The sequence below is a fragment of the Homarus americanus genome, unplaced genomic scaffold (genome assembly GCF_018991925.1).
Source record: "Homarus americanus isolate GMGI-L3 unplaced genomic scaffold, GMGI_Hamer_2.0 scaffold32871, whole genome shotgun sequence".
NCBI lineage: Eukaryota > Metazoa > Arthropoda > Malacostraca > Decapoda > Nephropidae > Homarus > Homarus americanus.
This window is the reverse complement of record NW_024748870.1, coordinates 4,171,634-4,236,811: the sequence shown is the minus strand read 5'-3', so window position 1 is coordinate 4,236,811 and position 65,178 is coordinate 4,171,634. Positions and strand designations below refer to the sequence as shown.

Sequence of the window (65,178 nt, the reverse complement as noted above, 5' to 3'; positions counted from 1 at the left end):
AACCTTCCAGGCATAAGAATCGAAATAGGAAAGATATCCCGAGCATAGCTCTGGCCAGCATGCGACACCACACTGGTCTCAGAGAAACTGCAGAGATAGCAACAGCTGCCTGGATTGACGGTGGTTTGATAACACCTGATGATGTTCACCAGGTGATAGATCATAACAAAGTAAGGAGAGCTCAGGAGAAACTTGTCAGTAACCTAGAAGAGGGGTTTGATAAAGGGATAAGAGAAAATGGAATCAATTGTTTGTTCTTTGATGGGAGAAGGGATGACACTAAAGTGTTCATGAAAGTTGGAGATTCTGACAAGTTGTTCCCTGCCATGGTGAAGGAGGAACACTACTCCTGCTGCAGTGAACCAGGAGGGAAGTATTTGTGGCATTTCACTCCAGAGAAAGATGACATCGGGAAACCAGCTGAGATAGTGGCAGATAACATTGTGAACTGGCTCAGAGAGAGGAACGTAGACCAGACCCTGCAGGCCATTGGAGAGGACAGCACCAACACGAACACAGGGTGGCAAGGGGGGGTCATACAGTGGATAGAGCGGAAGATTGGGAGGAAGCTGGTCTGGATTGTTTGTGACCTCCACACCAACGAGTTGCCACTCAGACATCTGATCCAGGCATTGGATGGCAAGACTTTTCAAACAACAGATGGTCTGGTCCTCTGGCAAGATGCTGACTCTGCCACTGAGTTAGAAAATAAATCCGAGCTTTAAAAAATCACAGTTGGTCTCTCCACTCGTTGAGCTTGCACATACCGTCATTGACGACCTGAGCACTGACCAGTACTATGGTTACATGATTTGCAGTGCCATCAAAACTGGGGTCATGCCTGATAGACTTGCTTACCTGCAGATAGGTCCAGTCTCACATTCTAGGTGGCTCACAACGGCTCTCAGGTTCTGCAGAATTTGGGTCGCTCATCATAAACTGAAAGGAACCAGCTTCACAACCTGAGACTTATTGTCCAATTCATCGTGAGTGTCTACTTGCCAAATTGGTTCAACACCAAGGTCAAGTCATCGTTCTCCGAAGGTCCGAGGCATGTTCTCTTCCAGCTTGAGCTCCTGAGGAGTCAGCCAAGGAAGGTTGTTCAGATTGCGGAGCAGACTGTGAGGAGATCTTCCTGGTATGCTCATCCCGAGACAGTTCTGCAGACAATGCTCTGCAGTAAGGATGAGGAGGAGAGAAGAGTGGCAGTCAAAAAGATCTTGGATATGAAACTTATGAGAGGATCTGGGCATGACGAATCAGCTGGTGACGATTCCTTCAGGGTCAGGAAGACTCCTGAAGTCAATCTAGGTGCCAAGACCCTCACTGATCTCATAGATTTGGATAACATCCAGGCTGGCAGTGAGCCCCCTCTTACCTGCAGCCTCACCAATGTTCAAGTCAGAGCTTTCATGGACAACCCCATGCATGTCCCTGCCTGGCCCTCGCACACCAGAGCAGAGTATAGAGCGTTGTGTACAGCAAGTGAGCGAGGCCAGCAGTCACGTGTACAGCCAGGAGAGGAGGGAAGGCTACATCCGAGCTCAGGTGGTCAGCAGGGAGGTGATGAGTAGAAACAGAAGCAAGAAAGACATGTTCTCTATGGTGTGCAGCAACACCGGGTCGTAGTCGTAAAACCGGTTTTTGTATTTGATGATTTTGTTTTCTAAAGGAATATTAAATTTAATAAATATGTCAAGATCATTCGTTTCACTATTCTGGATCATTTCCATCCTAATAAATTAACCTGATACATTTACTTTACTTTAAATAAGCTATTTAGTGGTGTTGGTAAAAGGGTGGGAATACTGAATTTTCATAAGATTTCAAGTTAAAATTTACCTAGCAAAAAATAAAAACTTTTCAAATCTGAAGATATCACATGATTCTGCACATAGAACTACATCATTAATACCATGGGCCGATTTTTCAAACTAAAAAAAAAATTCGCCTCCGTATGACACACCCTAGTATAGTAATGTATTGAGATGGACAGTGTGTGTGTGTGTGTATGGAGAAAATTAGATCACAACTTTTGCTAAATGAGTACAGTAATGTGAAAGTACTGTACTGTACAGGTGTACCTGAATATTTGAAGTGTGTATGTGTAAGAAATGATATTGTTCAAAACATTTGATGTTCGTGTGTAAAAAATGCCCTTACCTCCCTGTGTAATGAAATAAACATCAGCTTTCATTACCAGTCTGGTGACATTTAAATGAAACATTACAGTTTTATGATCCAAATCTGTTTTTCACATGAAGGACATGTGTGTAGACTGAGATTTGAAGCTTTAATCAAAAGAAAGGTTCATCCAACACTTTACCAAGCAGTACATGCCATACATTTGAAATTAATAATACTAAAAGAGGTTCCATGTTAATATTTTCAGGTGTCAGCCAATGTAACACTTTCCTTGAAGCACACAAGGGTCCCGGAGTGCAGCACATTGCGCTACACTCTCAAACTATGACAGCCACTGTCAAATATATGAATGATAATGGAGTATTGTTTAGGAAACCTCCAGCAGTTTATTATCAAGAGGTGAGTTTTGCATTCGCTATACACTGCTGTTTAAAAATGATGATGTATCTGTATACTGTAGCAATATGATTATTTAAAAGTCTGCAGGCCTAGAAACTAAACAAATTGGGCTTTGAAATTTAGACATGGGAATCATCTTTACTCAACAGGGTATCAAACTGGAAGAAATTGAAGATACAGGCCATGGGGAGGAAATTGAGCTATTCCGAGAACTGGGAATATTATTGGATTTAGAAAAAGATGTCTTTGCAGAGAGTGATATGCCTGGTCAAAAGAGGTAAGCAGTACAGTACTAAATGAAGTGTCACAAAGGTAGATGAGGTGTGTTTCGAATGAAGTCATCAACATACTCTGAGACACAGCATCGAACTATGATTAGTTTAATACAGTAACTATACTAAAGATTGATTTCTTGAACTTTAAATATTTGAGTGCAGGGGTTGAAGTCAGTATACACCGAGCATATTGAAAAATAGGCCATTGTTCATATTTGGTTTAGACAGGTGATCGGTGAAAATGTATTGTAGTCAAATTAAACTACATATTGTAATTACAATTAAATATTTAAGTTTACTTTTTATTTTTAATAACTATTACAACTTTTTTGCAGATACCTCATGCAAGTGTTCACCAAGCCAATCTTTGAAGAAGACACATTTTTCTTGGAAATCATCCAACGTTGTGGTGCAACTGGCTTCGGTGCTGGAAATATTACAGCTCTTGCAAAATCCATTGTACTCTCTCAGCAACAAGTTGACAGCAGTAACCTTTAGACTTTTAATATTGAAGTATACACAATTGTTTTTTTCCAGTATTTATCAATAGACTGAGATCCATTTGCCACTGAGATATGTACTATAATTACAGTATTAACATATCTTACCAGATTTTTCAAACAAAATTCAGGACAGAAGTCCATTTTTAAATGCTGTCTTGTTCACATATACTGTTCTTGGTGATTGAAACTTGCCCATTGATTTCGGGTAACAGTATTTGAAAGCCTTGAAGACTATTTTCATTAAATTAAGGCAGATAGATTTCATGACCCTGGATAATGGATAAATTGGGCTTTGATAGGAACTGATGAAGATGCCAAAGTGGGAGTCAGCTAGTATTACAGACTTTCATATACCTGTACTTAATACAGTAGTTATAGTGCTATGTAGTAGCACACTGTCGTTATCAGTCTTAACACTTTAATTTATTGATTTTTGTGATCTATTCTGCCAAGAATTACAGAAAAGTTTAAACTCTTCTTAATAAAAGAAGAAATGTTGCAATCATTTGTCATTTTCTTAAAATCAATTTAGATATCCTGTACACAATATATTAAATAATTCACAACTGTAAAAAAATATATAAAAAAATAAAAATAAACTGATCCACTTTTTCATAAAGTACATACCATTATTTTATATGAAAATTGAAATGGGTTCAAGAGGTCTAACAATATGATAGGGACAGTGCAGATACAGCATACTAAATATGGGTACTTATATACTGCTGGTTCAACTAGAGGTGCAGGGCAGCACAAACCAGCAATCTGTAGAACAGGAGGTGAATGTTGTATACTACTGGATATAGTATCTATGGTTATAGGGGCGGAAAAGATCTTCCTGCTCGTTACCGCTGCTTACTCCCTCGTTTGCTGGTGCAGACGACACTTGGGGCGGTTGGACAGAGGTGAGAACGGCAGTGTCTATCTGGGTCACCGGCAGATTCAACCCAGCCGCCATACAGTCACTATCTAGCTACCCGGCTGTCCGTCAAATACTGGCTGTGATCTCATCATAGGTCCTGGACTCATGGGCTGTGTTCCCAGACCTTCACCTATCGACTGTCAATTCTCTGGTCATCTACCACTACCGCATACCACGACTGCCAGCTCATCTCATTCCGTCTGTGTCCCTGTGTTCTCCTGCCATTTCAAGACGTCGCTCGAGTGTGGAGTTGAACGGACGCTTCCCTACCCTGAGTGTGCATCACCGTGTTCCAGAACCTTCCCCCAGGGCCACTGCCGTAGGAAATATTTGTTCATTGTTTGATTCTATCAGTTGTTGACTCCCATTAATTGTTTGATTCTATTAATTGCTGACTCCCATTAATTGTTTGCTCCCTTTAATTGTTTGCTTCCATTAATTGTTTGACTCCATGAACTGTTGACTGCCTTAATTTTTATTTAATGTTTTTTGAGTGGTGTCGGAGTTTTGTTATATTATTGTAGTAAAGAGATGTCAATCTCAAACGGTTGTTTGTTATTCCTCGGAAAACTATGGTCCTTGACTTTCCTTTATTAAGATCCTGATTAGCCTGGTAAGGGATTTCTATCCCTAAGTCCCAGGTCCTTTACAATGGTATTTGGCTGCAGCACCTCTAATTACCATATCCTTAAAGACAAAAACAACCCAAGTGCTACATCAGAGGCTGCATGTTACATAGAATGCAATATGTACATAATTTTGATAGTCTTGCATGACAAGTTCCTATGGTCTGTTCATTTTGGATACAGTATATAAAATAATAGCTGTCCACGTCGTTTCATGTGGGTTTGTGATTGGCTACCATGATAATGACCACAGCATAGTTGGAGAACAATTAATTTACAGCAGCTTGCTATTATCATGTAGTCTTTTCCTTGTTTGACAGTATTGAAATGACACAAATACCGTACTCTTCACTTAACACAATATACATGCATCCCTAAACTTTAAACGTAAATGTAAAGTGAATAAAATTTCCCTTCTAAGAAATAAAAGAAATTGTGGAATGCATGTGTAAAGAAGAGTGGGAGAATACTGTACCAATTTAAAAGTTTACCATTTAATTGTTCGCAGAATACATCTACGCCATGTTAAAAAATTAAACATTGATCCTCTCCATACAAATGGGTTAGGTTCCTGAGAAAACCCCTTCGTTGATTGATTTTTCATATCGCGAATAAAAGAACATATGGGAAAAATAGGGGTCCGTGTCTCAATGGCAAGAAAACACCAAGATCATACACCAAAAACATGAAATCAGTTCACAAACAACAAAAAACCTACCTAACTAATGATAAATAGTACACAACAGTACTGTAATTTACTACCTAAAACATTAACAAAATACTGTATAACTTTTATACATTACCTTATGGGAGGGAAGTCAGGGCGACAAAAGAAGCTGCCAAACCAAGATATTTCCCGATCATTGTAGGACCATCACCATGTTCATGACGTTTTATAACTTCCAGCTTGGTCTCAAAAGTTTCGTATTTTCTTTGGTGTAGTACAAAGGTTCAGCAGAACGCTTGGATGTCATTACGAACGTAATAATGAAAGGTTGGCACAAATACACACAGGCAAAGAGAGATCACGTCACACACAATGAATGATGGAAGGAAAGATGCGGGCTTGTGAGGGCTGCTAATTAATTGCATTATGACGAAAACGTACTGTAGTGTGAAGTGTTTCCTAAATAGTTAATTGTTTTATGAGAAATTTGTGTTACCGGTAGTTACTGTACACTATCTACAGTATCATGCCAAATCATGTACTGTACTGTACCTGTTTAGGAAAAAAAAAGGTGCCTTTATCCTCTGTGATTAAATAAGATGAACAAAAGAATTGCTTTAAATTGCCAATTAGTAGTGCCTGATTTGGGAAAATTATGACACTAAACTCTTGAGGCCATGCTTAAGTTTCATACTTTTTCCTAAGCATTGAAATGCATTTCAAAATGTTTCATACATTTTATGCACACTGTACAGTGCACAGTTTACTGTATACACAGTATATGAAAAAAATGTTTTATTAGATTAATTTGTTTGGCACTGTATTAAGTACACTGTATTGACAGTGTCACATTTTTTTTAATACAGTAAAACCTCGATAAATCGAACCTCGATAAATCGGACCTCAATATATCGGAATTCGCTTTTTTCAGACCGAGATGCTCTGGTCACCAGAAAAAAAAATGAAGATTTAAAAAAAAAATTCATATGAAATGAACAGCACTTACTGAATACTGTACAGTGGTTTAATCAGATTTGCTATAGGCCTACTGAGAACTAAGACACTTGAGTATGAAAGCAAGCTGGGGCTGATCAGGTGTTGCTACATTTGTCAGGTTTATTTATTTATTGATTCAGTATTTTATTCCCCTATGATTGGTCTTATGGTTTATGGTTCATCAAGATTAATATAACATCTTCACTAAAAGAGACAAAATAAAATACTGTATGTAATTTGTAATATGACTTGGAAAATAAAACAATAAGCTGTATCAGAAGGTTATTTACTCAAGATGCATTTGTGAGAACTTTCAGTAGACCAGCTTACACCAGGGGTCACTATAACACACTGTGTATTTGATATGAAGATACCTTCTTAAAAATTTTATTCACTACCTTTGAGTGTTATATGCAGACTCAGTTTGGCTACTTGTAAATATACACAAATGATTAATGAATAAACCAGGGTATATGCAGGTACATAATATTTTACACTACAATATTACTTAAGTGGTGATAAATACACTGCAATATTATTTATTAAGTGATGATAATACACATCTGTACTGTACTAATTTACTAAGTGTTGAAGACAGACATTGTTGTAAGCCAATCAACTGTTTACTCTTTGTAAACAAATGAGTATGAAATGCTTCATGTTCAGTGTGGAATTCATTTTTCAGGAAAGCCGATTCTCTTCGGATAATATTTAATCGACCTGGCACCAAATGATCCTAAATTTTATGAGAATTGTGGCGGAATTGCATAAAGTGTTAAAGGAATCTTGTGGGAGAGAGGGGAGGGAGGCGCCCCTCTCCCAGCTGCTCCCAGATAAACATTCGTCTTCCACACACAATATACTCCTACACTTACTTGTTCTTATTTTTATCTTTATTGTACAGTATACAGTTTTCTTTTTATTCATAAGTCAAATTCTGTGGTTACTTACATATAATACTTTACAGTAAATGTCAATCATCTCGGTGACAACCAGACTTACGTCTGATTTTCAACAGAGAGAGTTCGGTTTCATTTCTTTTTAGTGTTGATGTAATATTCTTTTAATAACCTTGTTATACACTTAAAGACCTTAGTTGTTGAAATGCAGTACAGTACTGTAATAACATAACTGTGGATATGTGGATGCCCATCCCACTAGACGCCACAGCCTTAAGTTAAATAAGGTATCAGCGTGTCCCAATAGTGAAGGGTATATATATATATGAAGAAAATCGAGGTCCATGTAACCCAAACTGAGATCTACACAGGGGCAAGTATTTATACCCTTCACTATTGGGACACGCTGATACCTTATTTAACTTAAGGCTGTGGCGTCTAGTGGGATGGGCATCCACATATCCACATACTGCATGCACATTGTAGAGTGATGTCCTTGGAAGTGCTTATTAATATTCTGTAGTTTGAACCATGGAATTATGAACGACCTATTGCCTCATAATAAGTGTGAGAGCCCAAACACCGATTGCACTGCCCCAGGCGATTTGGTTTCTTCGGTTGTGTAACTTGGACAATTGGAAGCTGTGTTACTTAATATTCTAGGAAAAGTTCACTTAGTGTAATGTAACTATTTTCTTTCTTATTACCTCACTCTCGTTCTCTTCGTAAAACTTTGTTAAATGTGGATACTGTATGTATAATTACGCACATTACATATTTATTGATAAAGTACAAAAAATACAGAAGTGACATTAATACAGTGAAGTTCAAACGAACTTACTCTGGTTTTAACCAATCCCCTTTTTATTGTCTTGCCGCTTTCCTAGATTTTGGCCCCAGGGAGTGAGGCAGGTTGCCAGCCCTTGTGAGTGGGTGAGTACCAAATCTGCCAGAAATTATTACCCAATTCAGAGTTTTATTACCAAATTTCCTAAAAGAATAATATCTACCAAATAAAATGTTTCTATACACCCACTGTTAATGAGGAGATCACAAGTAGCCGTAAATAATGCTTCACCTGTAGATTCACTGACTGGTAACAGTCCCAAGAATACAGTTACCACTTGTCCAATGGTCTTGTAAAAAAATCTTTAACACACACACATTAAGTTTTTCTCACTAGATATGTCAGTTGACTCATCAACCAGCAGACAACAATTCTCAGCATTAATCACTTTCCTCATCAACTCTAGCGGTCTAGCCTTAACTTTTCATTTACACTTTATTATGTCGATTGTGGTCGATAGCCATGACTGAATACTGACAACTTACTGGAAATACCAGCTGTAGATCTGATTTCTTGAGAGAATCACTGATTAAGATATCAGATATGCTTATTACCAAATTTGGCCGTCTCCATTACCAGAATACCAAATCACTATTCCTCATTACCAAATTTATGCCAATTTGGGAATGAAAAATAACAGTTGGCAACTTTGAGTGAGTGATCCGCCTCACAATAACGTCAAAGGTCTTCCCACCCTCCTCAAGTTCCTGGAACCTTCATAACACTGTTCTTTTGGTTATATTCTTTTCCTACTTTTCCTCTGCAGCGCCTGTCTCCTATCTTGACTTTTGTTGTTATTATTGTTATTGTGGTGTTATAGTTATCGTTTAGTGGTATATTATTGTTTTTTATTCCCTCTCCGCGAAGTGTGGGGCAGTGTTTGTTATGATGACACTACAGACTACTATTACCATTATACGATTTTTGTGTTGTCGACGCTTTTTAGAATTTATTCTGATTTATTGTTGTGTTTTTGTTACCCGGATTGATCCTCTGTTAAGGGTACGTAGCCGGTTCTTTTATACCGAGTCACGAGTATCCAGTTATAACAATATTTGTGTCATAAAATTTCCCCCAGCTCAAGTTGCAGGAATTGAAGACGATTTTTTCGTTGTTAGATGTATTCTCTGATATGCCTGTATATGTAACACTTACTTTGTCCTTGTTGTTAACTTTGGTGTAAAATTTATTTGGGTTATGTTTTGTTAGTTGTTTAAAATCCTAGGTTGTCAATTTTGTTACCAGTAAGCCTTCTGTACTCTTACTGTGACCACCAAACTTGGACGTATTTTTGTTTATAAACTTTATAGGCCTACTGCCAAGGTTTCACAAAGTATTGAACATAGAAAATTGACCTCAGTGTAATATTTGACTCGTCGGTGAAATTTACGAGACTCAAAATACCGATTAAAATAGATCACTAACCTTTATTGGATAAATTTACGGGAAAAGTTACATCTTAATTTGTTGATTTGTTATGCGAGGATAAGGAGGCGTTACCTGATAGGTGTTAATTACTTGTGCCCAGGTGTTATTTGTGAAGCTAAAACATACTGTACAATTTTAAATATAAATTCACGTGGTATATTAATTTCACTTGGTTAAGACTGGAACAAAAATACTCTATAACGTCCTTCTGTCACTCGGTAAATCTGGGAACAATACCAACAATTTGTACAGAGATGTTTAGTTAATTCTCCATCAGTGTGTGTGTGTGTGTGTGTGTGTGTGTGTGTGTGTGTTATGATTATTCATGACTTATGTCAGGTCAGGCAAACACACTATCGTGAGGACCTCACTCCCGCCCTCCTCCACACAACACACACACACGGGGTGAGGGAGGGAGGGAGGGAGAGAGGGAGAGTGGTGTGAGGGAAGAAGGGGAGGCGGTGTGAAGGAGAAAGGGAGGTGTGAGGGAGGAAGGGAGGGAGGGAGGGTCAAACGCTGTATATAAGCGGTGTGGAAGGCCCAGCAAGACAACCGTTGGTGCAGGTATCTCAGTCCAGCTACACCTGACCAGTCAATCCATAATCATGGTTTGTTACCTTAGTGTAATTCTCACCTCATTCTTTATTTACACTCAGCCGTTTTGTTGACTTATCTATATTACCCTGGAAGATACCCAATTATTTTCCAATATATTACACGACTTTATATATATATATATATATATATATATATATATATATATATATATATATATATATATATATATATATATATCATGAAATCCATCTTAAGATAAATCAGGGAAAATGGAAAACAACGGAGTACCTTAGCTTTCGTCTTTATTCAGATCTTCAGAGGCAACTGAAGATGTCTTGAATAAAGACGAAAGCTAAGGTACTCCGTTGTTTTCCATTTTCCCGTGTGATTTTATCAATATATATATATATATATATGTGTGTGTGTGTGTGTGTGTGCGTTTATTGATTTGTTTTCCTATGTAGTATTGTGAATATTTATTTCTTGTTAGTTATCTTTTCAAATAGTATTTATAATGTGATATAAATAGTTTGATGGTTCACTTACACATTATTTATTTGTCTTACGAGTCAGTTCGTTAGCTGCAGGGTGGGAACATAATATACCTCGATGTGTGTTTCACTAAACTCGCCTCATATCTGTGTGTTCGCCTTACAGAGTCTTCCAGTGATGGTCGTGGCCGCGTGTGTGGTGGTGGTGCTGGGAGGAGTCCCCCCACCAACCGATTCTTGTACAGCCTTCTGTCCCAACGAAAACCCGTACCCCGGCGCTCCTGATTACGTCTGCTGTGATCGTGAGTACATTCACTCTTAATACTTTACTTAAAAGTACACTTGTAGTTTCGGATACTCTATTTGCTTTTATGAGTAATTATGTTCTTTCGGTAACTTAATTAATGTCCAAAGTTTATCCAGAGTCCAATAAAAGATCGGTTTGTTGCTAACTGGAGTCTACTTTTGGTCTTATAGGAACAGACGCTAGAAAGTTTTATTAACCAGCAGTAACCCAGAATCGCCTAACTGACTACACTTTAATACACGACCTATACCTTGGGTGAGGAAGGTGACGGGGGTTATGGCTAAGATTGAGTGATGTTTTTTTCCCCAGCACATCCCGGTCGCTGCCCACCAGTCGACCCATATTGTGATCAGTACCCGAGTACAGGGGTATGTGTCTATCTGTCTGTCTGATGCTCAACCTAATCTCTAAATTACAAACTGTTTCCGTGCAACAATATTTTGATGACTGTTTATATTTGTAATTTTTATTGTTTATCTTGCTACCTTACTAAAAGCATTTGTTATTACAGGCATGTGTGAAGGACTACCCATGCGAGGATCACCAGAAGTGTTGTCCTAATGCCTGTGTCTCCTACAAGGTCTGCACGAACGCCATATACTAAACCACGAAGGACAGTGAACTGGCTAGAGGAAGACCGAGGATTAACGAAGACATAACCGTTTACTGACCACGAAACAAATGATATTCCTGATTCACTTTCCTTATATTGTTGACCTTATACATGTTATTTGTTTTTATGTTCATATTGTTCAGTTTATATTTGTTGATACATTTATACGTCATGATTATCTCTAAAATCATTCAGATTAATGAAATAAATTAATATTAAAATTAACAATGTATTGACTTTCCTGTTGTTTGAATGTGGATATTCTGTCATGTTAATCGATCGCTCAAGTTAGCACCATCAGCTCTGACAGTTGGCGACCACTCCCAGATTCTGTACATGTGTTTAGTTAACCCCTAATTTCACTCAATCATCGGGGTCTGTCTTTCCCTGACCCTCCTACTCTCATTTTCATCGATCAATATCTCTACCATCACCAGAGATACAACTCCAGTGTCTCATTTTCCCGATTTTGTAAACTTTTAAGGTTTCTTTCGTTGTTGTGGTAAAACTTAGTACGTTTTCGTTTATTATTGTCGGTGTAAACTAACTAACCTTGTCTGGTGTCTTCTCCCTGCTAACACTTGCAGTAGTCCTGAAGAAACACTGTTTTTCAGTATATTCCTTCACAAACAAAAGGAACCATAACTTTTCATCTTTTTCGAGATCCAAATTCACCAGTAAATCCTTGCTCAAATCTCATTTTAATTTCATTCAGACTTTGTCCATTACTAGGATAACCTACATATGTTACCCATGTGTAAACCTCGGTTTGGGTTACACAGTTCTTGATTTTTCTTAATAAAATATCGTATTAGATTCCTGATATGGTATTCATTATCCTGGCGTGTTTCTCTTTCATTCCAATTACTCGACTCCATGTGACACTACATTTGGCACCTGAAGGCATCTAACAGTTTCTTGAGGCGGGAGGCTTATCAGTGAAGTTAAGACATAAGTCTAATGAGACATTCAGGTTATGATTCAGCTAGGGCGGGTGAACGTAAAGCAAGTGAGGGTACAGGTGACCATGAATGTGGTAGACATGGCAGTTGGTCTTTTTGTAGCGTCGTGTTTTTGTAACAGACATGACTGGTCGTGTTATGCCAGCTTAAGGTGACCCCAGCCTAGCCACTGACGCAACACGGTAAGACCTGAGTGTGATTTAACACCTATTGACGTACTGTACGTAACAGCGTTTTGAACTCTATTGTCCAGTGACAAGTAATTTTAAGTAAATACTGAATTAATTTTCGAGATAACAATTTATATTTTATGTGGTTAAATATCCTTGATATTATTTAGCATAAAATTAATCGCAATTATGTTTTGTTCCGATGTATTTTATAATTCAGAAAGGACCGTAGATGGCGGGAAATAGGTAGAAAAATATATTCTGTAAAATTGTCATGATCGTTTATAATAATTCCCAAATAATCTTATAGTACATATATTAGAAGATACCTTTTCATTATTCTATCAAGAAGACGTCATATTAATTTCACTTCATCATCCCAAAAATTTCAAAATTATTCTGTCATTTTAGCTCGGCAGAAATCGCCATGACTGGACATTCTTCATTAATATTTACTTCTAATTCATGACAGAAATAATCAATACATATAAAACATTTAATAATTTTTGTCTTTATGTCTGAGAAGATAAATTCGGCAATATTTAATAGTTAAAAAAGTGATCTGACGCATCTCGAGTTTCATATTACAACAGATCATAGAGAACATATGAATGAGTCGCAGTGGCATACTCTCCGCCAATCAAAACTAAGATACAGAGGATCTTTGATAGAATTGGTCAAATATACCAGAGTCATACGTAAATAAGGAGCGTCAGTAAGGTACTCTCTCCTGCTGTCTAGTAAGAAGTGTTGCCGGTTGACTGTGTTGGATGTAAGTCAATAATGGTCAATTTAAGTTACATTTAACCCGTTATTCTGCCGCAGATACAGGTAATGGATCATCAGCTAACTACATGAAGCTTATTTATGGTATATTTAGCGTCCCAAGTGAGTTAAAAGAGTTAGGAGACGAACATGACGTTTAGCTTGTCACTGTTGCTGGCGTAAGTTCTATACATCTTTTTGTGTTGATGTAGTTAAGTTTAGTAGTTACTGCACTGATTGATGACCTTAACTACAGTCTACGGGGTTACGTTTAGTAGTTACTGCACTGATTGATGACCTTAACTACAGTCTACGGGGTTAAGTTTAGTAGTTACTGCACTGATTGATGACCTTAACTACAGTCTACGGGGTTAAGTTTAGTAGTTACTGCACTGATTGATGACCTTAACTACAGTCTACGGGGTTAAGTTTAGTAGTTACTGCACTGATTGATGACCTTAACTACAGTCTACGGGGTTAAGTTTAGTAGTTACTGCACTGATTGATGACCTTAACTACAGTCTACGGGGTTAAGTTTAGTAGTTACTGCACTGATTGATGACCTTAACTACAGTCTACGGGGTTAAGTTTAGTAGTTACTGCACTGATTGATGACCTTAACTACAGTCTACGGGGTTACGTTTAGTAGTTACTGCACTGATTGATGACCTTAACTACAGTCTACGGGGTTATGTTTAGTATTTACTGCACTGATTGATGACCTTAACTACAGTCTACGGGGTTACGTTTAGTAGTTACTGCACTGATTGATGACCTTAACTACAGTCTACGGGGTTATGTTTAGTAGTTACTGCACTGATTGATGACCTTAACTACAGTCTACGGGGTTATGTATTTCCTGTATTACTGTGATATACAACAAGTCTGTATTTCTGAACGTATTTAATAGACACCATATGTATATTGTTATTGAAGTCTTAATGTTGTATAAACTGTTAATGGTACCTAACCTAACCTAACCTAAGTCACTCGATGATTAAACTCTCAAACACTATCTCTTAGGTTAGGTTAGGTTAGTACTGTATTAGGTTAGGTTAGTACTGTATTAGGTTAGGTTAGTACTGTATTAGGTTAGGTTAGTATTGTATTAGGTTAGGTTAGTATTGTATTAGGTTAGGTTAGTATTGTATTAGGTTAGGTTAGTACTGTATTAGGTTAGGTTAGTATTGTATTAGGTTAGGTTAGTACTGTATTAGGTTAGGTTAGTACTGTATTAGGTAAGGTTAGTACTGTATTAGGTTAGGTTAGTACTGTATTAGGTTAGGTTAGTATTGTATTAGGTATAGTTAGTACTGTATTAGGTATAGTTAGTACTGTATTAGGTTAGGTTAGTACTGTATTAGGTTAGGTTAGTACTGTATTAGGTTAGGTTAGTACTGTATTAGGTTAGGTTAGTACTGTATTAGGTTAGGTTTGTACTGTATTAGGTTAGGTTTGTACTGTATTAGGTTAGGTTAGTACTGTATTAGGTTAGGTTTGTACTGTATTAGGTTAGGTTAGTCTCATGGTTGATATGTGTTGTGGCTAATCTTCCGGTGAACCAAATATAATGTAACAATTGTGTTTTTTTTCTTCAGATTACTGCTGCCCACCACCATGCCTGAACCAAAACCATTCGAACGCCTTCCAGAGAATGTGAAACCCACCCACTACAAAATAACCCTCCAGCCAAACCTTGTAAAATGTGTGTTTCATGGCTCTCAAGAAGTTGATATTGAGGTACGCAGTCTTATGCTTGTTCGTTAGTACAGTACAATACTTATTTTTTATATACGTGTCATTATTTTTATATTTATAGTTCAGTACATAACTCTTCAAGGTATTTGTTTTACAAGATGGATAATTTGTGTAAATATTTCTGGTCGATGTTATGTGTATATATATATATTTTTATTAACATTTTACTTTCTTAAATATTTTACTGACCTTTCATGACCTCTTGCTCAAATTAGAAATGTCTTACGGGTCTCCTTCAGTAAATTAACCTCTCCCTGTACTTCCAGGTTAAGGAGGCAACTAAACAGATCAAGTTCAATACCTTGGACCTGACCTTAAGAGACATCAAGGTTAAATTGTCGTCTGGTGAGGATCTCGTTCCAGCCTCCACGGAGATTTCTACCACAAATGAGATGGTCACGCTAACCTTCGAGGAAACTCTGCCCATCGGATCGGCCAAATTAAGTGTGGCCTTTGATGGGGAACTCAACGACAAGATGAAAGGCATGTACAGGAGCAGATACACATCGTAAGTATTTTAATGTGGGGCAACAGGACTGATGTTATTGGTGTCCATGATACTTCAATAATGAGTTTCTTTGGATTTTAGGGTTTTTGTTAGTATAAATTGATGTGTATGTATATATTATTTACTGCTATGGAAAACAAATCTCTCAACAGATACAGTTGTGTAGTGTGAAGGCTGCATACAGTGAAGGGCTAATAATAATGATGATTGTAATAGTAATGTTTATTCTGTTAAATTGTCATACAAGTTTACAGTTGGTTTTGCATGTATATAGACAGTCAGGTATACAGTTCAACATGTATATAGACTGTTCAGGTATACAGTTCAGCATGTATATAGACTGTTCAGGTATACAGTTCAGCATGTATATAGACAGTCAGGTATACAGTTCAGCATGTATATAGACAGTCAGGTATACAGTTCAACATGTATATAGACTGTTCAGGTATACAGTTCAGCATGTATATAGACTGTTCAGGTATACAGTTCAGCATGTATATAGACTGTTCAGGTATACAGTTCAACATGTATATAGACTGTTCAGGTATACAGTTCAGCATGTATATAGACTGTTCAGGTATACAGTTCAGCATGTATATAGACAGTCAGGTATACAGTTCAGCATGTATATAGACTGTTCAGGTATACAGTTCAGCATGTATATAGTCAGTCAGGTATACAGTTCAGCATGTATATAGACAGTCAGGTATACAGTTCAGTATGTATATAGACAGTCAGGTATACAGTTCAGCATGTATATAGACAGTCAGGTATACAGTTCAGCATGTATATAGACAGTCAGGTATACAGTTCAGCATGTATATAGACAGTCAGGTATACAGTTCAGCATGTATATAGACTGTTCAGGTATACAGTTCAGCATGTATATAGACAGTCAGGTATACAGTTCAACATGTATATAGACAGTCAGGTATACAGTTCAGCATGTATATAGACAGTCAGGTATACAGTTCAGCATGTATATAGACAGTCAGGTATACAGTTCAGCATGTATATAGACAGTCAGGTATACAGTTCAGCATGTATATGGACAAGTCTTTGGGGTTAAATATTCAGACCTAAGGCCAAGCTACCACAACCAATATACTCTTCAATTTTGCTTAATCGAGTTGTGTATATAATGTTTCTCTCCCGTGGTTCTTGTAGACACGGTTAAAATAATTCAGTAGACCAAGAAACCATAAATATTGACAAATGACCCAGACAATGAGTTCTTATTCACTAAACTAAATACAATAACAGCTAGATAGTACACCATAGCTAGTATTTGCTTGCTTAGAAATATTATATCATGCTTACAGAATATTCATCAATTCCACTTAACATTTTTGGAGAGTTTGGAAGAATGTACGGTAGATGAACGCTGACTGATGACTGACGTTGGTTATTTCTTGCCTGGCCTGTTGCCCACTAATGCCTCGTGTCTGCTGTAGGTTACATACAGTACAGGCTCATTGAAAAGGAATGTCTAGATTTTAAATGGATATGCAGTATAATGAAATCTGGATATTTAAATGGATATATATTAAATTTGGGTATTTAAAGAAATATGTATCCTAAAATCTGGGTTTTTAAAGGGACATGTATCTTAAAATCTGGGTTTTTAAAGGGACGTGTATCTTAAAATCTGGGCGTTCTGTTTTGATGACCCAACATTTCTTCCATTGTACAGAGATTTAAAGTGGTTCTCATGTTCTGGCTTCTTAGTGACACAATTATTTTCTTTGACCATTGATTTTACTTCATAACAAGGAATTAATCCTCATTTTGTTAATTCATAAATAATAATACTGCAGTACAGGTACCCCTCGCCACATGAACGTTCTATTCTTACACCTGTTTCTCACTGTACAGAAGCTATGGTCCCTTTAGGTAATGTACCAAATTTATGTTTAAAATTTTTTTGGATCACCTGAAGAATCATCGCCCCAGCTTATTTCACCGAACGATTAAACCACCCTAATCTAACTTAACCTAGCCTAAACCTATTCTATCCTAACCTAAATCTAACCTAACATATCCTAACCTAACCTCATCCTCCCAAAATAATTTTAGGATGGTTTAATCGATAGGTGAAATAAGCTGGGGCGATGATTCTTCAGGTAATCCAAATTTTTTAATGTGCTACTTGTTAAATTACAGTAATTAGGTACTAAATTATGGTAGTTAGGTACTAAATTATGGTACAGTAGTTAGGTATGTTTGTTGTTTATGAACCTATGTGCTGTAGTTTTTTCTAGGTATAATATTAAGAGTTTCTTGTCATTGGGAACAAGATTTAATTTTTTCCATATGTTATATTATTTGATATACGAATATTCACTTAACAGGTTATTTTCAAGAATCCTAACCCATTCAAATATAGTGAGGAATACAAAGATTTCCATTTGCTGTTCTGTGATTCAGTTGTTTCTCATTGTTCTGTTTTGAGACACATTCACTCACAGATGTCTGGAACACCTCACCTGCACCATTCACTCTCCATTGGCCCCTCTCTCCTTTCTCTGTTTATTTTGATCACTTTACTTTAGTTCTTATTCATTTACTGTCATGTTTCTACACACACTTTCTTTTATAATTCTCTCATTAATTTGTCTTATTTAACATTTGTATTTGATACTTTTCTCTTAAAAATGCTTCATAATGGTATACAGTTGAGTCTGCATTTACGCGGTCAATTGAACCCGTGGAGGCCCGCGTAAAATGAGAAACACGTAAATGAAATAACAGAACATATGGGATTAATTGAAATAGAGACTGGGCCGACCCCCAAACTCCACTTTTTGCGACACAGTACGTACGTTGTAGTAAAAATATTATCTTAATTTTATTTTTATGATGGTACGCACACACACATAATAAAGAAGAAAAATATCAATAAGAGTATAATATACTGTACCAGGTAAAAGAAAAGTCAAGGTTTAACACTTACGTTAGGTTAGGTTAGGTTAGAAAAAATCAAGTTTTAACACTTAGGTTAGAAAAAGTCAAGGTTTAACACTTACGTTAGGTTAGGTTAGGTTAGAAAAAATTAAGGTTAGGTTAGGTTTAACACTTACGTTAGTAGAAGATGGGTCGGCATACATTGATGGGGGCTGGTTCCAAGGCAGAGGGCAGATTACTGGCCCTCAGGTGAATCACCATCACTATCCACCACAGTTGTCAGGGCCTCCTGACAAATCCCTCAAAGTCCATATCGTCACTGGCTTGGGCTGGCTGTGGTGGGTTGCGGGCGAAGAAGTCTGTGATGTTACGCTGACGGCTAGTGTTGATGTGGTCGTGATACATCTTGATGTACGGCTCCATAGTCTGCAACAGCTGGTTATTGAAGACTTCATAGCGGTGATCTTTAGGGTTGCTGGAAAGGACGAGCCTGAGTTTCTCTGCACATCCTTTACATTACCATGTGTTAATGTCCGTTGTTCTCGGGCTGCCTCACCACCTGCATCTTCACTGACGTCATCGTCTTTCAACATCTTTACGGCAGTCACCTCCGGATCCCTGATCACCTCCATAATGTCGTCGTTGGTGGTCTCGGAGAAGCCTGCAGCTGTAACACACTGTGCAGCTTCTCTTGCAAGGTCCACTGCAACAGACTGTACCTCACCAGTCACAGGTTGACTCTGCCTCCCACCTGGGATACCTTGCAACACATGCCGCCATGCGTGACGAATCGTTGCCACAGACAGCTGCCCCCATGCCTCCACCAAGAAATCAACAGCTTTTTTGACGTTGAATTTCTTCCAAAACTGTTTGACGTGAACTTCGTGATCCGCCAACTCTTGTTCCTCGTCGTTGCTATCTCTATCGGTGTCACCCAGGTTACGCAACTCATCCTTGGTGTTGGTACAGTCGTTCAGGAGTTTAAACTTCTTTGTAGAGAATGCAGCCTTAACGTTGCATATCAACTCCTGGTCCATGGGTTGGATTAACGACATAGTGTTGAGAGGAAGGAAAACCACTTTTACGTTGGGGTGACGATCCAACAGTAGGGGCGAGTGTCCTGGTGCGTTGTAAAGTAGCAACAAAATGTTGAATGGAACATTCTGTTGCTCGCAGAATTTCTTGACGTCGGGAAGGAAACAGTCATCAAACCAGGAGAGGGACAGAGCAGTGAACATCCACGCCTTACGTGCGGTTAGCCAGTGGACATTTAGCTTGGTCATGTCCATGTTCTTGTAGGCATATGGATCACCGATAACTTGAGCTTACAGGTACCGGAGGCATTGGTGGTAAACAGGACTGTGATGCGCTCCTTCTGCAACTTCCTGCCCCGACACTTGCTGGCAGACATGACAACGAAGGTCTTGGTAGGTAGCTTTTTCCAAAACAGACCAGATTCATCCATGTTGAACACCTGGTCGTCGGTGTACTGTCCTTCCTCCATAATGTCACGTAAGAATGGAGGAAAATCACTGGCCACAACACGGTCAGCACTCGCTCCTTCACCAGCAATGTTAATGTTGGTGATCTTGTTCCTCTTCTTAAACCCCTGTAGCCACCCAGAGGAAGCAGTGAAGGCTTTGGGCTCTGCAATTCCCATCTTACGTGCCACTGCTACGTACAGTTCACGTGCGTAGTTCTGAACTGAGTGCGTGTCCACCGCCATGTTCCGTCTTGCCTGACGAATCAAGTAGCTCACCAGCAAATTCTCAGTCTTGAGCAGCACCTTGTTCTGGCAGTACTTCACCATTGAAGCACCTGCAGACTTTGTGATGCTCATTTGTTCTTTTATCTTGGCGGCATCCTTCTTGATCATCCGGATTGTAGACTAGTTAACGCCATGCTGGCGCGCCAGATCAACTTGCCTCGTACCTTTTTCCAACTCCTGCACGATCTTGTACTTAACTTCGCAACTTAGGACACGTTGTATCTTCTTTGGCTTGGAGCGGCTGGGTCCAGGTAATGCAAGGTTTTTCTGTGGTGGTGGTGGGGGTCCAGCGGAAGCTATTCTTACGAGATTAGCGGGAACAATAGAACACAATTTACACGGGGTGACTGGGAAGAGGGCGACTGACTCGGGTAACGGTTTCTCTGTGGTGGCAGGGCACGTCATATTACATTGAACCAATCACAGCTAGCGGGGGAGGGAGGTAAGGATGCGTGGCCCAATCACAGTCCGATGCGTCATATGACGTCACCGATAACGCAACAGCGACATACTGCGCAACCTTACTCGCGCCGCTTACCCCCGTTTTGGTCAAACATGGTGGGAGGTTTGAATCCAAAATGGCGCGGCTGGACCGCCAGCTGCTCTCCGCATAAATGACCAAATTTAACGCGTAATTAAAGCATTTCAATTCTGGCAAGGCACCGCGTAAATCCAGACTCAACTGTACATCACACCTTTTTTCACTCAAAATTGATGTTTGTTTTTTTTCAATAAAAATTGGCAAGTCAATGAAATGTTTGAAAATTTTAATTTTATTTCAAAATTTCTCATGTTGAAGTGAGATGTACTGCATGAAAAATCATAGAATAGGTTTTTTGACTTAAAGAAAACTTTCGACATATAACATTTGGATTGGCAAAGTCCCAGCTAAAGTGACATATAGTACAGTATAACTAAACAGATTTGACAAATACAGCCATGAATGGACACTTGTGATCCAAAGTGGATATTTCTCCATCGTAAACAACATTTTTTAGGATAAACTGCCATTGGCTTAAAGGAAACATAAATTAATTGTTGCGTTGTAGTACAGTTTCTGTTAAAGTCTTATTAAATATATACATTATGTGGTGAAAATGAGTCATAAATCATGATTAGAGACTTTAAAATGTTTTCTGTCAGAGTCTTAAATGGGGGTTACAGTCAATAGACTTCACCATTTTCTTTAATACCTCAGTGTCACTGATATTCCAGTAAACAGTATGAATCTTTATTACATATATTATATCTGTATATATATACTGTATAGCAATTGTGTTGGCCATTGGAGGCTCACATCCTAGCCATCCTAAACATTCTCCTCTGCTAGGCACTGCTGTAGGAATGTCATGGAGTGACTGTAGTAGGCTGCAGTGTCTTGCTGGGTGATGGTGCCCGCGACCAACTCTGTTATCTGCTGCAGATGGTGCTCCCTCCATGACTTCATGGTGTGATCTGCAGCTGTAGCTGCTACGCCATCATCTAACAACTCTTGAATTTCATTCAGTCGCTGCTTTACATCACATTTCATTTTAGAGAAGCACTTCTCAATGAGATTCAAGAAAGGGCTTTATGGGGTAAGCTTCTTGACAGGGTTTTCACACATTGTTGTGTGCTGGAGCATTGTCCATCATTATGACAACTCTCTCATCCCCAGCACTACACTGAGGTTTTCTAAAAAAATCGTGGGTTCTATCACTATTTTTTCCTCCTCAGGAAATTTCATAGTAAATACACCTCCCTGGTCACTGATGGCTATGATGAGTAACATTTTTCTTCCCTGCTGTCTCCAAACAATTCTAGGAGCCCATATCCTTCAGTGCTCTGTTCTCATGACCTTGAGGGGTATACAGATTAACCCACTCTCTTCGACATAGACTCAGTGTGTCATAAATCCCATTTGAAACATCCACTCCACACATCTGTGAGTTCAGATAGGGAAATTTTATAATTACTATATTCACTTTCTTAAAGTATTATACAGTACTTGTACAATATTACACTAGCTCTCTTACACAAGTCTGTTTATAAGAAATGTATTCTTTCATAAGACCACATTTATGAATGTAGAGCACCATACTGTAGGTACTCTCGCTCCAAAAAGTATCATTACGATTTTGTGTGAGACATTATGACACAACGGTCAAAGGATTTTGACAACCTTACCGAGACAACAGGAGTCGTGGTGTTCATTGTGATATTCATAGGACCCTTCTGTAAAGATAATTTTTGGAGTGAGTATATATTTTAAGAAACAAAATCAAACTTGTAGGATATACTGTAGCTACTTACGATTTTTAAAGATTTTTCTTGTGTTTTATTTACATTCATGGGTAAATTCTTCACCTTTTTCAAAGTAATGAGAGACAGATGAAACGCCCGGTGGAGTGTGTAGGTTGTTTGACATGACTTTGTGAATTTTGGAGTTGAGTGTCTGCAGAGTGATCATGGGATTGGCCTCCAAGACCCTAATACAGAAGTCCATCATGTCATCATCCATTCTCCTCTTGTAATGGCTGTAGTTTTCTCAGTCTGGACATATATCTTGTTAACACTCCAGGCTGTAGTCCTTTTTATGTCCAGCCATCTAGCCAGAGTTCAGTAGTCCTCACCTGTCAAGTAACTGTCCACAAGACGCTCCTTGTCCTCCTCATCAACACGCTTGTACGCCTTGTTCTAGTGAAGTGAGGAAACATGGATAATTCTGTCTCTAACATTGCCTCGGCTTAAACGGAGTAACCAATCACAGAAAAGTATGATGTACAGGTTCCAATAACATTTTCAGACACCCTGAGACAGCAAACTGCCTTGTTAGATTATTTAAGACATCAGAAATTTGGGAACAACACATTTTACTTCTTTAGATTTCATTTGCAGTAAGGCTAAATCAATTTACATTTGTCAAATCTTGTGTATATTTATGTAATTCATGTGAAAACTGACGCACTCAAAATATAAATGTCGCATCAAATGATTGTTTTCCAATTCAGACCGGTCAGTTGTTATTTCATTTGAGAATGTTGTTTCACTTTGCAAACAGATAATTACAATACAAAACATCAAATTTTGTCGATATAATGTTGAATTGGAGTGAAAAAAGGTGTAGAAGAAATATTCAGTGTACAATATTGGTATGAATTTTTAAATATACATTGTGTTCCAGTGGTGTAATGTGATTATTAGCTTGGCTGTATAATATGGGCAATTTGTACTCGACCAAATTTATCTATGGTAATAATTTAAGGTGTTTCATGCCCACAAGTTTCAGTATTGCAATTTAAAGCTGAGGTACAGATATCCCTCGGGGTACAGAAGCTCGAGTTACAGACAGTTGTTCAGGAATGTAACCTTTCTGTAACTCGAGGGATGCCTGTTTAGTATTATGGTACATGAGCAAATAGTGCCACCAATAATCCTGAGTTACTACGGGGCCTAACAGAGCCACGGGTGAGGAGAGGTACATGGCTATCATACAGTCAGGTACCAACTATGCTTGCCAATGTTTCCCTTGCTGGGATGATTGTGACTTCCGGGCTTTATTTACCGTCACTCTCATTGTCCCCTCTTACTGTGTGGCCTTGAACAATATGGTAAGTTCCACTCGGAAAAATCTCACCACGGTTCTAGAGAAATGAGGTGAATGTGTGTTCTATGTTGGGTAGTCTGTGGCACATTACCCTACTATCAAGCAAATGAAGATATGAAACCTTAACAAAATTCACACGAGTAGATTGAATATAACAGTATTTAGTTGTAGATTGTAATTACTGCACTGTAGATGTTTGATGTTTATTTTACTAAGAATCTCCCTCTCCAAGAAGTTAGAAAAGATGCCTGATGGATTGGATCTCTTATAAATTAGTCTCCATAGGATAATTTGATACACATTTTTAGATAACTCTTAATGGTTCTCAATAGATATACATTATACGGAATTATTTTCCACGGTGAAATACTCGGACTTATTCAGTCTTATTTATATCACACGGTTTTCAAAGTTCATTTTATTCAGTGCATCGTAAATAGTGACAATGTGTTCTTGGTTTTATATATGAAAAATTTAATATTGCGTAAACAGACAACTAAACTGTGGAAGCAGAACTTGGGTAGTCGCTGTTTGAGATGTAGTAAACGTCACATGTGAAGTAGCAGCTTGATGATGGACAGAAAGTTATAGTGTACTGTATCAAGGTGATGTGAGATGAGTGGAACTTACTTTCTTGTGAGCTTTTGGCATTTGGTTCTTTTAATGTACTACTATTGCACTTTATTTTAATAAGGGGAATCTATTGTGGTGATTGTTAAGTTAACGATGCCATTGTACTTTACATCTGTGTTCCTCCTATTTCAGAAATAATTTAGCTTACCATTATGACTCGTGTACTGACTAGCGATGTACCGATACCCAAATTTTTGCCGATCGATACTCATTTACACGCCAATACCGATACTAATAGAAAAATAAAAATTATTTAAAAATAATAGGAAAGCTTAAAGACAGCTAACTATATGTATGAGATATGATCGGCTGATTCGACAGAAACCTTAATTTTATTTGGAATGTAAAATATCTGTAGGTAAAACACAGACAGTAGTAACCTTACTACTGTACTAACTTACATAAGGATACATTGTACCACCAAGTTTGAACAAAAATAACGTATATTTTCAAATCTTATTCCATTTTAGCAAATAATTGAAAGTAATTTAGTAGAATGGCAGTATTTGAACTAGAAAACGCTCATTATAAAATACACAGGTACAGTTTCTAGAACAATTCAACACAAAAGCTTAGATTGGAATTAAATGTTTCAAGCAAACATTTACACGATCTTGAGTTCCATAATAGTATTCAGTATTCATAGTTAAAAAGTCTCAAATTGTAGTTTAAAGACATGAGTGTATACATTACCACCATTGATGAATAATCCTTCACTTTCCACTGATGATTGTGGAGAAGAAAGAGACAATGTTGAAGGTTCAGTATATTCGTCTTGGTTTTCCACTAATCTAAAGGATTTCCTTCATGTGCTTGCAATTGTAATGTCTAGTACAGTATCTGTCCATTTCAGCTCTGACAATTGAAGTTATTACAGTGTTTTTTAATCCGAAAGAACTTCTTGGAATTGATCTTGGTACTATTGTGTCTGAACGCTCACTATCACCCTCTATCACTAACTGGTCTAAACATTTATCAAAATTGAAGTCCCTGAAGTCATCAGTTTGCACAGACTGTCTAGGTTCTGTGCACTTCAGTTTCATCTTGTATAAATATTGTATAATGAACAAAGATGAATACGTTTATTGACCCCAGATTGGAATAGTATGTGTTACAGAAAATAAATACAACTGCTAGTTGCATTCCAGAGTATTTCATTCATGGTAAGATCTGCCATACTGTAGGTGTAATAATGGAAATGGCAGTATCAGCTGAAAATTGGCCGATAGCGATACTCCCAAAATAGGCCGGTACCACCGATACCGAGACATCGGTACATCCCTAGTACTAATTTTAATGACTAGATACTTATCATATGTTGATGTTTATGTTAGATTTAGTACAATAAAGCTGCAATTTACTCTGTTGAAGCACACTAATGTAGTTCTGCCATGTAATAATCTGTTGGTCTTGTTATATTTATGATGTAGATTATTGTCAGGTATAGTAAGTTCCACTCATGTTCACACAGGGCGAGTGGTGAGGAGCGCTACTCTGCCGTCACACAGTTTGAGGCAACAGATGCCCGGCGCTGCTTCCCCTGCTGGGATGAGCCAGCACTAAAGGCCACTTTTGACATTACACTTGTTGTGCCGTGTGACAGAGTGCCATTATCTAATATGGTAGGGAAATTTCATGACCTAGACACTTAAGTTATAACACGGTTCTCACAGTCGGGGGAAAAAAAAAGTCTTATGTCAGGAAGTTTTGTATCTGACATATTGTGAGAACCCTGTACTGTATGGTAAATCATCTACCAAACTTACCTTAAGAATAACTAACAAACTAACACGGGGTAATTGTAGCATTAGTTTTACACTTTTGGACACTGGTCATTTCATATACAGGTTATTTCTTACTTGGGTTTTGTCTTTGTCATACACAAGGTTTGGTTCTTTCATTACACAAGATCAAAATGAAAATCTTGTGGTCTGTTTATTATTAATGCAAGTTATGTCAGGTTATTGCTCGTATGAAACAAATTGTGGGTTTAAGTTTGTGTAAGAAATGACTTGTGTATGATCAATTCAGATATAGCACACACACACACACACATACATATACATACATACATACATACATACTATATGCATACATATATAATTATCTTGGATGTGTCATAAATGAATTAAAGGAATATTATGTTGATATGAATTTATATTTTCTTTCATATTCTTAGCATTAATGTAAACTAATTTGTTTCCTGTTTCTTAGCTGTTTAAATCCATACCAAAAATCTCCTATTTTTGTCATTAAATTTTGAGCTGCATTTCATTTTTTTTTACCCAAACTCTATTTTACTAAGCTGGTCAAAAGACGACCATAGAGAGCTGGCAATATTAATTATCGTTTTTTCTCTGCTGGGGGGTAATTTAGTGATAATTTTCATTGATGTCTACAGCCCGAGATCTCACGAACGCCCTATGAATCAGACCCTAACCTGCATGTGGTGAAGTTTGCCACGACTCCCCTCATGTCAACATACTTGGTGGCCGTTGTGGTGGGAGAGTACGACTACGTGGAGGACACTTCTAGTGACGGCATCAAGGTAAGTCTGCTGCTTCACCGTTCGTCCTCGTGATGTCTTGTATTATTATTTAACGTTGATATAGAATTGTAGACCTAAGAGATAAACATAATTATAGACCTAAGAGAGTTGCCTGTACTTTTTTCTTTTATATTTAAGAAATATTATATAGAGTACCTTATGTTTTATTTGTCTTAACATCCTCAGTGTCTTGGCAATACTTTACCTCCCTCATCCCATCCTTCCACCTCCCTCTCAGTCATCTCTTTCTCTCTCTCTTGTGTACCATCCATATCTGTATTATATCTCTCTTTACTAATCTTTCATTTCCCATTCTGCAAATACTGTATGTCTTCACCACCATACCACACCCTTGTCATCTTCCCTTACAACATTCCTTCCAGATCTTTTTTATATTTGTCTTATTCTTTACATTTTATTCATCCCATAAACTCTACTGGGTGTTGTTCTTAAGCACATCCATCTGAGACTTCAACCTTGTGTCTTTCCTCATGTACTGTGACATTCCCTGTACAGTACATTCCCATTATTTACTCCTTACAAGTCTCTTCCCCCATGACATAATGCATTGTTGATAAGTCCAGGTGTTAAGGTCTTGATATGATGTGTTGTCAGGTTCGTGTTTACACTCCGATGGGGAAGCAAGAGCAAGGGAAGTTTGCCTTGGAGGTTGCCACAAAGGTCCTGCCTTATTACAAAGAGTATTTCAACATTGCCTATCCGTTGCCTAAGATGGACCTCATCGCTATTGCTGATTTCTCCGTTGGTAAGTGATGGTTTTTATCAGTGAACAGAGTTGCTTTATGGTATGTTAAAAATGTATATCAGTGGATAATGATCTTTGAAACTTGTTACATATTTTTTTTTCAGTTTTACTTGTGACATGCAATTGATATGTGTATTTTAGTTTAGTACTGTATTAGATTTATTTATCCTATGTCAATATTTGTGCTTATGTGTGATAGAGGAAGTGATAGATATGCAGTATAACCTAACCTAAGATGGGTTTATCACTCTCACAGTACATCAAGTTTCATAATTGTATCGTGTTTCCTGTAACTATCACTACAAAACCAACTAAACTTCATTCAAGGAAATACTACGTATACCCCAATTTTTATGCTGCAGGTGCCATGGAGAACTGGGGTTTAGTGACTTATCGGGAAACTTGTCTCTTGGTTGATCCCCACAACACCAGTGCCAGCCAGCGCCAGTGGATTGCACTTGTTGTTGGACACGAACTTGCCCACCAGTGGTTTGGTAATCTTGTTACAATGGTGAGTGTTTTTTTTTTATTATTATTATTTTGAAATATTGAAGTTAATGTTTTAAGCACAATACAGTATAATAATGAAGATATCTTGCTATTGACATACTATAATAATTGTTTATTCATGAGATTAATTAACTTCTTGAATCTGTGATGACAGGAATGGTGGACTCATCTGTGGCTGAATGAAGGTTATGCTACTTTTGTGGAGTTCCTGTGTGTTGACCACTTGTTCCCAGAGTACGATATCTGGACACAGTTTGTCACCAACACCTACATCCGGGCGCTGGAACTAGACTGTCTCAAGAACTCACATCCCATTGAAGTACCTGTTGGTCATCCATCGGAGGTGGATGAGATCTTTGACGACATTTCATATTCCAAGGGGGCTTCCGTTATCCGCATGTTGCACTCTTACCTGGGAGATGAGGTACAGTATATACTTGGTTTTATTGCCACAGCAGCTGCTAAATATCGAACAATAATACTTTATAACAAAATAATACAACTTGCACTGCACCACAAACAATGAACTTGACAGAATATATCTAATACATTTTGTTTCAGGACTTCAGGGCCGGCATGAAAAAATACCTGACACGTCATCAGTACGGCAACACCTACACAGAGGACTTATGGACGGCGCTGAGTGAGGCGTCTAGTAAGCCCGTGGCCGAAGTAATGAGCACGTGGACCAAACAGACAGGATTCCCGATGATTTCCGTCGCCTCACACCAGGACGGAGACAACAGAGTCCTCACCCTCACGCAGCAGAGGTTCCTTGCTGATGGATCCACAGGTGAGGTGCAGCTTTAGAGTTTAATCTTTGGAGGGTGAGAGGGTTAAATTATTTTCTTCAGAGGGCTAAACTGTTTTCCTCAAAGAGTCAGACTGTTGTCTCTGTGGGTTAAACCATTACCCTCAAAGGGTTAAACCAATGGGTTATTGCTTTCAAAATATAAGAAGAGATTATAAACCATAGTGACCATGAAATCATTGTAGGTAATAGATACAAACATGACAATTGAGACTTGAATATTCTGGTGGTGTTTGTGGTTAATAAATATTGTAGTTCCATAATCTTAAGTGAAATAAGCTGGGGTGTCTAATCTTCAGGTGGAATAAGCTAGAGTGTGTAATCTTCAGGCGATACAAGATATGTGCTGTATAGAGAAGGTAGATAATGATAGATAGTTTACTCAAGAGTTCTCACTAATCCGTTTATCTCAACATGATGTACAATATCCATTACAGGAGACAACAGCCAGTGGATGGTACCGATCAATATCTCAACAGAGAAGAACCCATCAAAGGCAGTGCAGGAGGTGTTGCTGGAGGGCAAGACAACACAGGTGGTGCTGGAAGGCATCTCTGAAAACACTTGGGTGAAGTTAAACCCAGGAACTGTAGGATACTATAGGTAAGCGGGTGAATATCCTTAGTGATTTTTCTTAGGTACTCTTATGCAGTACATTAGGAAGTATACTTAATGGGAAAGTTGAGAAATGTGTAGGTTAGGGTTAGGTTTGGTTGGTTTAGGTGGGGTTAGGTTTGGTTGGTTTAGGTGTGAAGGACCATTTGTTGATTACCACGTTTTAGTATAGACATAACAGGAAACAACAGCAGTACACACCCTGGCTAGAAGGTCATCATGCTGACTGAACGTATGGGGATGGATGTGTTACAGAACGTGTGTGCTGAGTGTGTGTGTTCCTTGATTCTTCTTCATACAGTCATTCTTAACTAGATTAATTTATCTGACTGTGGAAGGCTTAGGGGACAACATCTTCCTCCTTGTTCATAATCTAATTCACTCATGTTGGTCTCCTGCAGGACACAGTACACCCCAGAGTTGTTGACTCAACTCATACCAGCAATGAGAACCAACTGCCTTCCACCTCTTGATCGACTTGGTGTGTTTGATGACCTGTTCTCTATGGTAAGTACCCCAGTACACCATCTACTACTTGTAATTTTCCTGTTTCCACCTGAGGGGAGCTGAAAAATGTGTGAGAGAGAGAGAATATATACGTGATTAACTATATTGAACTGGCCATGCTCACCCTGGACGACAGTAGCCTGACATAACAGCTACTCTACAATCACTTAAAGATTGGCAAACATATTCTGGCAAGCAGTGAAAAAGATATAAGAATACAGTACTCTTTAAGACAAACATACAAACATGAAAAAAGTGCCAAAATAACTCTTCCCCACCTGGGAGATGTTGTAACGTGTAGTGAAGCGCTCCCACGAGAAAGTTAAAGCCTTTGAGTTACCGGTAGTTTGACTCGTGCCAAGGTGGACATGTGCCATCCCTGGAAAGATGCTGTTGCCACCCCTCCTACACTATATGCAGCCCTCCACACATGAAACATCTAAGAACAACCAGCTGGTCCTGTATCGGCCTTTCAAGCAAATTAACAATGACAGCGTCATTAAAAATTCTTATTCTGCCATCACTGGATGATCATCATATTGTACTCATTCCCGGTGACATCATTGTATTGTAATACTGGGGAATAAATGTGATCTATCATTATAGCCCATTATTGGAACCCATTGTGATAAGCAGCCCATTATGACCATGGGCCCATTATGACTATGGGTCCATTATGACTACAGGGCCCCTTATGTCTATGGGCCCCTTATGACTACGGGCCCCTTATGACTATGGGCCCCTTATGACTACGGGCCCATTATGACTACGGGCCCCTTATGACTACGGGCCCATTATGACTACGGACTACAGGCCCCTTATGACTACAGGCCCCTTATTACTACGGGCCCATTATGACTACGGGCCCCTTATGACTACGGGCCCATTATGGCTACAGGCCCATTATAGCCCATTATTGTAACCCTTGTGATAAGGGGCCCAGTATGACTATGGGGCCATTATGACTAGGGGCCCATTATAGCCAATTATGACATGGGACCCATAATGATATGGGGTCCATTATGACATGTGGAAAATTATGCCATGGGGTCCATAATGACATGGGGTCCATTATGGCATGGGCTCCGTAATGACATGGGGTCCATTATGGCATGGGGTCCATAATGACATGGGGGTCCATTATAACATGGGGTCCATTATGGCATGAGCTCCATAATGACATGGGTCCATTATGGCATGGGGTCCATAATGACATGGGGTCCATGAGGACATGTATCCACATGACAGGGCCATATACATGGGGTCCATTATGGCATGGGCTCCATAATGACATAAAGGACATGGGTCTATGAAATGACATGGGGCTCCATAACGACATGGGCTCCATAACGACATGGGCTCCACATGGGCCCATAACGACACATGGGCTCCATAATGACATGGGGTCCATAATGACATGGTCTATAATGACATGGGGTCCATTATGACATCAAAGGTCCATTATATGCATGGTCCAACTATTATGACATGGGGGTCCATAATGACATGGGGTCCATTAACAGGCGGGGGTCCATGGGGTCCATAATGAGTAAATCCTTATATATGTCCGTGACATGGGGTCCATTATGATCCATAATGACATGGGGTCCATAATGCCATGGGTGACATGAGTCCATTATGACATGGGGTCCATAATGACATGGGGTCCATTATGACAATCCATAATGACATGGGGTCCATAATGACATGGGGTCCATAATGCCATGGGGTCCATTATGACATGGAGTCCATTATGACATGGGGTCCATAATGACATGGGGTCCATTATGCCATGGGGTCCATTATGATATGGGGTCCATTACGATATGGGGTCCATTATGATATGGGGTCCATTATGATATGGGGTCTATAATGACATGGGCTCCATAATGACATGGGGTCTATTATGACATGAGGTCCATTATGGCATGGGGTCCATAATGATATGGGCTCCATAATGACATGGGGTCTATTATAACATGGGCTTGTAGTGATGGGTTGTCAGACCACAGCTTACATCTCAGAAACAGTCCAGACTTGACCCGACATTAGGGGGGTCAAATGTAAGGGTACCCCTCGCAACCACTCAAGGAGTTACAAATCAACTGGCTCTCCTCCCATGTCACACGGCCCCAACAAACATGTAAGAAGGCACCGGCCGACTCTCTCCCAATATACACAATAACCTACACCGCAGAAGAAGTCCAGACCTGACCTCACATTAGCCAGGTCAAATGTAACCCTCGAGCCACAAATCAACCAGGGCCTCTCATGTCACACGGCCCCATCTGAAGATTTCTCCAGAATATACAACTTATAGTCTCTGAAAAAGTCCAGACCTGACCCTACATTAGCGAGGGCAAATGTAAGGAGACCCTTCGCCGCCCCCCTGATCAGCTCAACCTGACGGCTCGCCTCCCAATATATAGGACGTCCTAGTCCTCCCTCTGCTCAGACAGAGAGAGACAGAGAGAGAGTGTGTCTTGTAACCAAGAAGGGCCAGCTACCACGTCCCCAGTCCTGCTCGAGAGAAGTCAGGGGCCGGAGGCAAGCCGCCTCCGGTCGCCTCCGGTCGGTAGCGAGTTGCCCTCGATACACCGGTGCCCAGCTAAGCAGTCTCCCACAGAGACAACCCAGGACCACCTGCTAGGCCTCCCCTAGGTCACGTGAGTTTTTGTCAGAGCTTTCCATGGGATGAGTTACTTACGTGGGAAGTGTATTCATTTCAGGTTCGTGTCCGAGAATCAGAGTGTCTAGTAACGTAATATGATGTCCTAGTAACGTAAATATAATGTCCTAGTAACGAAGGTGTTATTAATGTGTTCATGTCATTGTCATAATTAATAAAGAGTTGTAACGAAGCGGTGTTTGAGAAGTCGCCCTTAAGACGTAATAGATGTGTATTGACGTATAACTATCACGGCCACGCTACCAAAATCTTCCTCTCTTTTATACTCTTACACTATCAATATTCTACCTACTGTATATGTAATCTTCTTCTTGTGAGATTTGTCTCATTACAGGGTCCATTATGGCATGGGGTCCATTATGGCATGGGATCCATTATGATATGGGGTCCATAATGACATGGGGCCCATTATGACATGGGGCCCATTATGACATGGGGCCCATTATGACATGGGGCCCATTATGAAATGGGGTCCATAAAGACATGGGGCCCATTATGATATGGGGTCCATTATGACATGGGGTCCATTATGACATGGGGCCCATTATGACATGGGGGCCCATTATGACATGGGGCCCATTATGACATGGGGTCCATTATGACATGGTGCCCATAATGACACAAGGTCCATTATGACATGGGGTCCATTATGACACAAGGTCCATTATGACATGCAAGTGTTGGAATGTTTGTGGAGCAAGGGTGTACTGCACTAAGACCTCCCAGGGATGTGAATGGATTGTGGTGCAGACGGAGACAAATTCCCCGGAGTGTGGCCTCTCGGCACGGCGTCATTTTGGGCGGGTAAAGGCCGTCGCGCACCATCACCACCCCATCCATTACCTGGTCGCCCTGTTTGTTGAGGTACCCGACTCCGGGCTCCAACACATCTCCCCGCCAATGAGACCAATTCCCCCGCCGAATACAGCTTATGAATCATGGAAATGCTGCAACATTTGTTATCATCAGAGCAGTGTATTGATTTTCTGGCGTGGGCATCGCACTTTACATTCTTTTCATTGTCATTCGGATTTGCAACGGACAGAGACACGCTCGAACGCACTGGGCCCCAGCCGGTTTGATTTTTAATTTTGCCGCCACTATTATGACTCATGAATAACAACAATACAACACGCATTTGTTATCAGCCCAGGGAGGCGAAGATTGATTCTAGCGGGAGTGATCGTTCAGTTTGGGCGTTAAGGCAAGCAGGGCTGTATCGTCTGCCTGAGAAAACAATAATGGAGAATAAATGAGAGTTGGTTGGGAAGGTTGTGGCTCAGTGTTGGCTGCCCATCATAGTCTTGGAGCTGTAAAAGATTCCTTATGGTTCATTTATTGATAATATTGAACGTTCCTTATGCGGTCTAGTCTAATATTTTTTCGTCACACCTTGTACAGGAAATGTAATAATCGAGACTCGTTCAAATACATCCCTGGAAATTAAAAACTCGAACCTTTCCTACTCTCTACCGTACTTTAAATAACGTTAAGTTACAATATCGAATTTCCTGAAACAGATCTGAACGAATCTCGATAACTGAACAACTTTTCTTCAATACAGTGTAAAGAAAAAAACATTAAAAGATGCTCAAGGAAACAGACATTATTAAGTTGTTTCTCTTAACTAGGCTAAAGAAGACACCGCTGGTATTGGTATTCTCAGTGGAGTTTAGACGTAAGTTTGAGCCGCTCTGTGTGTCGTAGCGTATATGAGTCGTACCTCTAACACCTCCAGTTAGGGTAGAAAGTTAACTTGCAATATTATAAGAATTTGACGTCTCTCTTCCCCCTCTGTTGAACATGTGTGTCTCCATGTGCTACAGGTGTGGTAGAACTAACAGGTGTGTCTCCGTGTAGTAGAACTAACAGGTGTGTCTCCGTGTAGTAGAACTAACAGGTGTGTCTCCGTGTAGTAGAACTAACAGGTGTGTCTCCTTCGTGTGGTAGAACTAACAGGTGTCTCCTTTGTGTGGTACAGGTGTAATAGAATTAACAGGTGTGTCTCCTTCGTGTGGTAGAACTAACAGGTGTGTCTCCGTGTAGTAGAACTAACAGGTGTGTCTCTTTCGTGTGGTAGAACTAACAGATGTGTCTCCCTTGTGTGGTACAGGTGTAATAGAATTAACAGGTGTGTCTCCTTCGTGTGGTAGAACTAACAGGTGTGTCTCCTTCGTGTGGTAGAACTAACAGGTGTCTCCCTTGTGTGGTACAGGTGTAATAGAATTAACAGGTGTGTCTCCTTCGTGTGGTAGAACTAACAGGTGTGTCTCCTTTGTGTGGTACAGGTGTGGTAGAAAGGTGTGTCTGTGTGGTACAGGTGTGGTAGAACTAACAAGTGTGGTACATGTCTCCCTTGTGTGGTACAGGTGTGGTAGAATGGTGTGTGTGTGGTACAGTTGTGGTAGAACAGATGTGTCTCCTTCACGTGTTAGAACTAACAGGTGTGTCTGTGTGGTAGAATTAACAGGTGTGTCGCCCTTGTGTGGTACAGTGTGGTAGAACTAACAGGTGTCTGTGTGGTACAGGTGTGGTAGAACAGGTGTCTCCCCCTCATGTGGTACAAGTGTGGTAGGACAGGTGTCTCCCCCTCATGTGGTACAGGTGTGGTAGAACAGGTGTCGGCCCAAGTGGTACAGGTGATAATAATAATAATAATAATAATAAACGGTTTATTAATAGAGTTGCAGCCGGTGGCTGAAAATATACAGACTTACATTTGATTTAGACATAATGATATAATATGCATTGAATACATTTACAGGGCTGTACAGTACATAAATCAGGAGTTGTTTAGAACTGGGGTCTCCCCCCCCCCGTGTGGCACAGGTGTGGTAGAACAGGTGTCTCCCCCTCATGTGGTACAGGTGTGGTAGAACAGGTGTCTCCCCCTTGTGTGGTACAGGTGTGGTAGAACAGGTGTCTCCCCCTCATGTGAGAGAACTAACAGATGTGGTAAAACTAACAGATATTTCTCACTTGTGGTACAGGTGTGGTAGAACTAACAGGTGTGTCTCCTTGTGGTACATATATGGTACAGGTGTGTCTCATTGGTGTATAGATGTATTACAGGTGTAGAAATAACATGTGTGTTTCTCCTTGTGGTACAGGTATAGAACTAACAGGTGTCTCTCCTTGTGGTAGAGGTGCGGTAGAACTAACAGGTGTGTCTCCTTGTGGTACAGGTTTGGTAGAACTAACAGGTGTGTCTCCTTGTGGTACAGGTGTGGTAGAACTAACAGATGTCTCCTTGTGGTACAGATGTGGTACAGGTGTGTCTCCTTGTGGTACAGGTGTGGTAGAACTAACAGGTGTGTCTCCCCCTTGTGGCACAGATGTGTAGAACTAACAGGTGTGTCTCCCTTGTGGTGCAGATGTGGTAGAACTAACAGGTGTGTCTCTTGTGGCACATGGTGGTAGAACTAACAGGTGTGTCTCTCCCTTGTGGTACAGATGTGGTGAACTAACAGGTGTGTGTCTCTCAGGCACACAGGGTGGTAGAACCAACAGGTGTGTGTTCTCCCCTTGTGGTACAGATGTGGCAAGTAGGTGTAGTAGAACCAATAGTGTGTCTCCTTGTGTGTACAGGTGTGGTAGAACTAACAGGTGTGTCTCTCCCTTGTGGCACAGGGTGGTAGAACTAACAGGTGTGTCTCTCCCTTGTGGTACAGATGTGGTACAGGTGTAGTAGAACTAACAGGTGTGTCTCTCCCTTGTGGCACAGGGTGGTAGAACTAACAGGTGTGTGTCTCCCTTGTGGTACAGATGTGGTACAGGTGTGGTAGAACTAACAGGTGTGTCTCTCCCTTGTGGCACAGATGTGGTACAGGTGTAGTAGAACTAACAGGTGTGTCTCTCCCTTGTGGCACAGGGTGGTAGAACTAACAGGTGTGTGTCTCCCTTGTGGTACAGATGTGGTACAGGTGTGGTAGAACTAACAGGTGTGTCTCTCCCTTGTGGCACAGGGTGGTAGAACTAACAGGTGTGTGTCTCCCTTGTGGTACAGATGTGGTACAGGTGTAGTAGAACTAACAGGTGTGTCTCTCCCTTGTGGCACAGGGTGGTAGAACTAACAGGTGTGTCTCCCCCCTGTGGTACAGATGTGGTACAGGTGTACTAACAGGTGTGTCTTGTGGTACAGGTACAGGCGGGTCACACCAGCACCGTGGAGGTACTAAAGGTGCTGCGGGCCTTCGAGGACGAGAGGGACTACACCGTGTGGTCTGCCGTCCACAACTGTGTAGCTCGCCTCAACCAGCTGCTCTCCCACACAGAGTTCCACCCCACCTTCGCCGCCTTCGTCAGGCACCTCTTCGCCAAGATCGGACAAAAACTGGGCTGGGAGGCCAAACCTGGAGAGAGTGAGTGTTGAGTTTTTTATTTTAGCATTGTTTAACCTGACCAGACCTGACCTAACGTAGCCAAATCTAATACGAGTCTAATGTAGCCTAATGTTATTTTAGTCAAGTGTATATATGTTGTTATTATTATTATTATTATTATTATTATTATTATTATTATTATTACTATTACTATTACTATTACTACTACTACTACTACTACTACTACTACTACTACTACTACTACTACGTGGCCTCCAGCCTCCCCCAATAGCCACACCTTCGCCACCATTTATTTACCTTAATATTAAATATCCTAATACATAAGCAACTATCCTATCTGTGTTAAATTAGTTGAGCCGCAGATCGATGCGGCATTCGGTGACTGTAGCCTCATAGTCGATATCTGCAGCAGTTGACGGAGTAGGGGCAGAAGCTCTCGTTCCCCTGCGGCAGAGCAAAGCCGACCGAAGGAGAGAGAAGGACAGTCGACATCTCATCCAGGCTGTGACATAACTTCTGGGCTGCTGCTTCTGTTCGGAGATCAGCTCCGCGAGTCTGGCGTAGAAACATCTTGCGCTTGGGCCCATCCCACCAGAGGTTGTGAACACTAGCGGAGTGAAGCTGCCTTGATCGACATTTTGAATTCTCTCCCCATATGCCCTTCTCTTGTCGTTCTCGTTCCTCCTATGTGCAGCATCGAGAGCTAGGTTACGGTGACAAACGCCCATGGGATCAAAAATCCTGATGTCGAAGAAGGCTCGCTTGTCCTCATTCAGAAATTCCCCAGCGCACTGACGCCCACACGTTTTAGATGTTTGAAGTCCCGTGTTGGAGGATCGCCATCCAGTGGAAGCTGAGGGTCGGTTCTACCATGACGTCCCGCAGGTTTCCCTTCAACATATTTGTTGTGAGATCCTTTACCCCGCCATGCCTCATGCATATGAAGCCCCCTTCTGGTAAAACCATGGCGTGATCGCCATCATAGAATAAAGGCCACACATCGCATTGGGAGGGCAACCATCTACTGGCCAACCGTACCTTAGAGCAATGGCATCTGTAAATTTGTTTGTTGCGCTGAAACCATTTGCCCTTATCGCAACGAGTTAACCAGTTCGAGGCGCCCACCTCCTGCGCTATAGCTACTTTTTTTGTCAGATTTTCTGGAACCTGCAGCAATAATTGCTGCAACATGTCATTTTGGCAGTGCTGCCGATCTGTTGTAATGGATCTACGGATCTTATTAACTTCGCTGGTGTCCACTTCCCCTGTTGCATTCTGGGCTATTATGTGGTCAGTGAGGGCTACCGTGAGCTTAAGTGAATTTTGATGTTCAGAGTCAGCAATCTCCTCTGGATTAGTTAGTCCCATCCCTCCCAGTCTTGGTGGAAGTGCAAGAAGTGTTCTTTCTACTGGGGTTAAGTCGTGGTGTTTCACTAGTTTGGGAATGAACTTGACACTGATTGCTTTTCCAAAGGGTGGAGGAGGGTCGATCTCAGGGGATGGTAATGATCAGGTAGTTCCAACGATGCTTGACTCCAGTGTGGAATGCCGCAGCGTCGCGACAGGTTTCAGGTGTTAGCACCGAGAGCATTTTTGATTTAACCCACTTGCTCACCTTTCCCTACGCATCGGGTCTTGAAACCAGAGGCCAATTACTGTTTTGATGTCTTTTGGCCATTCCTTAGTTATTTTGATTTCACTTTCGCCGAACTCACAGCCCATCATACGATCTGGCTTTCACGAGGAAGGATTTGCTGGCGTTTGGTGGTACCTCATTTGTGGACCCGATGTTACCAGGTCCCACCACTTTTTTGATGTCCTCCACTTTCCTTGCTCCTGTGAGGTCTACTACTACTACTACTACTACTACTACTACTATCACTACTACTACTACTACTAGTACTACTACTACTACTAGTACTACTACTACTGTACCTGTATTTCCTGCCGTGCATGTTCCATTTCCATGCATGTTAAAGCGTGTTAATAGTGTTATAAATACGTGTGTGATGTGAGGTAGGTTTAATTTGTGTTGTTGGAGGATGATGATAACAACTAATAATAATAATAATAATAATAATAATAATAATAATAACTATTAATAACAATAATAATAATAATAATAATAATAATAATAATAACAATAACAATAACACATACTTGATGTAAAAAGCCACATATTGACAATGGTGAGTCACTTAATACGACTTTGAATTTTTAATGAACTAAACTAGACAATGTACAGTATATAAAAACCCAAACAGCTTGTGGGTGTATACAATAAATATTTCGGCGTCACGGGGGGGGGGGGGCACAATACTGTACAGTATATTGGTTGGCGTGACTGTGGACAAGTTGACCTCGCTGGCCGGGTGAGTGCTAGTCATTAGCCGATGATGAACTACCGTTTACACTACTCCTCTGATTAATTATGCGGGTTAACTAGGGAGCCGTCCATGGTAGTGGGTCGTAAAGTGTCCCTTTCTCCCCTTCTCCCCCCTTTCCCCCCCTTCCTCCCTCTAACTTAAACAATCCTAACATACCTGTAACCTAACCTAATCCAGTGTAGCATTGCCTAACCTGACCTAACTCAAGCCTGCAGTGTTAGTTCAGGAATATGAACAAGAGAGGGAAGGATGGGTAATGCAGAATTGGGTAGGGTAGAGTAGGATGGTCAGACAACGACAGGGTAGGATGGCCAGACAGGGGCAGGGTAGGATGGTAGACCAGGATACGGTAGGATGGCAGAAGCGCCCCGCCCTCCCACAGACGTCAGCCCACCCTCCTCGCTATCACTGCTGGGTCGAATTATTGACCTCAAACTTTATAATTAGTGTGAGGTACCTGTGAGGGTCAGGTCCTGTGTACATCCTGGAACACACACACACACACACACACACACACACACACACACACACACACACACACACACACCTACCTACCTCATTATTGTCATCACCCAGGTGCCACCCAGTGTGAGAATACATTACCTGTTCCTACCTGCCCCCCCTCACCTGTTCCTCACCTGCCTTCACCCACTCATCTTACCACTGTACCTTGTGGCCAGGAGTCTCAAAGGTTCCAAAGTTATATTTCTCCCATAAACTGATGATGCAAGATGGCAACTAATTGGATTAATTAAGTCTAAATAGATTAATAGTGTGTGGGAAGGGAGATTAGTGTGGGGAGGGAGATTAGTGTGTGGGAAGGGGGATTAGTGTGGGGAGGGAGATTTAGTGCGTGTGAAGGGGGATTAGTGTGTGGGGAGGGAGATTTAGTGTGTGTGAAGGGAGATTAGTGTGTGTGGGGAGGGAGATTGTGTGGGGAGGGAGATTAGTGTGTGGGAAGGAGATTAGTGTGTGGGAGGAGATTAGTGTGTGAAGGGATTAGTGGAGGGAGATTAGTGTGAGGGAGATTATGTGGGAGATGTGTGGAGGAGACAGGTGGGGAGGGAGATTTAGTGTGTGAAGGGAGATTAGTGTGTGGGGAGGAGATTTAGTGTGTGTGAAGGGAGATTAGTGTGGTGTGTGGGAGAGTGTGTGTGTGGGAAGGAGATTAGTGTGTGTGTGAAGGAGATGGGAAGGGAGATTAGTGTGTGTGTGGGGAGGGAGATTTAGTGTGTGAAGGGGGATTAGTGTGTGGGGAGGGAGATTTAGTGTGTGTGAAGGGAGATTAGTGTGTGGGGAGGGAGATTTAGTGTGTGTGAAGGGAGATTAGTGTGTGTGAAGGGAGATTAGTGTGTGGGGAGGGAGATGCACCTATGGGAAGTGAGAGACAGAAAGAGGGAGGGAAGGAAGGAAGGAAAGATATGAGAGATAGAGAGGACTGGAGAGATAATAATAATAATATACATTGGACATAAATGACTTGTTACATACATTGGTGGTTTAACAAAAGCCTTCATTAGAGAAAGGTGAAGGAACATACAGTGAACATACAGATCAATGTTTGCACACGTAGATCATGTAAGCTGAGGTGTTGAACAGCAGACACGTAGTGTAGTAACTCCCTCACAGATGGCGTTATGAGGGGCATCACGTGGAGTACTAGTTCCCTCACAGGTGGTGTTATGCGGGGCTTGACGTGGTGTAGTAATTCCCTCACAGATGGTGTTACGAGGGGCCTGATGATGTAGTAGTTACCTCACAGATGGTGTATGAGGGGCCTGATGATGTAGTAATTCCCTCACAGATGGTGTTATGATGGGCTTGATGTGGTGTAGTTATTCCCTCACAGATGGTGTATGAGGGGCCTGATGTGGTGTAGTATTTCCCTCACAGATGGTGTTATAAGGGGCATCACATGGCATAGTAATTCCCTCACAGATGGTGTTATGCGGGGCATCACGTGGTGTAGAAATTCCCTCACAGGTGGTGTTATGAGGAACTTCACATGATGCTGTAGCAACTCATTCACTATGTGGTGTCGTAGCATCATGGGGCACCACGTGGTCTGAGGTGTAGTCCCAGGCCTCTCTATCCTGGAGTCTCAGGGAAATTACCACTGGGTACCTGGGACCTCACTGTGTGAAGGTTAACTTGGGTAAGACTCAACTGCCGATTTGTTTTTCACTGACTTAAGCACTATTCAACACTGGTTCCATTCCTTTCCCAAATGAAATAGTAACTTCTGGCGAGAACTTGTTGATATTCCGGTGGGGAGGAGGGTTCAGGGGAGGGGGTTGGTATGGGCCAACATAACAGTTGACGTGGCTGCTGCTGAGCAGCGCCAGGTGCGTCTGACCCGTCTTGACCCGTACTGTACATGGTGAAAGGAAGAGACAGAGAGATCACTGTTGACGAATGACTTTCAACCACAGACTATCAGGTTTATTTAAATACTTGACTAGTTGGCTCCAAGATAGCTAGTTGCTAATCACCTCCAACTTGGTGTTGACCACAGAGCACCTGGACACACTGTTGCGGTCATTAGTGTTGGGTCAGCTGGGTCTGTACGGTGATGAGGCCGTCGTGGCCGAGGCCAAGAAGCGACTGGCTGCCCATGTAGCTGCCACCACCACCCTGCCGGCTGACCTCCGTTCACCCGTCTACAAGACCGTCGTCTCCCAGGCTGATGAGAAGACCTACGACCAGATGATAAAGGTTAGCAGTTGTTGGTGTCACTGAGGAATCATGTTGAAATATACAGTACATAAGCTTAGGAAGAGAGTCTGTTTGATGAAAGTTCCAGCCACACTCAGCACCTTATTGGGTTATGTGTTAATTCTATTAGTGATAAACTTGACCATCATCACTGCACCAAGGAGGTTGTAAGTAAATAACAAAGAACAGACTGACCTCATGAATGGCCAATAAGTTAACAAGGGGAGGAAATGATGGGGTAAAGTGTAATATTACAATATATTGGCTAATTAATTTTCATTCTTATGTACAATGTTGACCTGTACTTCTCTCTGCAGCTGTACCGTGAGGCAGACCTACACGAGGAGAAGGACCGTATCTCCAGATCACTTGGTGCCACCCGCGACCCTAACCTCATCCAGCGCGTCCTTCAGTTTGCCATGTCGGTGAGTCTCGGAAGTTTGTCTCTTCAAACTACCATAATAAATATATTATTGCATGTTATTCCAATCTACTATTAAAGTTATGCCTCTGTGTGTGTGTGTGTGCGTGTGTGTGCGCGTGCGTGTGTGTGCGCGTGCATGTGTGTGTCTGTGTGTGTGTGATATGCACTTTGTCTCTAGGATTGGGGAATATTTCTTCACGATCTTGTATATTATGTTGCAGAATGAAGTGAGGAATCAGGACACCATATTTGTGATCATCAGTGTGGCCATGACTGCTCCAGGACGCTCTGCTGCCTGGGCCTTCTTCAAGAAACACCATCAGGAGCTTGTAGACAGATACGAGGTCAGTTTTCAAGTTTATTATGAAAAGTTTGTTGCGCTGTTGCCTCTACAGTAATTTAACTTGTGTATACTGTAGTTACTGTAATTTGAATATAAAATCAATACTGTACTGTCTATTGTGTTAATGATCATTGATGCTTTTAGGGATGATAGAAAAGAGATAATTTCTGTGCATCCATTTTATGAAGTCATTATCTATAGAGTCGGTCATGTCTATTTGATCTCTTCTGGTATTCATTATAGTGATTTATATGCGTTGTCCATTATTGTAAACAGTGCCCCTTATCTGCATGCTGTAGACCTTGGTTCATTCCTTGTTAGGGGATATTGGTTGTAATTATTTAAGATAGTTATGTAAAAATGCCTCATTGCTCCATTATATCAGTTAAAAATGAAGTACGGGGTGATTTATTTTATTCGATAACCCTAGATAAATCTCACACGCTAAAGACTACTTACAGGTATATCAGTTGGGAACCTATTGTGTTGCGTAAATGTAGCCTAATGTTACATGGTCCTGAGAATTATCAGGTTTCACATGATTTATCACGTGATCCATCAGTGGCTTTCTGCGGTTTTCACTCATTCATGCCATGGCGCTCACTTTGTTAGAACACTTGTTTCTCGTCGAACATTACGTCAAGAATGCATCCTTTGGGAAATGTCATATTGCATATAAAAGTCGCTATGGTGGTCGTACAAAACCTTCAAAATCATCGATATGGAAACTGTTGAAGCAGTTCAGAGAAACAGGCAATTATCGGTGACACAATTGGTAATATTCCCCAAGAAATGCCCCGCAGAGCATGCTGCCAAGAATAAATTTGTACCTGCAACATGGTGGTGGACATTTTCAGCACTTCATTTAAGGTAATCAATTGTGTGGATCATATCACATCTTTCTGTCACATTAGGCCACATTTACACAAAATACTGTATTAGGTTCCTGATTGGTATATTGTTTAGTGTAGTCTAGGAAGTATATAGGGTTCTCGAATAAAAAGATCACAAAGATGACCATTATAGTCTATTTTATTTTATGTTTACTTGCACAGGGTGGTTACCTGGTGACTCGTCTTATCAAGTACATCACGGAAAACTTTGCAACTGAAGAGATGGCGGCTGAGGTGGAGACGTTCTTCCGAGAGCGACAGATTCCTGGGACGGAGCGCACGGTGCAGCAGAGCTTGGAAACTATACGTCTCAATGCTGCATGGTTGCAGAGGGATCAAGATGTCATTAAGAAGTACCTTACCGACCTTCCACTCTAGAAACTTCGACAGTATTTTCGCGTCAGTACTAGTTCAACTATTATTGATTGTTATTTTGACTGAAATTAGCGTAAGTAAATGAGCAAGAAAAAGAAAGTGTGGTCCTTAAAGTATCTATGCAGATTATGAATAATTACTCACAAGGCTGTTTATGTTGAAACTGACTCACTACCATTAATACTCACTGGCTTGTAAGCTTTCAGTCAACAGTAAAATGACTTTTATTTTACTGTTATAATCCATTAATAATCTTAGTTAACAAATTAAGAGTGAACCTGCAGTATATGTTTTTGTAATACTGCATTGAAACAATGTCTACTTTGTGAAACTGTAAAACGTACGTGAAAAACAGGATGCCGACATGTCTAACAATGCATTTTACCTTACTGCTGTTATGGCTGAACCTTGTGTTTATGCTATTGGACAATAATGAAGCCCCAAGATACAACTGGTGTACAATATTGGGGGCTCAAGGTACAACTGGTGTACAATATTGGGGGCTCAAGGTACAACTGGTGTACAATATTGGGGGCTCAAGGTACAACTGGTGTACAATATTGGGGACTCAAGGTACAACTGGTGTTCAATCATGTTGATAGAAACATTGTGCTCAAGATGAAGTATGACAAAGCACATTACGCTTTAGGGTGGACCTAATATGTTCAAGGCAGACATCAATAGGACATAAACCATTGTATTATTATACTTCTAATGCACAGAAATGAAAGTAAAACAATAAACTGAAGAAAAATTCAACGAGGATAAATCTAATTTAAGAAGGTAAACCTACATTAAACATATACAGTATCTAGTAAATTACAAGTTCAGAGTTAGTTTTTGTTCTTTAAGGTTGTAAAATTTACAGGGAATACTTGGAATGAGGTTGTAAGATTTTATTCAGGCTCTTAATCTATAGCCGAATGTAAAACTAATATACCTGTGTGTGATGATGTACCGTACAGTCAAAGAAAAAAGTCGCCTTACGCCCACCTACAGTAGTGTTGTTCTGAAACACATGATGAAATTTGGGGGTAAAATTTCCCATCAGTTACAGTGAAGCCTCGAGTCTGAGCCACCTAAATTAGTGTAACATAACTGACTGATTTCTTTGACTGTACATGGACACTGAGAGGATGAAGGGGACAAAGTGAGTATGTGTGTGGTGAAAGACAGACAGAAGGTATCATGAATGACTACACTTGCTGGATAGTGGTAAACAATGTTGGACAAGTGTAAGTTCACACATGAATTTAAGGAGTAGTATTTTTTTTTGTTTCATTACCAAGAATAGGATCTTGACAATATGAAGGGGAAGCCAATCATTATTGTGTGTGGGTGTCACTTTTATAGAACAAGTAAATTAACCTAAAACTTGCTGCTAATAAGTGTTATGATGCTACTCTTGGTACTGTATTAGCTGTTTGTGTAATGTTTTGTATTTGTCACAGTTATAAGGATCATTTTCATTTAATTCTGTTTTAAGATGGTGTCCAGAAAACTCCTGAGAGGCAATGATAAATCTAGGTGCCTGTTAGGAGTATTTATTTAAGCAAAACAATGAACTATTAAATTGAACTCACTGACCAGATGTGAGGTAACTTGTAAATCAGTTGTAGACATTAAATAAGACAACACGTTAATAACAAACCATGAAAACTAAAGATTAACAGACACATAATGTTTAGAGGAGCTGTAGTAATCACTAAGGTAAAAAAGTGAGGGCAGGACACATGTGAGGGACCTGATGTCTTGTAATGTTACCTTCAGTCCACACGATTGAAGTGGAGGGAATCGAGCTTAACCTACTAGTGTACTGTACTGTATCCTAAAGTGATTACTTGCTGACAGTTGTGAGTAAGTCCACCTGTTGGGCGCTGACCTGGTATTTGTGATCTTATATGATGAATTTTAATGTTTTCTTAACTTTTAAAGCTTTGAGAAGTCAAAATAAATTTTTCTGAGAGTCTTTGTAACTCGGATCTTTTTACTTGAGCTGTTTTTGCCCTGATGTTCTTGATAATGGTTTACCTAATGTGATGTTTTGTACTCTCAGATAATTATACTTTTTGTATATCTTTTCCTATAGTTAGATAATAAGTGTTGTATTTAGCTACACCTACCGTATTTGGTTCATTAGTAACACAATGTTGCACCATTTCTTGAATGCCATAAGAACTTTTGTTAAAAGGACCTGAAAGGTTCACATACTGGTGTTAGTCCTAAGTGTGTCTGGCGTAATGCAGTAGCCGTTTTTACTGATGGGATGGAAATTTCGTATTTTTAATTTTTTAAGTGTGCTTTGACAGCAAGATGAAGTCAAACTTATGATTTAATTCTCGATTACAAAAAAGGGAAATTGATTTGCATATCTAATGCAGTGCAATATAATTTTGAATAAGGCAATGCAATATAATTTTTGAATAAATGCCATAAAATGTAGAACTTATGTTTTATTTGTTCCTTCGTATGTTTGGGAAGATAATGATATTGGATATTATGTGTGTACAAGTGCAGTAATACAGTCTTTGAACATAATATCAACTAACTACTGTATTGTGCTTGGCCTTATGGTGGAAGCCACTAATGTCAGCCAAGATTGAGAAGGTCTATAATGCATTTAAAGTTTGTGGAAGCTGACCTGACATATACTGTACTGTAATTTCTTTAGAAATTGGACATTTTGGGTACAAGGGATCTAAATTTGAAGGCTGTGTAAGAATGGTGAGGGGGGAACAAAGGCTACTCAAGTATGTGGCCATTTGAGAACATGACATCTTTGAGAATGCCGAAATTTTTCTCATTAGTAAACTGAAATACAATCCAACACACACACACACTACAACACACACATACACCAACAAACAGAACACACGCTCACACCAACAAACAGACACACACACACACACACGATGCTAAATAGGACAAGTAAATGATAAATATTCAGACTTACATCCTTTACAGTCTGTCAGACTAGAAAATTAATATAATGTGACGTTTAAAGAATAGACATTTTTCCCTTTAGTTCTTATCTCTTGTTTTATCTTGTTTTGTAACCTTCTCTACATTCTTCATTATTTCCCTGTTTTTTATTATTTTCTATTTTCTTCATTCCCTCCTCTTTATTATCTCTCCTTTTAATCTTTTCCTTTACTCACTTTCACCTTATTTACCCTCTACCGTTTCCTAATTCTCCTTTCGCTTCTACACTGGTGAAAGTTCTTGATTAGCAGCGAGTCTCTCAGTAATGGGATGGGAGGAGGAGGATGGTGACGAAACCTGTTCAAGACATTTTGGGCGGTAAATTTAGTGGTGTTGATGTTTGTGTTGGTAATGAAGTTAGTATACAGGTGTTTTGGGGGTAAATTAATATTGTTGGGGTAAAATTAGTGTCGTGATATATCATTCACTGAAGAGGCGCAACATGTGAGAGTAACAGATTTGGGAATTATAAAGCATACAGGCATGGAAACCTTACCTCCAGAAAGACCTAACATCCCTAGGAAAGGATTAACACAGCGACTATGATAATTCCTGAACCATGTCATCTTGATTATCCAAGTAGACTGTAGGCCTTAGGACTAACAACCCTTCAGGCAAGGCACAATAGGGCGGATCTCATTGAAGAATTCAGAATCTTGAAAGGGATGGATGGAAAACGTGAATCTAGGACATTTGTTTGTGATGTCACGCACAAACAAAATGAGGGGGCATAACTACTAGTTCCACAAGTTATGCAGAACGAATATAAGGAAGTACTTCTTTACACACGGGCTGGTAGACCTTGGAACGGTCTACCAGTTGAAGGTGTGCATCAGAATTATCAGGAATAATGAAGGGATCCTACACAAGCCACTGGCATGATTTAGGGAGACAGTGTACAAATTGAAAAGGCTATTTTATTTGTTTAATAACGACTACAGCAAGCTAGCTAAAAATTGGTGATGAAAGATGAAATTGATGTATCCAGGTCTCTTCTCCAGTGTGAAATGATAACTACAGTATCAAACGAGTTATCCAAAGACAAAACTATTGTCTCCATGTCTCATTTCCTCTCTTACCCAAGTATGAGAACTTCAGCACAGCGCCATCTGGTGGAGTCAGCCTGGCAGCCATCACTTTCCTCAAACACACACACACACACACACCTCCATCTCTCTCTGTAACGTTGGTCAACACTCCGGGGTTTTCCCATTTAAACATCTCTTTTAATCTTGCCGCCAGAGTGCTCACAGACGTTCATTAACTCGTCTCTCATACACCCAACTTTGGTCATTCCCTCTGTGCTAAAAATTAGATACATTTCCCCGTAAAACGAGTATCAACATCTCTCTGGCTACTGGCTGGTTGGGCCTGTTTGACCACACCTCGAAGCCCTGTAGCCTAGTGCAAGATGAATTTGCTCTTTGTCGTAGCCTAAAATATTTCTTATTTATAAGCTAAGATTTAATTCTATCCTGTAGTTTATATCTATCTTGTAGTTTACGATAAAATATTGGATTCTTGTAACCTTTTATAAATTACTTTTATCGTAGTCTAAAATATAGCTGATTATAATTATTTGTAACCTTAGATACAGCTTGTGTTTTCCTGTAATATAGCCTGAGATAGTTTATTTATCTTGTAGCCTGCAATAATACTGATTAGTTCAGTCTTGTGGCTTAAGATAAAATATTTGTTTTGTAGTCTAAGATACAGGTGGTTATATCTCACATGTAGTCTGGTACAATATAATAATTCCTCATCTCTGTAGTCTAGTGTAGGCTACTTATTATTTCCTCTATAGTCTAGTACAGGCTAATCATTCTTGACCTCTGTAGCCTAAAGCAGAATCATTATTTTTTACCTCTGTAATCTAGTCCAAGCTGATTATATCCTTCATCTGTGTAGCCCAACGGTGCAAGCTAATTAGTCTTCACGTCTGTAGCCTAACGCAAGCTAATTATTCCTCCGCCTTATCTTATATTCGTGTACACCAGACGATTCTCTTCTTGATAACATTTGATGCGTTACAGCCCTAATAAAGAACCATTAATCTCTATCCATATATCACCACAGGGTCCCAGGCGGTGCAGAGAGGTAGATGGTGACTTTACACCCCACACACCATCTGTGAGAGGGCACCTGGTGGCCTCAACTTAGCTGGTCGTGTTGGCCTTCCTCTCTAATTTTGTTATTTGTCAACGTGACGCTTCGCTTTAGTCAATGGTAGATTCCCCAGATGCATATATAGATCTAGTGAGGATAAACCCGTGTTTTTATTTGCTATTTAACCTTTTCTTAAGGTTCAGTGGGTTAAAAAATTGGTTTATTTTTCCCAGGAAGCGTATTGCCAAATTCACTGACTCCTGGACCATATGAGGCTAAGCTAAAAGTTTGGCAACTCAACAAAGTTCACTAAAGCCAAGTTAAATACATTTATCTTGTACATAATTCACCAGGTAATGCACCAGGACTCACTCCTACCTGTATCTCAATTAACTTTTAATGGTTGATCGATGACTAGTACTCTCTACTCTACGCGCTTACGATCCTTAGTCTTTAAAAGCGCAGGGATGCAATATAACCTTAAATTTCTGCATCGCAGTCAACCCTGAGAAATGATCCCATAAAGTGAGAACAAAATACCAGAAACGACTTACCTACAGTGTTATAAAAGACACACAACCACATGTGGATTTTCATATAGATTCCTGTGACATACTTCCGTTCTGGCTGGGAATGTGAAGCCGACGTATCTAATTGGGTTATTGAATATACGGTATAGGTTAATGAAAGCAAATATGGCACCAGAATTAAATTTTTTTTACCGTAACTCCGATGATGTAAACTTCATTGGGTACTAACTCTCATTCGTGTAGCATAAAATCACTGCCAACAAAAACAATGAATTACGCCTGGCTTTCCTACCTACAGTAACGCGATCAAGGTAAGCTATGCCAGACGAACGTTCGCCTACCCGTCTGCTCTTTTAAGGTGTATGGGCCTAAATTTTACTATAAGTGATTTATATTTTTCAAGGCTCGTGTCCACATCATGTAAAGGTTACCATTAAGAAGACACAAACCTCTGGCTGGGACGGTGTCATCCCACCCAAACGAATGATTGTTTCACGAGATGTTTGCCGTCCCACTTAGGTTAGGTTTGATTAGGTTAGGCTAGGCGAATTATTATTTATTATTTCAACCTCCCCAGTACCTACCGTCTGCTGCAGTGGCGGTATTTATGGTTGAGAGAATATTAGCTTTCCCCTCTCACGGTCGGTACAGTACTACAAGTTGAACAACATCTTTTGTCTTGCAATTTGCATCAAGTTTCTTTAGAAATTCACGCCATCATTCAACGAGGACTTGCCACACCGGAAACTGGTCATTTGCTGATTTCTCTTGTGCATATATGGACTTGACCAAGACCTGGTATAGAGCATAGCAAATGAGTAAAGAGGGACCTTACCCAACACACACTGGAAATCATAAAACTAAATAAATAATAAGCTGAGTTATATATGCAATAAACTCAACTGTTTCTAAGCACTATATCATGTATATTCCGGCTCAGATAACTACTGACTGTAACCAAATCACCATAATAGAACATTAAACACCTTGCAAAAACCTCCCAGTCGCGGCGCGCTACTCCTGACAACAGTTCGCTGCAGCCTCTAAAGAACATGAATTTATAGGCTCACGCCCCGCGCCCAGGCAGGTAAACGAGCTCACACGTCGCTGCAGTGGTGTGTGCTGAGCCAACATCCTCGGGGGCCGCTCCATAACAATTTGTCTGGGGTTAATGTGTGTGGTGGGGTAGGTGGGAGGGAGAGGAGGGAGGGTGACGGAGCTGGTCAACACGGCGAAGCTAAGAGCGCGCGCCAGCAAACACCTCACCTCACCCGGCCTCCCTCCCCGACCCTCACCACACAACCCTCAGTTTGTCTTGTCCACCTTAAATGGCCAGGATTACTGCGCTGCTTCGACTTAATGGCCAGAATGAATCTTGAGCAATTATAAGACGAACATTTGTTGGTTTGTTTTGGAAATGCTTGGAGATGTCCGATTTCTGTCTTCGTAAAAAGGAATGATCATGAAGTAAAATACAGTATACCTTATCCTTTTATAGAATGAATAATGATCAGTTTATTTTAGAAATACTCAGAGACATCCAATTTCTTCCTAATTGGTCATGTTGATGAATATTTACATAAAATTATAAAAGATTACAAGATGAACACAATTTTTCTTAGGAATTCGAATCGATGTCAAGGTTTCTCTCTCATTTTTTTTGTTACTGTAGACAAAAAAAAAAAATAATGCATTAATTTTTTCCCGACTAATATATGTAACTTTCACCTCAAAATGTTAACAAATATTCGATTCCTCGTTAAAATAAAGATTTACTCACAAAGAAAGTTAAATTTACGGAACATATTTGTTTATTGTATTGAAATTATCATCATTCATTCATGCAGTCATACACTCATTCATGCATCCTCCTCCTCTACTTCCTTCTCCTCCTCCACCACCTCTTCTTCCTCCTCCACCATCACCTCCTCCTCTACTTCCTTCCCTTCTTCCTTCTTCTCCTCTTCCACTACCACCTCTTCCTCCTCCTCCTCAGTGTGTGGGTGTTCACATTAGGTAGGAGTCACACCTAAACCACCTTCCCATTACGCTGATTACCTGAGGGTGGGAGGGAGGGAGGGAGGGAAGGTCCTTGCGCAAAGGAGGGAAGGAGGGAGGAAAAGATGGAGTGAGGGAGAGAGGGAGGGAGGACTGGAGTAAAGTAGGGATGGAGGAGAGAGAGTTAGGAGGAAGGGGGGGAGGAGGGAAGGAGAGAGGGAGGGAGGGAGGGAAAGAGGGAGGAGTGAGGGTGGGTTGGAGTGAGTGTGTAAGGGAGAGAAGGAAAGAGGGAGGGAGGAAGGGAGGGAGAGAGGGAGGGAAGAAGATGGGGAGGGAGGAGAGTGGTGATGAGGCAGGTTCGTCTTCAGGACTTAAGAGGCACCAAGTAGGGTCAAGATTGCCGCCTCGCGACTACAGACAGAAAGTCGGGGCGGAGGAAAGTCAGGGCATCGTGGCTGAGAAAAGTCGAGGCACCGGGATGGAGGTAAGTCGGGGCGTCGGGGCTGAGAAAAGTCGGGGCGCCGGGATGGAGGTAAGTCGGGGCGTCGGGGCTGAGAAAAGTCAGGGTGTCACAGCCCTTGATTAGTTTGAGCGTCAGGGATGAGGAAGGACGGGAAGTCGGGCTAAAATATCGGGGGAATCGGGGTGTCAGGAAGGAGTAAATCAATTTGTCGAAATAGTATGGCGTTAGGTTAGGTTAAGCAGCATGGCCGGTACTGCACTCAACCGCCTTCACTTTCCCAAACTGTAAACTTAGGTACCCATTTACAGCTGGATGAACTGGGAGCGCCCGGGATTCGAACTAACGAACCCCGGAACAGGAGGCTATGTTAGTTTAGGATTGGATAAATTGGGTTAGGTTAAATTAGTCTACGTTAGGTTAGGGTAGGTTTCATTAGATTAGTTAGGCTTGGTTAGGTTAGGTTAACTTCGGGGTGGTCAATCTTAAGGTGATATAAAATGAGGGTGTTTAATCTTTACGTGATTCGATTAGGAACGTACGAACCTCTATGAGTCAGGTCCAGTGTTTTGCATGATGGAGGGAGGAGCGCACCAGTAGATTCATGCCTCCTCCTTCACCTGGACAAGGTAAGTTGTGGCTAATTACTAGTCTTGGTGAGGAACTTACAAAACTGCGTCTTTGGTGGGCCTGAATAACTCCTCTCCCCCGCCCCTCACCACACACTCACTCATACTTACACACACACACATACTGTACACACACACTAAGGCTAAATGTACAAATCCCATCTATGTAATAATGTTATATGTGTAGACTTAACAAGACTCATATATCCACCTAAAATAATTTCTTCACAATCCATTTTTACGTCAGGTTTAACAAGTGAGTGACGTCGACGTACCGCCACGTCTTTGCCATACTACACAGCGCGTCGTATAAACACGAAAAGTTTCCCGTGGTTGTGATAAAATTAATATCAGTATTAGTTTCAGTATTAATAGTAATATTTTATGTATAAATATAATGATATGTGTTTCACTAGATCGTCGAAAATATATTTTATGAACAGTTAAATTATGATTTTCTAAACGTGTTCAATTTGTACTCATATATTTCCATAAGATAATAAATATTTAATACTACAAAGATATATTATGACACCTGACAGATTTCTTTCTCCCATCTCTTTATATTTATTTTATTAATATTATTTCTCCATATAATACAACGAAAAACAAACTTGATAAGATAGAATAAGTAAAAGGTTGAAGAATTTAGCAGAATAACGAGAGCTCTCTGAGTGCTGGCCGTCCATCAGTCACCACTCCTGCCAGAGCCAAGCTGACGACACCATTTATTGTCTCCCACAGAGCCAGCTACCAGGCTACTTTGTAAAACATTGCTAGAATAATGGCCTTACAAACATTACAGATACAATCTCTGGTGTGTAAAGGTGAGAAAGTTTAAAGTATTATGCCAAGATTAACAGTTGTGATGTAAACAAACTTTTCTAAAACTTTATTTTAAAAGAATAATATTGTGAGTAATGTTGTTTTGAGATATTTAATGAGCGTTTTTATGACTTAAGTGATAATTGGTGGTCTTGGTAATCGGCCTACTGGAGCAGATGGCTAACACCAGGAGTTGTTCGATTTAGTTCATTTTTCCACCGATGTTTTTTGGATGATAATTATAAAACCGATACGACAACTCTTTATTTTAATTACAAGTATTTTTGTTTAAGTTTTCCCTTTCTACGATCATAAATCACCTGGAGTGGGCAGGGTATGAAGGATGAGGAAATTCTACTTACTATCATCCAAAGAATTTGTGGAAAGTTTCAACGAAATCGAACAACTTGTTCTGGTGTTAGTCATCTGCTTCAGGGTTACCACTAATACTACAATGTTGTCGCCTCCATTGTATTACTCGGGTATCATTCAAACAACACCTTATGAATATTTGGTGCAATTTCATAGTCCTTATGGTGCTAGCTGTCTCCTCCACCTTTAATGTGAAAATAAATTATCTCGTTTACGTGATGATAAAATTAGATATCGGTTAGTTGAAAATTAAGTGATCTCAGTTAAATGAAAAGAAGTGATCTCGGTTAGTTGAAAATTAAGTGATCTCAGTTAAATGAAAAGAAGTGATCTCGGTTAGTTGAAAATTAAGTGATCTCAGTTAAATGAAAAGAAGTGATCTCGGTTAGTTGAAAATAAAGTGATCTCAGTTAAGTGAAAAAAAAGTGATCTCGGGATGACACCACCAGCAAGACCTCCAGTGAGTATTTTTACTGTTGTTGGTAATATTTAAGATATTGTTCCAGCCTTAGCTGTTACCTGAAGAAATTTATCGATAGAAGATAAAACTTTATTGCCCCAAGAAACAGACATAGAATGTAGAAGGAATACTTTTTGCGAGATATTTTTTTTTTTTTTTTAGTTTTACACTATAGGAATCATTCTTTTCTATGAAAGGAATTTTATTTTATTTTAGGAGAATAAAAGAGGAAGTAATTGTAGTAATTAAGGTGAGGTCTGGTGAGTTATGAAAGATTACAGTGTAAGAATATTCTGCTACTGCTTGTAGAGGATGAAGACCGTCTCTAAGAGTTCATCTGTCAGCATGGACTAGTTGATAGGACGTGTAAGTGTTTAAAATTACACAATGCCGCTTCATGGAAATTGCTTCCGTTGTTGCCAGATATCACACTAAGTTATTTATGCTTATATGCTGGAGGGTACAAGGGGCAGAGCCTCCCTGTTAGGAAGTTAGATAATGTTAGGCTGGTTAGACTTCTGTTGTTAACCTTCTCTTCCACCATTACTATTAAAAATTATGAGTGATGAAACTTCTGAGTTGGGAGGGGACCAAAATAAGGCGGCAGATTAATTCAGGGCAGGATGCAAATACATTACAGGAGGAACTAAATAAACTGCAGGGGTGGTCTGAAAAATGGCAAATAAAATTCAACACTAGCAAGTGCAGCGTACTTAATATTGGAAGAACAAATACTGATAATGTATACATCCTAAACAACATCGACCTAGAGAAGTCGACTTGTGAAGAGACCTAGGGGTACTTGTAAGCCCGGATCTACGGCCTAGAAAACAGTGTGTTAATGTTCGAAATAAGGCAAACAGAGTATTGGGTTTTATATCTAGAAGTGTAAGTAATAAGAGTGCAGAGGTCTTATTGCAACTATATCTTGTGCTAGTCAGGCCGCACCTCGATTATGCGGTTCAGTTCCAGTGCCCTTATTATAGAATGGATATCAATTCACTCGAGTCGGTGCAGCGAAGAATGACGAAAATGATTCCGGGACTTAGAAACCTTCCATATCAGGATAGGTTAATGAAACTAAACTTGCATTCCCTAGAAAGACGAAGAGTGCGGGGAGATATGATAGAAGTATTTAAGTGGGTGAAAGGAATCAATAAAGGGGATATAAATAAAGTTCTTATAATATCCGAGCAGGATAGGACTCGGAGCAACGGATTCAAGTTGGATAAGTTTAGGTTTAGGAGGGAGATAGGAAGAAACTGGTTCACAAATAGGGTGGTGGACGAGTGGAACAAGCTTAGCAACTTTGTAGTAAGTCCGGGAACTCTGGAAAGTTTCAAAAGGAAGCTAGATAGATTCATGGATGATAGAGAGTGGTAGTAACTCTCGACAGGAGCTGCCATGCACACTGCACAGGCCAACCGACCTATTGCAGACTCTTTATGTTCTTATGTAAATAAAACATTATGATAGAATGATAAATAATTTTGAAGTGTGTGGTACTTCGGGTAACTGTATTTTGTATTATATCTACACAAGTTGAGTAAATATCACACAAACCATTTGTATAAGAATGCAACTTGATGTAGTGAGTCTGTCTGTCTGTCTGTCTGTCTATGTTCAACCATAGCATCAAACCAGAAGCAGTTAGAGACCTTAAACTTGCCAGACACATTACATGGGTCTCAGGGTTGGGCACCTTACTATTGACCACAGACAAGAACCAAAAGATTTCCCCAACTGTGATATTGTTAGTGATTGTGGAAGGTTGTGACCTGTGTCAGGGAGGACACACTGTGACAGTCAAGGTTAGTTTAGGTTGACGTGATTTACCTATGTTAGGAAGGATAGGTTGGGTTAAGTTAGGTTAGGAAGGTTAGGTTAGACTAAGTTAGGTTAGGAAGGTTAGGTTAGATTAAGTTAGGTTAGGAAGGTTAGGTTAGATTAAATTAGATTATTTTTAACGAGAATAGTATTAGTTAGTTACAAAGGTGAGAAATCATATATTAGTAACTAATCAGTGATTTATTTATTTATTTTTATTATCTGGGATGAAGGCCATTGGCACAGTAACTGAAGTATGGCATTACTTTAAAATTCTTAGTGAGGGAAAGTTTGTTTTTTATCATGTCAATGGTGTCAAAGAAGTACAACTACGGTGTTGGTGACGGGTTTGTTGTTTAACAAGATTATGTTAAACCAGCTTACTATAGTAATTATTTGTTAATAACGCTGGCTTATGGTTTTACAGGTCAGAACTTCAGAGGCGTCTGTGGACTGTGGTAAGTACAAGGTTCAATTGTATGAAACTTTATTATATTTAGTTTTTTATACCAGGTTAGGTTATACTAGGGTGCAGTTTTAAATATGCTCATCCAGATTTATGGTTTGCGTTAGGTTAAAATTTGACTAAAATCGGCTAAGACAAAATTTAAAGTTACTTTGAAATAAACAGAGTTAATGAGCTTTAAACTAAAAGTTAAATTTGTCCATCACTGTATAAAGTGGGGATAAACTTTGAATCCTGAGTCTTACTTTATCAGGGAGCAAATATGTTTTTATTGCGAGCATCTTACCGACCCCGCGGACCGTGCAGTACAAGCACCCTAGCGGTGTTAACGGTGTACTGAGGTAAATCAAGTCTTGTCACACTGTTAGCTTTAAGTTGAGGTAAGGATTGCTTACAATGTATAAATTTAATTAAAAGTATAAATAACACTTAAAATAAGGTTTATGGTGGTACAGACTATTTGTTCTTCAGATGGCAGTAACGTTCATATGTTTTAGTATAGCATAAATGCAATTTTTTTCATGAGCAGATGACATACTGTACAGTGTACATATGTATTTCTTTTCACCTCATATAATTATGATCTAGCAATTAAAGTTCAAGTATATTTTTCGGTACAATACTTATGTATTTCAATGCAACACATGCAAACTTTGTTCTCAGATGGAAGATATTGTACCTATATAATTTTTTTGTTTAAATTACATGTAAAGTTTACTGTGGATGGAGGGATGATTTATGTATGTATTTTAGTACAATTGCTTCGTAGAGTTATTGCCAGGATCAGCTAAAAATGTTTGTATATAAATTTCGTTGCAACACTTATGCATACTTATTTTAGGTGAAGAAAAAAATTAGTGTATATCTTTGTTCCGTTCAAATGCAAAGTTTTGTTTATCATGTGAAGACTGGGGAGGTATATATATATATATATATATATATATATATATATATATATATATATATATATATATATATATATATATATATATATATGCAAGTAAATCACTGTAGGTGCGCGTGATCTAGGTATATGCTGATAATCACAAGGAAAGAAGAAAACACGAAGTTCCCAAGCGCTTTCGTGATCTCACCCTCCTCTGTATATATACCTTGTTTTGCACTTTTCCTTAGTCTGTACTCACCCCTGAAGATGTGAATTACACGAAAGCGCTTGGGAACTTCGTGTTTTCTTCTTTCCTTGTGATTATCAGCATATACCTAGATCACGCGCACCCACAGTGATTTACTTGCATATATATATATATAGCCCAATAGCACGCGGACTTCTACATACAATCAACACCTCAACCCGCCAGGATTCGAACCCAAGGCGCACTAGCCCATGACTGTGACCAGGGAACGCTAACCGCTGGACCACCAGGATACTAAAAACAGTCCTAGACTTTGTTATATTTCACACAAAGTCTGTTCAACGAGCTTATGGCGCAGTGAACCTCTAATGGGGACTACCTGTATCATATATCATGAAATATATATGGATCCTCGTGTTTCGAAGCTGGATTTGGTAAAACGTTACTCTAACCACCTACGTGATACAGGTAGTCCCCATTAGAGGTTCACGGCGCCATAAGCTCGTTGAACAGACTTTGTGTGAAATATAACAAAGTCTAGGACTGCTTTTAGTATCCTGTTGGTCCAGCGGTTAGTGTTCCACAGTCATGGGCTAGTGGAGGAGAGGACATTGGTATATCTTATTGAAGCTGAATTGAAAAGTTTTTTGTTCAAATGTTTTTCGGGTCTAGATAAAGTTCATGCATTTCCTTTTATGCAGTGGAAAGCAAATTGCTAGTAGTGATATTCTCGTTTGTTGGAATAATTGGTGCAAAGTTCTTCTGGGGATGAGAGAATTCTGGGTAACGAGATGACTCTCAAACCCTGAAAAATCAAACATCCCCAGAATTTTCTGGATACCGGGCATTTTCTTTGTCGGAAATTGCGCATTATTTCGTCCTCGGAATTTGTTACTAAACCCAGAGCAGAAAAATTTTCACGGAATTTTCCAGAATTCTGCATTATTTCACCTTCAGACGTTGCTCCCAGTCCCGGAAAAACATTGGAGAGAGTTTCAAGAATTTGTTCGGAAATTTCTCGGAAAATGCGCCTGATTTTCAATCTCGGACACTTGTTCACATACTAGGAATGGAGAGAGTTTCCCGGGAAAACTTAAGCCAATTGAATTCCGGGTATTGAAGAGTTCCGGCTAACAGAGATATTACTGTACTTTTGTTTCTTTAGTTCCTTGAGGATCATTAGGTGACAGGGGTTACAGTTTTAATGTATTATCTCGGTTTTGTTTTTGTATTACGGAATGTTTTTTTGTATTTTGTGGCTCCTCCATATGTGATGACAAAACAGCGTTATTAGACCTAGATATGAGCCACAGGTAGATGCCAAGTGTACCAGGAATTCTGTCCACATCTAAACATTATGTTAATAGTTTGATGAGGAATTCCCGGATATTAATATATAACCATTTAGAACTTGGGTATGTTTTTATGACTGTGTGTAGAGAGAGAGTGAGTGAGAGAGAGAGGTATATCATTCTGTGAATGGCAGTTTGTTTTCTATTTACAATTTAATCCCGTGTAAATAATGAAGTGATTTGGATATACTTTCAATTATTCTCTCAAGATTCCCATCAGTTAAATCTTACGAGAAGTCTCTCTCTCTCTCTCTCTCTCTCTTTATTTACTGTCTCTTGTCTCTTTACTTACCTTTCTCTCTCTCTCTCTCTCTCTCCCCCACTAAGTTAACAAGGGAGTGTAGAAGTGTTGGGAGACTTGACCTACAATGACCTCTGGTGGCGGTGTTAGAGGGGTCAGAAGGTCACTCAGGGAGAAAACGCGTATCGCCTCTTATTTTAAGGGTCACTGAGCCACCTGGGAGGACCTAGATGGTGGTGGATGACCCTTACTGGTCCCCTATACCCTTAGTATTCCTGATGCCTGGTGTGGTTGAAGATGCCCTTAAATGCCTTGTATGCCCTTTAGTACCCCTTGATGCCTAGTGTGGATCAAAATACCCTCAAAATCCTAAACACCAACGTCAAGGTCCGACTGCCAAGGATTTTTCGATTTCCCCCAAAAGACGTCCTAACCTCGGCATATAGACCCTGACCCACGATAACCCATTTAACGTTTCCTGACCTGAGCTGCTCGTTTGCCTGACCTCCCTCGGTTATATATCAGGTTTCAAACATAGACTCAAGACTCCTGTGTTATATCATAGACTCCTGTGTTATATCATAGACTCCTGTGTTATATCAACTAACGACCTCAGAGAGACAGTGCTAGGCGTAATTTCATTGTGTTTTTTGATCGCCTGAATATTTGTCCCCCCAGCTTATTTCACTTGAAGGTTAAACACCCTGAAGTTAACCTAACAATCTAATCTAACCTTACTTAACCTAACTTAACCTAATCTAACCCTACCTTACCTAACGTGACCTAAATTAACCTAACCTAACTTAACCTAATCTATCCCTACCTTACCTAACCTAACCCATCAAATGAAGTAAACATAAAATTACCAAACATCAGCTAATCCATATTTTCTTCCCAATCTTGAAAAAAAAAAAAACCCACATCTAATCTCTCAATAAATTTAACAAAATGTCTAAATATACGAGAGGAATAAACTCTGTATTCAATAAGATAAAAACATTGACAAAGATTTAATCGATTTTATAGGAAAGAAATAAAGTGGAAGAAGCATTTGTTGAAGTATCCCCCTACGCCAGTTAGGTGGGGGATGACGTCACGCACCACAGTGATTGAGTGAGGATATACGCCTACCCATTAACTATATACGCCTACCCATTAACTATATACGCCTACCCATTAACTATATACGCCTACCCATTAACTATATACGCCTACCCATTAACTATATACGCCTACCCATTAACTATATACGCCTATCCATTAACCATATACGCCTACCCATTAACTATATACGCCTACCCATTAACTATATACGCCTACCCATTAACTATATACGCCTACCCATTAACTATATACGCTTATACCCATTAACTATATACGCCTATCCATTAACTATATACGCCTACCCATTAAATAAGGACATAACCTTACCATGTTCATTAGAGATTCTGGATAAGCCTATTCACGGAGAAGAAGATAAGGAAGAGGTTACAGACAGGTGTTACAAAGGTGTTAGAGGTGTTACAGAGGTGTTACAAGTGTTACAGAGGTGTTACAGAGGTGTTACAGAGGCCGGTTAGGTTATTTATTACGATATCATGTCACCTCTTACCAGTGTATGGGTTCGTTCTGGTCACTGGTTCGTTCGTTGTTACTTCGTTATGACCTTTTGTTGTTCAGTGTTAGTGTAGGTTAGGTTAGGTTGGTGGGAGGTGAGGTTAGGTTAGTTAGGGTAGATTAGGATCCATTAGGTCAGGTATCTCTAACATACCTTATCTTACGTCAGCTCATTCAATCAACCACTAATTGCTTCGTCCTAACATCCGTCACACACACTACACCTCCGTCACACACACACACACACTCCGTCACACACTCTACACCTCCGTCACACACACACACACACACACTCTACACCTCCGTCACACACACACACACACCCTACACCTCCCTCCGTCACACACACACACACACCTCCACACACACACACACTCTACACCTCCGTCACACACACACACACCTCTCACACACACACCCCCTACACCTCCGTCACACACACACACCCCTACCCTCCGTCACACACACACACATCTACACCTCCGTCACACACACACACCCCTACACCTTCACACACACGCCACACACCCTACACCTCCCCCCCTCTCTCTCTCTCTCTCTCTCGCGCCGCCTCTCACCTGTACCTCGTTAAGGGGTCATTTGCGTGGTTAAAAGGTGGCAAGATGGTGTTTTGGGTTGTGTGTGTGTGTTGAGGAGATGTTAGTTGTATGTGTGTATAGACTTTAATAATGTGTGTTTGTGTACAGGAGACCTTAATAATGCCCGTGTTTTCTTTTTACTGTGTGTTTTTATCCACGTTACCACTGTATGTATGTATGTATAAAAGCACACAGTACCGACATGTTTGCCTGTCATCCAAGATACGTACATGGGTTGTGAATATTCCTGCCTCATTTGCATACACAATAGGGGGGAGGAGGCTAGACAAGGGGTCAAAAATTTATACTCCACTAAATTTTAAGTCTTACTAAATCTCACTGCTGTTACGGAACCCAGCCAAGTGCATTAATTATTATGATGAGGGGGAACTGTGGTGGTCGTGCGTAGAATAATGGTGATAATAATGATAGCAGTAGTAATAATAACAATAATATACCAGTGATTGTATTATTTATTGGTTGAAATACAATTAATTTTTATTACATTATTATTGTTACTTCCATCGTCATTAGTTATATTTTAAGTATAAGGAATAAGAGAAATTTGAAGAAGAAAAAGATGTTGGAAGTAGATTAACTTTCAGCTATGGAACAGTATTAGTGTTTATATCTCTCTACCTTAATGACAGAATTTGGTTACCATTTACCTGGGCTGAGGTCTATGGTACACCTATATGCTAAATTTCGTTAAGATCTATCGTTATTCGTGTGAGTTTGGGTCGATATAACTTCCGGTTGGAGGGTGTGATGTATCTACGAACGGGAATGCATTCACGGACGAGACACGGACGAGTAGAATACACGGACGAGGGAAATATTTAGTGCTAATTGTACTCGTGTGTTTCTCAGTAAATCAGGTTTCTCCCAGCACTAAATTTAACGTTATCAGTGCGATAGGTGGTCAGGTATACAGGCTCAAGATGAGAACCACCTGTTCTCTACCTGACTTTCACACACACACAACCCCCCCACCCACACAACCCCCCCCCTCTTACCCCCCACACACAAAACCCGTCCACCCACCCCCAAAACCCCCCATCAACCTCCTCCCCCCCACACACACACACTTATCTGTAATTTGTGGTCGCCGGCGTACAGGTAGAGTGTCAAGTCAAGAGATTCGAGTCTAGGTACGAGAGGTGTGATTAGGTAATGGTGGGTAGGAGTGAGGTGGCGGCTTACAGGTTTATTAGAGGGATTTACTGTCATCTTGGTGTTGGCCTCCTCCAAGCGCCAATACCTACCCCCACGCGCCAATACCTCCCCTCCTCCACACGCCAACACACCACTGTGCGCTATTTCAGATGTGCTTCGAGTCACTGTGCGCTGTTTCAGATGTGCTTCGAGTCACTGTGCGCTGTTTCAGATGTGTTTCGATTCAATTGTGTTGTTTTAAAGGATATGTCAGTGAGGATTATTATATTTCGAGTCACCTTGACGACCTGGCAACACCACCTGCGTCACTACCTACGTCACTACCTATGTCACCACCTAACCTACGTCACTACCTACGTCACTATTTACGTCACTACCTACGTCACTGCTATTACTTCCTGCACCAGCACTTACACACCACCACCATCACCACAACCAACCTATATCCCTCAACCACCACATCTCTCTACCACCACCTCCACCTGTCTGTCTGTCATGTGTATAGCTCCTAGTGTTTTAGGGGAGCAGTAGATGTCCAGCTGCTAGTAGTTAGTTCTGCTATTGATTCATGCCAGAACCAATAGCATATTTATTGACGGACAAGCAACTCCACGCCGCTTCCTTTAAATCCCATTGAAAAGTTTGGAATATATGCAAATTAGACTATTAATAATGAAAGGCATTTAAGTGTTCAACAAATAAAGTTAGAGAAAACAGATTGGTAATTAAACAACGAACAACTCTTACCCTTTAAAAGTAGTTGAACAAAATGGAAATCATACCTCAGGGTTCTTCATAATGACACCTGGAAGTATGGTGGTTTCAATGTACTCGACTATCACCACAGTATCGGACTGTTTTTTTTTCTAATCTATAATCCGTAATTTTCGACTTGCATCGTATAAGTTAAAGGTTCCGTGGTTCTCTGTTTTGAATGATCGATAAGCGTGGGCAGCGTAGAGTCAGGCGTTAATGTACTCAAGTTTCTGTTGGTCACGGAAAAGATTTAATTGAATGAAACTCGTGAGTAAGTTTTATTGTTTCTGATTTTATGCAGTAAATAATAAAACACCTCTCGTGACAATTATTTATAGGGACAGGATATGATAAAATATTTGAGTCTTCATTAAATCACTAACCATTTTTGAATATGCACAATACCCGTTAAAAACAGGTAGCAGGCATGACAAGTATCGTGCTGCTTGACCACCCCACCCCACCCCACCAAACCCCACCCCACCAAACCCCACCCCACCACACTTAACCCAATCACTGTCGAGTATTTCAAGAGGCAGCTACAGCAATTGACCAATGAGAGAACAAAACAACAAATGCCAATGACATTCCACAGGTGACGTCTCATGGAGGTACACCGGATCTCTATCGCACTAATTCCCTGTTAGTATTTGTTTGATGCTCCGGGTGTTTGGCTGTCCACGACATTACCCAGACAAACCGTGTGATTATATTCTACAGCACTGTCCTACTTCAAGGTAAACAGTCCTCCTAAAATGTTCCAATTATATTTCCTTTATCTAGTAAGTAATCTTAATTCTTCAAAATAACATTTACTCATCGTAGAACATTTGGAACTTTTTTATTTATCGATCATCTAATATAAACTCGTTCACTAATGACTTCTATATATGATTTTTTTTTTAAAGATATGATCAATTCTAACCCTTTAAAGAACTTTCTACTTGACATTAAACACATAAGTTACTGTTACCTCCTTTGGTTCATTAGATTTCAACCTGAACACTTTTTCTTTTGACCTAACATAACTGA

The 65,178-nt window shown here is 40.1% G+C and overlaps 2 protein-coding genes across 3 annotated transcripts; both read left to right on the top strand.

Annotated features, from left to right (window-relative positions):
* Positions 1 to 2,374: 2,374 nt before the first annotated feature.
* Positions 2,375 to 3,932, top strand: LOC121853204 (4-hydroxyphenylpyruvate dioxygenase-like protein). Its single transcript, XM_042347188.1, has 3 exons — positions 2,375 to 2,544; positions 2,694 to 2,821; positions 3,155 to 3,932. The coding sequence occupies exons 1-3, from the start codon at positions 2,377 to 2,379 to the stop codon at positions 3,315 to 3,317; spliced, it is 459 nt and encodes a 152-aa protein (XP_042203122.1). The 5' UTR covers positions 2,375 to 2,376; the 3' UTR covers positions 3,318 to 3,932.
* Positions 3,933 to 13,506: 9,574 nt separating this feature from the next.
* LOC121853214 (puromycin-sensitive aminopeptidase-like) lies at positions 13,507 to 47,098 on the top strand. Of its 2 annotated transcripts, none has more exons than XM_042347218.1 (16): positions 13,507 to 13,580; positions 15,172 to 15,313; positions 15,598 to 15,839; positions 26,202 to 26,352; positions 27,132 to 27,278; positions 27,894 to 28,044; positions 28,407 to 28,555; positions 28,709 to 28,978; positions 29,116 to 29,347; positions 29,803 to 29,968; positions 30,382 to 30,487; positions 37,318 to 37,537; positions 42,422 to 42,621; positions 42,939 to 43,046; positions 43,267 to 43,389; positions 44,444 to 47,098. In XM_042347218.1, the coding sequence occupies exons 2-16, from the start codon at positions 15,191 to 15,193 to the stop codon at positions 44,657 to 44,659; spliced, it is 2,604 nt and encodes an 867-aa protein (XP_042203152.1). In that variant the 5' UTR covers positions 13,507 to 13,580; positions 15,172 to 15,190; the 3' UTR covers positions 44,660 to 47,098. The 2 variants fall into 2 exon arrangements, with proteins under 2 accessions (XP_042203152.1, XP_042203153.1); XM_042347219.1 differs by lacking the exon at positions 13,507 to 13,580 and adding an exon at positions 13,621 to 13,639.
* The last annotated feature ends 18,080 nt before the right edge of the window (positions 47,099 to 65,178 follow it).

What these genes read in the sequence shown, in the direction of transcription:
- LOC121853204 (XM_042347188.1), top strand. Translation starts at nt 2,377, where the DNA reads ATGTTAATATTTTCAGGTGTCAGCCAATGTAACACTTTCCTTGAAGCA. An exon ending in CAGCAGTTTATTATCAAGAG is followed by an intron (nt 2,545 to 2,693) that starts GTGAGTTTTGCA and finishes TTTACTCAACAG; the next exon opens with GGTATCAAACTGGAAGAAAT. An exon ending in GATATGCCTGGTCAAAAGAG is followed by an intron (nt 2,822 to 3,154) that starts GTAAGCAGTACA and finishes ACTTTTTTGCAG; the next exon opens with ATACCTCATGCAAGTGTTCA.
- LOC121853214 (XM_042347218.1), top strand. Translation starts at nt 15,191, where the DNA reads ATGCCTGAACCAAAACCATTCGAACGCCTTCCAGAGAATGTGAAACCC. An exon ending in TTGGTAATCTTGTTACAATG is followed by an intron (nt 28,556 to 28,708) that starts GTGAGTGTTTTT and finishes CTGTGATGACAG; the next exon opens with GAATGGTGGACTCATCTGTG. An exon ending in TCCTTCAGTTTGCCATGTCG is followed by an intron (nt 43,047 to 43,266) that starts GTGAGTCTCGGA and finishes ATTATGTTGCAG; the next exon opens with AATGAAGTGAGGAATCAGGA.